Consider the following 72,089-nt stretch of genomic DNA (forward strand, 5'->3'; position numbering starts at 1 on the left):
TATGTGACAAACAGTTTTCACATGATTCTATGTGGTTGGGTGAAACTCTTGTACAGCCCAGGATTCAGTAGCTTGCAGAACCACTTTTACCAGCAACAACTTGAAATAATTGTTTTCTGTATGACTTTATCAGTCTGTCACATCACCGTTCACTGAGGATTATAGGGATTTGTTTATGAACACCTATGTTATGGTTTCGCCACAGGTGTTGCGATGGACTGTGATTGATGCAACATCTTTTTGTTCTTCTTCTTTTCTGTTTCAGCTGTTCTGTTGTAAATTTGTCCGGTTGCATAAACTCAGTCCACCTTTAGCTGTTGGACGGATGGTCTCACATTTGACTCTGTATACAGAAGAGTTCATGGCTGAGTGAATGACTGTAAGGTGCTCAGGTCCTGTGGCTGTAAAACAAGCTCAAATCCTCAAGCGTGATCCCCATACTTAACTGTAGGTATAAAGATCAATTCTTTAAGGTGTGGGAACCATACTTGAACTATGTGGAACCTGATGTTTCTAATATTATGTTACAAGGATTCTCTTGAGTGTTTAAACTGTAATGGAACTGAGCTGTTTTTTTTTTGTTGTTTTTTTTGGTTTTTTTTGTGTTTAGTTATCAGTTTGTTGTTTGTTTTATGTTTGTTTGTCTGTTTGTTTATTTTTTTGGTTTTGAATTGTACACTGTATTATGTTATGTAATTATGTACTATTTGTGAAAATAAAAAGTTAAAAGGGGAAAAAAAAAAAAAAAGAAAAACTGTAGGTATGAGGTATTTGTGTTGAAGCACACAAAAAATGAGACTTCTTACCAGAGGTGTGGACTCGAGTCACATGACTTGGACTCGAGTCAGACTCGAGTCATTAATTTTATGACTTTAGACTTGACTTGAAGAAATGTTCTAAGACTTGTGACTTGACTTGGACTTTTACACCAGTGACCTGGGACTTGAATTGGACTTGAACCGGTTTACTTGAAAAGACTTGATATTTTACCCCAAATATAAAATTTAACATGCATATTATATAGAGATTGAAAATGTGACGTCATTCACGGGTAGAACCGCAAAGGATTCTGGGAACTCGTGGCAAGAGGTACTAGCGCACGCAGGCTTTCAATTGAAATCAGTTATACAGCGATAAAAAGAAACACAAAAATGTCAAGAAGCTGTTGTATTATTAACTGCAATAGCCGGTCGCATGACAGCCACGGGAAGCCGACGGGTAAAGAGATCGGTTGTTATCGGATTACGTCGTTGAAGAGAAATTGTTCGAGCCATGTTTCCGAAGTAACAAAGAGGCGACTGGATTGCAGCCATTCAAAGATCAAATATAACGTCCCAGAACACTCCAGCTCACAGGTTAGTCTGCTCCAAGCATTTCCACAAAGGTCAGTCTGCTGTTGTAGTTAATGCGTCATTTTCATAACATAATTGGTGATATAGGTTACAAGCAAGTCTGGCGCTGAACAGAAATTGTCGCGCTATGCTCCTTTGTTTATTGTGCATAAATAGTGAATTGTCCTGACACAATATTGCGTTTCGCTTCTGTTATTATGGTACATTGACAAAAACATATACTTTTATTCACAGGATAAAACAGGTTTTTTGTATCACTAATTGCCCAGTACGATTACAGCATACAATATTATTGTCACTGCTACATTTCTGTAATGCGTACCAGAAATTATTTCCACTGCTAATTAATTACCGTTGAGCTCAAAGGTCCTATTAATAAACGGTTAACGATTGTGTATTTATGACGACGATTTGTGAGACTGGTAAACTTATGATACGTACGATGGTCTTTCGTTCTACACGGTGCATTTCAAGGTCCTGTACCCATCCGTCGGTAAACTGTACCTGGGCTTGTTGCAGTGACCGGAAGTTACTAAACTTCATGAGTGTGTGCACTCACTCCAAGAACCGTATGATTATAAATATGCATATAAATATGCTACGATGAGATAGCTGACTTCATCTAACTAGCAAATGTTGTCCAGGCTACGTTGGTGATGCAGTTTTTTTTTAATATGTATGATATTTTTGTCATGCGATTTTAAAGCCGGTCCTACAAGCGCATCCAAGAATAACATGCAGCTTATCTCAGAACTCTCGGTGAAAATTATTCTTGGAGCTAGGTTTAATTGAGCTGCATTTTAAAGAGGTGCAATTTCACAATTTGTGTATATTTTCTAAGTTCACTATTTTGTCATGTGTTGAGAAAAACACAGATTTAAAAATTACATGGTCTAATATTTACATTTAGCATAACTGCAACATGCTTTTTTCGTTTTTTTTTAAAGACTCGAAAGGACTTGAAATTCAAAATTTCAGACTTGTGACTTTACTTGGACTTTTACACCAGTGACTTGAGACTCGACTCTGACTTGCCTGACATTACTTGAGACTTGACTTGAGACTTGAGGATAAAGACTTGAGACTTACTTGAGACTTGCAAAACAATGACTTGGTCCCACCTCTGCTTCTTACAGATAAAATGAGAGAAACTGCAGTTTTTGGTATTTCTGTTTAAACCATAGCTGTGGCAAGAAAACATTAAACTTCTCTTCACTTTGTCTTTTAGCTTGTGTAACTACTAAAGGAATATTCAAAATCATAAAATTTTACTTTGTAACTTTTGCTTGCTCAGCCCATGTAAGCATTTTGTGACATTTTACAATGTTAAAGGGTCTTAGGGCTTAAAGTAAGAGTCATTATCCTTGTCATGAAATGATGCATGAATTCATACCTGTTTAAATGTTACCACATAGACACAAGCCAGTTAGGAAACCACTAACTAATGGGTGTTATGTGGTCTTTTAGAGCTTATTCATTTTGACTTCCTGACATCAATACAGTTAAATTATTTATCAGGGCATAATCATTACCACAGATAGACAGACACTGGGTACCTTCAGAGTCATGAGACACTAACCAACTACCTAAATACTCACTCATGGACAAATTTAGTGTATTTGTCTGAGTCAGGCAGAGAAAATAACACATTCACATCCTTCTTCTGGCCAATGATTAGGTACCAGAAGCTCTCAATAAAGTTTTGTAATTAGACACTTTTGGGGGTGGGGGTGGGGGAGTAAACAGCTTTCCTATATTAGTAAAGTTAAGCATTTCTTTATTTAAACTGTAAAAGTATTCGCTGAAAAAAACTCCACAAAGACTGTCTCTGCAATACAATGATATAATATTATTCTAGGTTTCTGCGTTTTCCCAAGACCCCAATTTTTATTCCTGAAAAATGTATAGTGTAGCCTTTGCACAATTTTGTCTTAAAGCATGTTGAATGTAGAAGCAACAGTTTAGAGTATTGATTCTGACAATTGCTTTATGGTATTTGTTGATGATCGAACTTTATTTAAAATGAATAAAATCAATGTTTGATTGAAAATTCTACTACCAATATCCAGCAGTAATGCATCTATGACAAATTATGACACGTAGAATCTCGTGTTTTAACTTTGCTTATTTCCAAGGTTGTTTTTTCATCTTTACAAACAGTTTAAAATAAAATAGATGTAATAGTCCATGTCAGTCTGGGTTGTAAGATGTGAATAGAAATGCCATTACAAATCCTTTAGTTGGCTGATAACAGGGTACAAATCTGGGTCATAGATCCCTACTGATCGTAGTCTATTATTGTTTATTTTTACAACATAAATAAAAAGGTTTCCTGGGAAACTGTGCTTTATTGTTATAGATAGAACTGTCGTTTTGAAAACAAGTGGTAAGGAGTTGCTCTGTCCATCTATTAAACATTAAACACCAGAATGCCAGCCCAACCTTTACAGCAAATGGGAGTGTGCTTTTCTAATGATATTGTGACTAAAAAAGCATAATGATTCACAGATAATTAGTTTCGTTCAGTCATCACGCTGGAAGGCATTTTAGCAACACAGTCAAGATCCGGCTCGCCAAACAGGACAATGGAAAATCACAAGCATTCCATAAGAGAATGTCATTGTTTACATTATGGAGGGAAAACTGTGGGAAACTGGAAGAAAGGGCTCTGCTGTCTGGATTTTATTCATGTGTTTGGGACCAGGGTGCTCATTCTCCCCACCTCACCTCTCAAACACAAATTCTTGTGACTAACACTCACTGGCCTGGCTGAAGGTTCAGCTAACAGGTTAAACAGGTGGAGGGCTAAATGGAGAGGGCTAAATGGAGCGACTCCAACCCGAGGCCCTGTGCCACTATGTTAGGTATACTGTGGTACTACCTGCTTGCTTAGAACTGCCTTATTTCTTCATGGCATAGACTCAACAAGGTACTGGACCATTCCTCAGAGGTTTTAGCATCGACACAATTGCTGCAATTTTGTCAGCTGTACATCCAAATCTGTTCCACCACATCCCAAAGGTGCTCTTTTGTGACTGTGGAGGCCATTTAAGTCCAGTGAACTCACTGTCATGTTTCAGGAAACCGCTTTGAGATGAATTGAGCTTTCATGTTTCTTGCATCAAATTGTGACCCTACCATCCAAACATTACAGGAGAAATCAAGACTCGTAAAACCAGGCATTGTTTTTCCTTTTTTCTTGTCCAGTTTTGGTGAGACCGTGTGAACTTGACCCTAGGTTCGTGTACTCAGTGACAGAAGTGACACCTGGTGTGGTCTTCTGCTACTGCTTTTCTGCATACCTTAGCTGGAGGTTGTGTCTCCACTGCAGATCATCTTCAAGTCATCGGATGCACTCAACCGCTGTTGAAAAGGACCAGTGTGGCCATCCAGTCTTCTCCAGATTATCAGTTTACTCAGTGTGGTATATATGGCAGTCCAGCTAAATTTTTTTACTGTCCATTAACAAATCTTCTCCTTGTTTCCAGTTTTTACCCAGCCCACCTTGGATTTAGTCTCATGTGCACCCACCCACCTCAGACGCCACTAATCTCCTGTCACCTTGGCTCACCATTCACCTGTGGTTCACCTGCTGTTTTCTGGAACTGCCCCTCGTTCGCCTGCTTGCGCACCCACTGTCAAGGTCCTCTTAAATCAAGGTCTCTTCCACTACCTCCTCCCCTGCCGGTGTATCAATAATTGATAATAAGCTAGTGATCAAGTTGCACTGTGGGCAAAGTTGTAAGGCTTCACAAGGAAAAATAATACTTGGATTACAACAGATGATATATCACATTCTGCTCTGATCTGTTCTGATCCTTTTTGCTTAAGTCCTCTGAAATTTTGGACATTGTTTAATTGCTTTTGCACCTTTTAATACGCCAAAAAACAAAGCAAGTGATATGTGAGCCAGCTGAAGCTTCCAGGTTCTATTGTGCACATGGGTTTAAGTCATAGTTTAGGCCATGATTATAATTTATGAATCCATGAACCTACTCGGGTCCAAGTTACATACATTTTGTCATCAGATCACGAGTGCAAGAGTTTGACATTCGGTTACCTGCTTGTCCACAGACTCTTACAAAATGATCCCCAGGCGGTGAACCTGAAGCAGACTTCAAATGAGTATAGCAGGACTCTTTCCTCGACCATAGTGACTCCAGATGTCATGTTACAGCAGGGTATAATTAGCACTTTGCTGGGACATGGTTAATGTGAGCTTAATGCAGCACAGGTGAACTTGTGACCTTCTATTAGATGAAATACTAATCAAGACTTTCAGGTAAGGACCACCTAGGATTGGGGGCCAAATGATCATACTGCTCATGATGTAAGGTGAAAACATTTTCAATTCTTTGAACATTTTTTGTTAAAAAGACAATATTCTTGGGATTGGGTGTGAAGGATAGCCTGTCATTATCTGTCAAACTGTGGATTCAAAAGGAATTGTTTGTACAAAATTCCAATAGTACAGAGAAGTTCTTGTATATACATATCTGTAAGAAACAGTCACGTCCTCCTGTGCAGCTATGCGTTTGATCACCAAATTATAATTTCATCTATTGTAGGCACCACAATGGCTAGAGCTGGCTGTCAGTTCAGATTAAGGAATGATTTAAGGGAAATATTAAACATGTCAGTGTCAGCACCACCCTTCTGTTTGGACCAATAAGCTGGATGTTTGATGTGAGAGTCATTGCTTTACCTGATCAGCACTCACTTGTTTGGATGTGTTGTTTTAGAAGACTGCAAAACAGAAGGTCTTGAATCTAACTAGAACTTGGAGGATGAAGAAACTATGCAGTCGGGACTTGTTGATAAAATTAAAAAACGAGGGAAACGTGTATGAAATATGTCGTAATGGAATGTTCTCATTAAGTGTCATTAGTGGTTTGATGGTTTTTGAACCTGATGTTCTTCTGATCTGTCAGTCTATGTGTGTGATTACTTTAATACTTTATAACACCTTAAAAGATCAACCAAGACATAAAATGTAATGCCTGAGAGGAGCTGTTAAACACAGCAGTGGATGTCTGGTCATAAGAATAAATAAACCTTGCTGGCTCATTCAAGCAGGTTTCCATGACAATCCAAACCTTCTCCTGATTATTTAACTGCTCAGTCCACGAAACTTTCAGTATCTTAAAATAAGGAAATCCCCATTAAAAATGTAACCGGATGTTGTTGTTTTTTTGTTTGTTTTTTTCAAATAAATGCATATATATATTTATGAGGTGTAAATTATTTGACTGCAATATGATGAAACACATTAGAGATAATGCTGAGACTTCTATCAGAAATGCAATTTATTAAAAAAAAAATCCCCCCTGAAAATTCACACATCAGGATCATATCTACGGCTTTAAAAAAATCTTGAGCCTGAGAAGGGCAGTTCAGCTCGACACACAGAACAATTGTGAGACTTATCTTCTCATCAGGTCCCTGTGCTGAGCTGCCATCTTTGACTGGAAGCCTCTTACATTTGATTCTGAAAATCTTGGAGTTATTTTTTGAAAACAGTTATTTTGTAGAACAACCACTGGACTTAAATCTTTAAACTGAGACCCTGATATGATTCAGAAATGCTCCCTGGACCTGACTGGCTCCTCTTTAACTTTTGTATTTCCTTAGCCATGAAGACGTCTGTACACCATTGGGCATTACTTGAACTGGCTCCTACAGTTTGAACTGATATGGGTCGAGACCACAGCGGTTCTTTACTGACGTTTGTTTTAGGTGATTGTGGTGTCCAACAGTCCTCAAGCTTAAGAGCTTAAGCACAGTCATAATCTTTCAGAGTGCGGCTGCACTTCAACATGTTTAGAATGATTACATGATTTTTAAGGAAAGAAGCTGATGATGATGATGATGATGATGATGATGATGATTATTATTATTAGTTATTTTCTACTCAATGCTGGTAGTTCATTTTTAACCGTTTATTGCAATCTCTTAAATAGTATTTAAAGCATTGCTTTAATTTAAGTAATCATTTCAGCTTGACAAATTACTCTCTGCATGTTTTACATGCCCCTAGTGTAACAGAATGTCCTAATCTTTCGTGTATACTTTAAAACAGGAAATGTTAGGCCTGCTTATAAAGAAAGATATTTAGCAGTTTTCAATCTGTTCCACTCCATCCTTTGTTTTTTCCATTTTACAAAATCTTATGACTACTGACATCTAGTGGTAATAAAAAAAAATTCATGTGCAACTATTATTTGTGACTAGAACTCCAAGAGTTTTGGCTCTGACTTAGATTAGAGTCACCATTTGCACTATAATCGTAATAGAAAACAGACCCAATGTTTGTTTTCCTACCTGATATTCAACTCACCTGATGGTTTTATATGATGTTATCATGAGCTATAACCCATTATTAATTCAAAAACACTTACACTATTCTAATTTACCCTAAGATACTGTGCAGGACCCTCATGCTCCCAGGCCTCTGGGAGAGGCCCACAGGGACAAGAGGGGAATTAAAATATATGTATATATATGTATATATGTACCAACACACGCGCACGCACAATCTACATTCAAAGACAAACAAGTAAGCTCATCTCATACAGATGTCACTGAAATTCGATATTAGAAGAAAAGAATATTAAAAATCACCTTATATATTGCAGAGTATTTGTTTGTGTATATGGGGGTAGGAATGCACGTTTGTGTCTGCGTTCGTCTGTGTCTATATGTCAGCTTGGGTCTTAGACTCCACCTCTCTGGGAACATCTCAGGCTCTCTGAGGTATGGAGGCCTATCTCCCCTCACCACACTCCCTGCCAGTGGCTGATGCCCTCAGATGCCCTGTGGCCCAGCTGAGCCCCTTCTGGGGGCTGGGGTGCCCTCAGGCCTCTGGCCTCTGGGCCTGAGGCCCGGTCCTCTCTGGCACAGCTGGCTGCCGGCAGAGCCCGCAGGCACGTCACTGCAACCCCCTCTGGCCTCTGCTCCGTGGCTGCTGGGTGACCTCTCGTCTGGGGCTCTCCTCAGCTCTTCCCAGGAGGGTGGCACGGTTGCTCCACCTGGTGGTCCTCCTTGGGTCCTCGTATTCTGGGGCCTCTGGATGTCTGGGGCCTGGATCTCCTGCTTCATGCCCTGGTGGACAGGGCTATGGCTCCCCACACTCCCTAGCAGATTGTTACATGGAGAAACCTTTTGAATACAAGCGTGCTGATCCACACAGGTGTGCACACAGGTGTACACACGGGTGTTCACAGACACAAACTACACCTTTCTTGGCTGCTACCTCAAAGCACATTGTGCGCTCTCGATCTTGCGTACTGCACAATAACATGTAATATTTAGTATCTACTGTTAGCTAGTTTATTGTGATGGTGTTGTATTTATTATGTTGCTCTTTCTTGTTTGTTTTCTCTTCTGTTTTTACTTATCTCCATACAGGTGATCCAGGTGTTGTGTTTGTTTTTCCTTTTATTTTTCTTCCCCCCTTTCTCACCATCTCTTCTCCCCTCTATTTTTCTCTCTCTCCCTCTCTTTCTTTCATTCTTTCTCCCTGTCCTATCCCCCAGTCATGTCTGCCCCGTCTGTAACAACCGAAAATCAAATAAATTATAATTTAAAAAAAAAATCACCACCTTATAAAAGGACACTTAAATTAAAAATACTACATCAACATCCATACTATTCCCACACTTTCCATATAATAACTCAGTTACATTATTTCTTTTATATTATCAATTGCATTACAGCTTCATGTCCTGCACTTTACTCCCAACATCCCGTTAAAAGAATATGAGTATGCATTTTTACATTCACGTAACATACTCTCTGTCCAACAGATGCCATTGTTATACATTATGTGGTGCCACATTACAAATGTTTAAACTGAAATTAATGAGCCATGAGTCCATAAATTAGTGTCACTAAGGTAAACAGTGGACTTCATGACCAAGGGAACTCATAAATATCTGCAACAAATTTTATGGGAATACATGAAATTGTTAACATGTGGCAGACCACCAACAAATATTTCATGACTTTCCATTCACTAGTTACGCTGACAAACACATCACCACACGGCTCACTGTAGTATGTGTGACTGATGCCGCAGTTTAAGAGGTGAAGATGTGAAATGCGTGTCATATGCTCAGTGAGGCATCTGCGTTGAAGTGACATATTATTTTTTTAAACTAAAATTTATACAAGTAATCCCATTGAGACTCTAGATGAAGAACAAAAACCTCACAGTATCTCATGAAGAAATATTTTATAAGATAAGATAAGATGACCTTTATTAGTCTACTGTCTACTGTGCAGGGAAAGGTTTTTTTTTTTAATATATATATTGTTTTATTACAATATCCTTCTAGTGTATTGTTGAATTTCTGGGTTCCAATTTGGACAAAATGCAGCACTATAAATGTACCAATAATGAAGCTTATGTATAAGTTCATTGAGGAAGATCAGCAGTCACACATCTCTCTGCTCCACAGTTCTTTAGTGGCTAATCTAAGTTTTACTTCACTTTCACTTTCCCATGCAGTCAAGCTTATTGCTGACATCACTGCTCTAGTCCAATCATCTTTCTGCCCACCTTCTTCAGGCCAATCAACCTCAACTCTGCGTACTCAAAATCTCACCGCTCATCTGTCATTCTCCCTTGTGCAACCCACCTCTCCCCCATCTCCGCCTCTTTGGTCATTTTCCAATGTCCATTCGAATTATTTCTTACATTTGCTTTTGTTAGCATATTGTGCAAATCTCTGACAGTTTTTTGTTTCTATTTCCTTTTCTGCATAAAATAGCATGATTTATGCCCGTGCATAATTTCCATCCCAACTTGCATAATACTGCAGTGTTCCTTCAAGTGCCACCATGTGGGAGTTTAGAAGACTCATTCAACTGCTGATTAGTTTGGCATGTTATTTTGGAACATATACATATACAACATGTTGTGTATTTTGATATTCAGCTGCCTGCTTCGTACGGTGTTGGCTTTAACCACAGCTGTGACGTTCAGAGAATTTTACTTACATTACTTTGAGGTCAAACAGTTCTGTGTTACACACTGTTGTCCTGTGAGGGGGTGGAACAAACCACCTCTATTAAGTGAATATAGTAGTTAAAAACAATATTAAGTGAATATAGTAGTTAAAAACAAAATTGTTTACATTAACTTAGTTATTCAACTGGATAAATGTGTATTTTGCAGGCTTTATAAGCTGAAATTCAGAGGGCACAGAGCATTCTCAGTTTGCACGTTCGACAGTCACTTACATTGTCCAGTTTTAAAACTAATCTTTTTAATTATGGGCTATTTTTGGGGTGTTTTTTTTTTTTTACTGTTTTTATTGATTATGTGTATAGTTTTATGTGCAGCCTAGTAGGAGTGATTTTTTTAAGTACTTTACAAATAAAGATGATATTGATATTATTTGAGTTAGAGACCTTCTGGTTGTGTTTTATTTGATATTTCTAGTAATTCTGTCATGGTCCTGGGCTTTGCCCCAGTGCTTTGTGTTGAATATTTTGACTTCTTCTAAACCCTTTGTTTGTCTGTATTCATTGCTGTGTAACCCTCAGCTTTACGATTCCTTGCTCTGCTCTGACCAGGCTCTGTGCTTATTTTTGTCCTCTCTGTAAGTTGCCAGTACTTCAAGTTAAAGTGCTTTCACATCCTGTCTCCTCCTGCACTTTGGAAGTTGGAAGTTAAAACTATTGAAACCAGATGCCGTGACGCATCAGTGGGCAAAAGTGTCCCAGTTTGGTCAAAAATGAAAGCTCCTCCTGTTTTTCCTCTTAAATGAAACAAAGTTCAAAGTCCAAAACATTCCTACGGTGGTACGTGACAATACTATGAAAAAAGAAAAAAGAAATGATTATGTTTTCTTTTCTTTTCTCAAGTGATTTTTTTTATGAAAACACTAACAATTTAAGGGGCAATAAAATCGGTTTTCATAGAAAAACACAGATTCGCTGCATAGCTTTGTAAATGGAGTTTAGTCAAAACATATGAACTTTTAACATCAAACCAAAGCCAGATTAGAAAAATCCCCAAAGGTATTTTCCACTTCTGCTTTTTTAAATGTCGACAGTTAACCAAATGTTGTAGGTTAAACCTGGGTGTTAATCATTGTCTGGCTCTAGTTTGTCCTGGATAACTGAAATAAACTGATTTACACACAAACAGGTTGTCTTTGTGAGGTTTTCATTTGCCTTTGCAAATGGGGTCAAACAACTATAGGGCACATGTGCACTCATGGCCACATATTATAGTCAGGACATTCCATGCAAAAGATAACTTGCGCACTACATTTGAGTATATCTTGTGTTAAAAGATTATATGGAGACGAAACGTGATAATACGGTTACTTCCATTCAGCAAAGTCAGCTTTACACAGAGAATCTTAAAATCATACAAAGTTAAAACTTTGCACGATTTGCTCCTTTTCTAGCATCACCACAGTTTAGTTTATATGAATGAAACACATTTTTATACACCCACCTGTTTTTCAGACACCAAACTGAGCTCATGGTCCTGAAGTTAAAACTGCTGAAACCAGATGCAGTGAAGCTTCAGTGGGCAAAAGTGCTCCAGTTAGGTCGAAAATGAAACCTCCTCCTGTTTTTCCTCTTAAATGAAACTAAAGTTCAAACCGTGGTTTTCTGTTCTTAGTTGTTAGCGCATCTCTTATGAGTGAGTGGGCGAATGCAGCTTTTTGGTGGTTTTGAAGTTAAAATGTACTGTTTTTCTCAAAAATGATGCCTGCAGGTTCATGTTCCTCATGCTTTTCATTCTGGATTTGGTCCTTTTAAGGACTCAAGTATGTCAGAAATAATAAACAGGTTTTTCTATTCAAAGCTCAATATTGTTACAGGATTTTTTAAATTCCGATCTTTAAATTTCGCCCATTTAATTCTTATTTGTCAAACTTTGTAATGCAGAATTTAATAGGAAGGAAAGACGTAATCTCTGTTTCATCCATAGCCTCCCTGTTATTGTTCATTTTGCAGTTTATCAGCCTGTGGTTTCCAAACTGTTGCAATGAAGCGTGAGAGAGCAAAGGGTTACTTCCTGTTGTCAGAGCCTGGCACTTTCTATGTTTGATGAAGGCGGTAAATGAACCTAAACCATCTTAATATCCAGGACAAATCAACAGCTCAGTATTTGCTGTGTACTGACACTGAACTGCTCAAATTACATGTCTGAATGATTAGTGTGAGTGATACGCTGTGGCTCATATTCAAATGGTAAGTTTAAGTCGTTGTAGTTCTTACTTCTTATCCAGATGTTTCTGATTTCTAATGTAAATAATGGTAATTATAAAGGACACACACATATACACACTGCCTGGAGTATTTAGAGCCTGATAATAACAGTGCAGCACAGGACTCTGCTCCCTCTATTATTACTGCTGCTGCCCGGCAATGATGACAGAGAGGTGGTATAATAAAATACATTTCAAATGCTGTACTTCAGTTTTTTCTTTTTCCTCTATCTTTACAATATAAAATATCTATATAAGCTTTACTTTCATATACTTTCTAGAACCTCATACATAAATATATCACTTCAAAATATAAATATCCATTTATATGATAATACACACATGATCAGGTTGGTGTTGTTATGATCACAACAATGGAGGAGGATGATAATAATAATGATGATTAAAGTTAAAATTATTATTCATTTGAATTCATTTTTCTTTATCACACACATATGTAGCCAATCCAGTTACAAATCACACATCACACACATTCAACTAACCTGTCTTTTGTTTATTTTGCATACACTGTTTTCCCTTCTCTCGTCCTGTTCTATTATTAGTTTCACATTTAAAGAAAAAACGTTAAAAAAATACTTCATGTACTCAAGAATTCCATTTTATGTTGCTTTATTTATTGGGTTGGGAAGAAATATTCCTTCATCTGCAACTACTTGTAACTTTGCAGCTTTAGATTAGAATTGTTTAAAGTAAAATCGGAATGATTTCCCTGCAAAATGCTCCATTACTCGAATTTGTGAATCACAGGCCTTCTTTCCACCAGATTTCCTCCAGTCTTTCCTCTAGACAGCCCTGTACAGCATTTCGGGAAAATGGGTGTCATGTAGCAAAGGAAACAGAATAGTCGCAAGTACTCTATTTTGAGCGAAGAGGCAATCTCTGGGGCTAAAAAATGCGGTCAGTGCTGTGATGCCCAAAACTGCATTTCCTTTAGTGGCCATTTGAATCAATCCCCACAGACTCCTCTCTTAAAATAACTAGATTTACAGCAGAAATAAACATTTATAATGGACAGAATTTGACCTTTTCAGAGCTTCTGTGGAAATTATTAAAGAAGAAGATGGACTAACGAAATGACACAGACAAGCTGTGTGTGGGTGTGGGAGGAGGATTTCATGGGAAACCATGAGAGAAAGAGGAAGGACTATTATTAAAGCTTCCACTAATAAATGCTCTGCAGTCTGCTGGGCAAAGAGATGAAGACATCACACCGAATGTCAGCATTTGTGTGCGTGTGCTACACATGCTGTGTTGTCGTGCCATTTTATTGGTTTCAGATAATTACTGCCATCATGCTTTTGTGTTTAGATAGCTGCAGTACTTCTTCTGTATACTCCACAGCTGAAAAGTCTGAAGCATTAAAGTGCGCTGGGTTTAGCTTCTACATTTTCCACAACATCACTCAGATTGCTGTTGCCATAATGGTGATAACACTGACTTTAATCACCTTTATTCACCAATTTATTCACAAACACACATCTATCGAGCTCATTAAAATATACAAACAGTCAAAACAGCAGCCTGGCTGACGACAGAAATATCCCAGAAATATGAAAACAAACCACATCTCAACACAGAATCTAGTAATTAAAATGTCACTCAAATATGGCAGATGCAGCTGATCAGGTTTGAGAGAGAGGTAACACCTTATTATGTGTTTTACTGAGGGCACACAAGATGTTTAATACAAAAAATGCATCTTTTAGCTTTTTGAATACAATTAAAGAATTAAACCTTGTACCCTCCTTTCAAAGGCTGGTCACTCTCTTCCTTTACATCATTCAGTTTGACACTTTTACACACACAATAAGAAAAACTAATAAAGCTAAAACATTTTATCTAAATGACTATATTTACTTCACTTAACATGGACACCTGGAGTTGTTAAAACGTGTCTCCATCTTAGATTTGCGATATATCTCACTTTTCTATAAATCAAAATTATTATGAAAATTGTATAATGATCAAAAGCTTTTCTCATCACTTCATTGGCACATTGGAAAGGTTTCTCTGCTGGCTCTTTATTATTTGCTACCGTCCGTGTTTTTTCAGTGTCTCTTGTAATGTTACACTGGAGCTGATCTTCACTGAGAAAAGTCATAACACCTGTACAAACACACTAGATAACCTGTGACTTTCCACTCTTAGAAATGTGATCATATATGAGAGTTCATGAAGCTAAAGCTCTTTGAAAAGGTACCTGAGAAAATGCTAGTAGCTGCTATTATTTGAAATAAATACTTTTTTGTCACATTGGAAATACAATAGCAGTTCGAGAAATTCAGTGCATTCGAGCAGTGGCGTGACTGGCTCGATGTCTAGCTAACACTTGAAAAATCTGACCATCGTGAAGTCATCATTCACATACTGTTAGCACATTCTGATCAGACTGGCTCTGCCTGCAGGACTTTGGATTTCTCTGGGATCAGAGGTCAAGCATCATAGGGGTCATACATTGGGTTGTTGAAGTTTCCTGTCATGCCGTAATCTTGGCTGTCCAGGAGACGGCCGTAGTTTGTCCGTCTGAAACAGAAAATACAAAGACGAAACGGAGTGAGAGAAGCAGTGTTCCAAACACTTCAGTGAGGGGTTGACCTTTCTCACTCTTACAGTGATCAGAAATTTCTAAGGGCAGTTATTTTGCTACTTAATGTGACCTGAATCTAATGACTGAGTTCATTTCTCAACCACAGACACACTTCTAGGTTAGCTTTTAGGCGATCGTGGCTCAAGAGTTGGGAGTTCGCCTTGTAATCGGAAGGTTGCCGGTTCGAGCCCCGGCTCGGACAGTCTCGGTCGTTGTGTCCTTGGGCAAGACACTTCACCCGTTGCCTACTGGTGGTGGTCAGAGGGCCCGGTGGCGCCAGTGTCCGGCAGCCTCGCCTCTGTCAGTGCGCCCCAGGGTGGCTGTGGCTACAATGTAGCTTGCCATCACCAGTGTGTGAATGTGTGCGTGAATGGGTGGATGACTGGATATGTAAAGTGCTTTGGGGTCCTTAGGGACTAGTAAAGCGCTATATAAATACAGGCCATTTACTATTTAGATCTGGAAGCCATCTTTTATACCATCAATGGAAAAAAAAATAATTTTAGAGCACGACTGACAAAGGATCAATCCCCTGGGAACTATCCTTTTGGTGACACATATGGGGGCTGCTTGGAGAAATGAAATCATCTGACTGGTACAATCAAATTTGGCTATGAACTATGAGCATTCAGCTTCTATAACACAAGTTGACTCACCTGATCTTGTAGTAGTAGAGCCCTCCCAACACAACGAGAACCAATACAATGAATAAAGAAACGATGGCTGCAATACTTCCTGGAGAAAAGAACAAAGAAATAGACAATAAGTCTAAGGGTTCCTCTTATAGTCTGTGGTTTGAGTCCAGGAGTTTGACTTGCCTTCAGGTTTTTATTGTTTCCTGTTTGGTTTCACTTGGGTTTGTCATTTCCTGTTTTGATCATTCTTGTTATTGAGTCTCTTTTTTTCTTTTTTTAATGGTGTTTAACTGTTTGTTTGTTTTTTCTATTTTGTGTTTCTTATTTTATTATCTTAGTACACTCCTGACTCCTGTTTCTAGTTGTGCCTCCATCTGTCTCACTCTGTCCTTAAGCCTCAACCCATTTGTGTTTCCTTGAAATTCTTTTTTGTTCGTCTCTTTCCGTCATTTCCTGTTTTACTTTGAAGGTTAGTTTCTTTAATGTTCTGTGTTAGTTTTTCTTCCTGTCGGCCCTTCCCTGATGTGCATTCACTTTTTGTCACCTGTATCTCTTTCCTCACCTGTTTGTCACTCCCAGTCAATTCTGTGTATAAATAGTCCTGTCTTCCCTTTGTTGAAGTGCATGTGTACTTTAGTGTGTGTTCCTTTGTGAAGTTTGTGGCGGATTTGGGTCCAACACTGTAATCCACAAAGGTCAGTTTCATAAGTCCTCATGTTTTTAAATCAGTACATGTGACATTATGGTTTTTGGTTGTTTTTTATTTTATTTTGTAAAACATGCTTTTAAATTAAACTGAAGTAGACTAACTGTTATTTAAAGGCTGCATGAAAATTCTCTGCAGGTTAGTGGAGGATAAACCGGTTAGTTTGCTCTACTGTGATGGGCTTAAAGTAAAGAACAGTGTGTGACCCAATTAAACCCCTGATTATACACATTTGCCTGTTTAGAGGCAAAGTCACCCTCTACAATGTAGGCAACAGAATATATAGATTTTTTTTCCCTTCTTTTTCTTTAGATTCAAATTGAGTATAGTTAGAATTTTAAAAAGTTAGACTAAATTTTGTTTTCTCATCTACTGATATTATTTATTCATTATGTTAAATCTAGCTGAAGGTTCAGTTAGCATTGCACAAAAATAAAAATAAAAAACGCTTTTTACTTTCTTGCTTGGAGTAAATTCCAGAGCCTGTACTTTTTTACTTTTACCTGAGAAATAAGTTAGATCAGTACTTCAACTATTACTGGAGTATTTTTAGATGTAGTAGTTGTACTTCTACTTGTACATTTGCTAACTGGTTAGTTCTAGGTGTGTTTCCCCCTGTTTCCCATCCACTCGTTATCCTCAGTCTTCCTCTTCTTATTGTCGCATCGTCCCCATTTGCTGTGTGCGTCCTTGTGTATCATGGTTTGCTTGTAAACTCAAAGTTGTAAATGTTCTTTTTTCCCCCTTCTGCTTTATGGTTCCTAGTAACTAGATTGTGAGTTCCTTCTTTAGTTCACTCCAGTTTATTAGTTTACTTTTTATATTGGTTTGAAAGAGTTCAATGGAGTGGTTAGCAATCACACTACATGTGCACTGTTCTTAAGTCAAACCAAACCCTGCCTGGTCTGACCTTTTCAATGGGCCAGGACAAAGTAGGGTTAACCGTGCGCACACATAATATGCAGTAATCACACTAAATTTGAAAAAACTGGTGGTCAGAGTTATGTTTACTGTTCAGATTCTTCAGCTAAGTATAAATTACTTAATGTGAATACAGCCTAAATATATAGGCTTTTTGTGCATGTGTTTGGTCATAAACTAAACAACTGGGCAGCTGTTTTAAAAATAGCAATCAACAAAAGGTTAAAGGACTAAAGGTTAAATTACAGTTGAAATCAACCCGAACTCAATCGACTGATGTATCAGGAAAGCACTAACCAAAGAGCCACACCGCCAACAAGCTAAAATCAATCAGTCTAAAGTGTATTGAAAACTTTATTGAATGATTCTTCATTTGGGATTCATAAAATGTGTTTTTCCCATCAACTGAACACACCTGATGTTTAAGTATGTCAGTGGCCTCAGCCGACTGTACTGACTATGCAGAGATAAGCTAAAAGTCTCGAGAGGTGGTGGCCATTTTGTGGCACAGTGTACTATGAACTTAAGATAATTCTTAAGATAATTCCCAATGTCTAAAGTAACTGATCTTTGAGCTTTAGTTTTGATAAGTAATCTCCATGTGAGAAACTGGATGAAATCAGCCCACCTCAAGGATCTTATGTTTCTATTTGTTGGCGGCACAGCCTAGAAAAATATTCAGCGATAATCAATAAACACTTCCTTGATAAACAAGGCTGCTCTTAATACTCTTACTAGCCTTAATTTCAACATTAAATGACCTGCTTATTGCTGACTATGTGCCTCAGTTTATCAGAAAGCTGTCTGATCTTTGAACTGAGTCTTTAAACCTTTGATAGGTGGCACGCTTTGGAAATAGACACTGAAAATGCATTCTGTTATTTTCCAAAGAATGGACTGTAACTGAGCAGTGAAGATTCTTTGACAACACAAATCACCATTTGGAACTGATCATGACCTGCAAATTTTTATTTATTTATTTTTTAAATACAAACTTTTAGTTTAGGTGTTATTGGTGTTGAAAAATGTGTAACTGCTCATAAATGATCACCATACTTTCTGGGCCTTTTTAAGTAACCAGATGATTCATATGAAATGAACCAAAGGGAATGACATGAAATGACATACATTATCAGGTGCACTAGCCAATGATAACGGGAAATAAGCAGTAGGTTCCCATTTGTGGAAAACTATTCTTCTTTGCTATAAATCTCTTAAAGTTATTTTGGCTTTAATGAGATTAGATGGTCCAAATGCCCATGAAGTAACGTAAAGAATGTTTTAGTATACCTTATAATGTGATCTGAAAGTGATGATAATGACTGGATATTGTACACTTAGTGAATAAGCAGAGAAAGAACTAGCATTTATTTAGCTGGTAAGGACTTTACTATGAAGTAAACAAGGAAGCGTGAAAGGAAACTGTTCACATATTAACCACAGACTAAACCACGCTGAAAAGAGGTCAGTCACAGACAGGCAACAGAAGGGCTGGGGTAGTGCATGAGTATTGCATGCTTTCACTTTGCTCATTTAACAAAAGAACTATGAGTACCTGTGCCACTGTGTTTGTAAATCCTATGTTCAACACATTCGCTGATATTTACATTCGGGTGTTATAGACAGACAGCTGGTTTACATCAGATTCAGGTCAGACACCAGTCATTTTGTTAGAGTACGTGCCCTTTACTGGCAGTATACTGTAACTATTCTTTGATTAAAACCAAAAGTTAATGAGTGACTTGCATACTAGAGATATCTGAAGGAGTACAATAAAGATAAGAAAATAATTTATCATTTCAAGGGAACACACAGTGGGTGTCTTGACAGAGCATCTGCAATAAACACAGAGTTGTCTAGAAAGGGCAGGTACTTGGGTAACAAGTTTTGGTGCAGTGTAATGTGGTACTATCTGATCAAATATGTGGCAGTGTCTCAGGTAAATGTTGTAGCATCCAAACTACAGGTTAGTGTTATCAAAAAAAGAAGAAGAAGTAATAAATTATATATGATAAACATTGAGTATACTTCCTTACTTTACTTTACGTGATATGTCTGATTAATTACCAGCTACTTGGAGACACTTGAATAAGAACAAGTTTTGCAAGAAACAAACAAACAAAAACCCTACACTATAAGTAAATTTCAGAGGTGTGTAAGTAATTTTAAGTGCATAATTTCATGTATTTTACTGGAAAGGAGACATAAATTACATTGTAAGTAGTTTTAAATGCTATGTTTATGGTATTTTGGAGGAAATTTTAAGGAAACAAATAATATTTTCCATCTGTCATCCTTTGCTGTATTTTTGGAGGGGTGCAGGCCTTAATCTTTCCATTTTTTATGCTTATTTTTTAACATCTTTATTTAATATTCATTATTTTATGTGCACAATATATATTCTGTTATCCATTTTTTTAAATTACATTATAATTTTTCCTTGCTTTCCCCCTTATTTGAGTGTAGCTACCTGTATTTTTAGTTAAATATAATTACATAATTTTAAACACAATACATTGAAATTCCATTTAATTATATGAGCATTGAGGCCTTGCTCTTGGGTCATTTTTATAAAGTGTTACCTTTAATCCTACTGAGTTTGACATTTTAGGAGTTATGAGTTTGGGTATACCATTTTTAACACTGGGCACTTATTAGGTAGACCTGTTCAACTGCTCACTAACACAAATCATCTAATCTATCATATGATGGGAGCTCAATGCATTTCAATATGTAGACATGGTCAAGACGACATGCAGAAGTTCAAACTGAGCATAAGCAGGGTGAAGAAAGAGGATTTTAGTGATTTGAATGTAGCATGGTTGTTGGTGGCAGATGGGCTGATCTGAGAATCTCAGAAACTGCTGATCTGTTGGGATTTTCCCACACAACCATCTGTTCAAAGGTTTACAGAGAATGGTCCAAAAATGGCCCAGTGAGCAGTAACTCTAGGTGAAAATACCTTGTTAATCCCAGAGGTCAGAAGAAAATAGCAAGACTGCATCAAGTGAAAAGGAAGGCAACAGTAACTCAACTCAACTAACTGGCAGTTTGTCAGCTTTCATGGTGCCAAGAGGATAAACTATACATTTTTTTAGATCAGATTTCTATTTATAACTAATTAGTAATAATGTAATGCTTCTATGCTAAACTATGATAAAAATCTACATGATACTGTCTAGTCAAGCTCTGGTTATTGATACCATTTTTGCATTCAGGCTTTTGATGTTAGATGACATTTTTCAGTCTTGATGTCCTCTTGTCAGTGAAGATACACTGGTTTCCGACTTACTGTCATGTAGCAGAATTGTTGTGGGATCGATCAGGAAAGGAAAGGAAATGCATGAAACAGAAAGGATAACTATATCTGAGCAATACTCCATACCTGAGCTTAGACCTTTGGGCTTGTGTTCATCTTGCCCCACAGTGGTACCCTTCGTGGTGGATCTTGGAGGGGTGGTGAATCCAGGAGTGGTAGTAGTTTCTCGGATTGTTTGAATACTTGCATTTAAAGTGCTTAAGGTGATTGTTGTGTTGGTGGTTTGGGCGATGTCGGTGGTGCTGTATGTTTGGGTGGCGCTCGTGGGAGTAATGGCTGTGCTGGTGTTTTGGGCGATGTCAGTGGTGCTGTTTGTTTGGGTGGCGCTCGTGGGAGTAATGGCTGTGCTGGTGCTTTGAGCGATGTCAGTGGTGCTGTTTGTTTGGGTGGCGCTTGTGGGAGTAATGGCTGTGCTGGTGTTTTGGGCGATGTCAGTGGTGCTGTTTGTTTGGGTGGCGCTTGTGGGAGTAATGGCTGTGCTGGTGTTTTGGGCGATGTCAGTGGTGCTGTTTGTTTGGGTGGTGGTGCTTGTGGGAGTAGTGGCTGTGTTGGTGCTTTGGGTGAGGTCAGTGGTGCTGGTGTTTTCAGTGACACCTGCTGTTGATGTCTCGTTAAGGCTTGCAGAAGTTGAAGGTGGTGCTGTGGAGGTTACTATCTGTTTTGTTACTGCACAGAATAACAGCAGACCTGCAATTCAAGACAGGAGATTTTTGTAAGGTGGTGAGAATGTGATATATGACATTCCTCCTGCTTTCAAATGTAGACTTTGGAATTTTCCTGTCCTTTCTTTTCTCTCTTAAAATGATGGTAAACTAGTATTTCGGAGCTTTAGAAATCGATAGTAACGTGGACCCCTTCCATATGTACCAGGTAGGATTGAGAATGTTTTAGCTGATAAGTAGAGTGTCACACTGAAAGTTCTTGGTGTTAAATGAATTTCCAAATAGAAATTAGAGTTAGGTAGTATTAACCCCGATTCTTGTGTCCCCGTGATGGAACAGAGAAAACTGACTCATAGTGTGTTAAAACATTTATATTTCTTTTTATTCAATCATCTTCCGGAAGAGAGAGACCCCTACACAGCCCAAACGCCAGTTGCAGGATCTCTAACATTTAAATTTGCAACATGTGTGCTTCCTGGAAAGTCTTCTGCTTTTGGAATTCATGCAATCTGATTTAGGTTGTATATAGTTTTATAGGTTATTGATTTTATTTACTTCTCTGACTGATATTTAGTTTAAAAAATATAGTGTGCAGCTTTATTTGGAGTTTATTGAACTCGTGCCAATTAAAGGTACATTTTGGAAGCTGTTTTTATTTGTTTACAGGCTCATACTAACAGTACTGGTCCCAACCCTGGCTATATAGTAGGGTTGCATCAGGAAGGGGATCTGGTGTAACATCAGTGACAAATCAAATGTGTAGCTTCATCTTTGGTGACCTCTTGGAAAATTAGAGAGAAGTTGAAAGCATCTATTACTGAAAGTATTGATCTTTTTTGTGAAACAGTTTGGGTGTTTTGGCAAATACAACACTGAGCTGTTTTCAAGGACTAAAGACGGTGAGTTTGCATGCACTAAACTATGTTAATTATATAATAAACCCATTAACTACATATAAAAGATGAATTTAGGCCTCCAGGTCTGAAGCTAAAGGGGGAAGACCTTACATTCTTTCTAATGTCCTGTAGGCTAAAACTGATCGCAAAACTGTCAGACTGCACTTTTTTAAATTTAAGGTAGTTCTAATGTCACTTAGGTATGAACAGTATCTCACTTGCTTAGTCGGATTGAAGTCAATTAATTTTGCACAACTCCAGCTTTTATATATACAGTCCCCATCAAAAGTTTAAGACCACTTGAAAAATGGCACAAAATCATACTTTGCATGGTTGGATCTCAACAAGGTTCCATATAGAGCTTCAACATGCAAGAAGAAGAAATGGGAGTGAGACAAAATATTTTTCTGAGCATGCAATTTATTGAATACAACGCTTAAACCAAAACAGTCCGTTTTACAGCTGATCAAAAGTTTAGGACCACACCTAAAAAAAACCCTGTTATCCCCAAAGGTTCTCAATTGGATTTAGATCAGGGGAACATGCAGGATGGTCCAAAAGAGCAATGTTATTCTCCTGGATATAGTCCCTTGTTCTGTGTACTGTAGCGTTGTCCTGTTGAAAAACCCCATTCGTTACTGCACAGATGAGGGCCATCAGTCATGAGGAATGCTCTCTGCAACATTTGGACATAGCCAGCAGCCGTTTGATGCCCCTGCACCTCCTGAAGCTCTGTTGTGGCATGTAGAAAACATCTCAGGTGGGATCTGCTTGTCTTGCCAGTAACACTGGAAACCATCAGGGCCATGAAGGTTAAATTTTTCTCATAAGAGAATAAAACTTTCTTCCATCTTTCATTGTCCCATGTTTGGTGCACTCTTGCAAAGTCTAAATGATCGGTTCTGTGGCGTTCAAGGAGACGAGGCCTTTGTAGACGTTTTTTGTTTTTGAAGCCCTTCAGTCTCCGATGCCGTCTGATGGTTATGGGGCTGCAGTCTGCACCAGTAACTGCCTTAATTTGGTTTGGGGATTGTCCAGTGTCTTGACAGACAGCCAGTTGGATCCTCTGGCTCAGTGCTAGTGAAATTTTTTGGGGTCTTCCACTTGACTTTGTTCCATAACCCTCAGGATCATTTAAGAAGTCCCAAATGACTTTCTTATTGCGTCCCACATCAGCAGGGATTGTGCGCTGCGAGAGACCCTGCTTATGCAGTTCAACAATAACACCACATTCAAAAAGGGAAAGTTTTTTTGCCTTTGCCATCAGTATGTCATGACAGTGTGACTATCTGACAGAAAATGACAATGAATCCACATTTGCACAGATTTGGCCTTTTAAAGGGATGTGGTCCTAAACTATTGATCAGCTGTAAAACAGACTGTTTCGGTTTAAGCATTATTTTCAATAAATTGCATGCTCAAAAAATGTTTTGTCTCACTACCATTTCTTCTTGTTGCATGTTGAAGCTCTACTTGGAACCTTGTTAAGCTCTCCCCATCTTTTGATTTGAAATTTAACATGAATAAAAGACCAGAAAGGCTGAACGTTTACAGTCTGTGTAGTACATATTTCATCACAGACACAGTCTTGCCATCAGCGTTTCTGTCAACGTAAAGGAAGTCAGAGCAGGGATCTAGTATGACGAATGTATTATTTCTTTCCTCCTTCGATTATAGTTGTTTGATCACAATTTTAAAAGTTTAATTTAAAAAAGAGAATCTAATGAAAATAAACTATCTACTTATCACCAGTGGGAGAAAGAAACATTAAAGTGATGATGCAGTACTTTGTGATAAAGATTCAACCCAAAGGTTCCAAAATAGTGTTGAGTCAAAAAAAGAAAAAAAAACAACACATTTCCTGTCTGAGAGCTTTAGCACCACATGTCATCATCACTCAGTTTAGACCGGTAGAAATGTGTCATTTACTTCCTTAACAAATCAAACACTGAAAAAGCATTGTGTTGTGTAACTTCTAGCAGGTCTGAGTTTAACCTTCTTACACTGAAAGTTCACTTCTAACAAGCTATTTGAACCAGTGAAAAGAGGCATTTTAAAAACACTGCAAAGGCTGATTTCACCAAAGAACCTTCAGTTCAAATAATTTACAGATCAGCTACTGAAGGGAGTAATTTCTGCACTTATAATCTAAAAAAATACTAACAATAAACATGATAGTTCACATGGCTCTTCAATCACTTACTAAAGACCTTTATCTTAAAAACAGATCTAGGTAAATCAGAAAGGAGCCTGTTTTGATGTTTACTTACATGTTATCAGAGTTTGACGACTGACCCTCGTCATAGTTTTCCTTTAGCTGTATGTCTTCACAAACACTTTTGTGGCTGTAGCTTTGTGCTCTCTGCTCCCTGTAGAAAGCTGTAGTGTGTACGGCTGCTTGTGACTGTAGGTGACTAATTATAAAAGCCTGGGGGGGCGAGGCTTCGTGATGTCACTTCACTTTTCAAACCTCATGAGGCTGTGTTCATCAAAATATGAACAAGCGAAGACAGGAAGTCTGACTAGAAATTGCAAAATTCATCTGTATTTGATTTTTTATAATGACTTCATCTTCATTTTTGATCTAAGATACGCCTGTAACAATTCGGAGATGAAGTTTTGTCACTTTAGTATATTACAAAATAAGCCTTAGCTGTAATCTTGTGTTTTGAATATCTGTGTCATTTATTCTATCTTATTTGGGGCTAGTGTATATGTAAATAATTAATCAAACCTTAAACCATTGATAATTGTAATTATTATTTTGTACCAGCAGAGAGCAGCACAAACATTTAAAACATGGCTCAGGCCTTCTCAACCAGCAGATAAGCTTATAATATACAACAGCGTTGATATACTTATAGACTCAAAGGTGTGAAATAACAGTGAAAACAAATAAATACTGTGTGAAAGTCTTCGTCCACCTCTCAATGCTTCCAAGGAGTCAGACTTGTAATGTTTTTTAAAAAGTGGTCCTGAGTAATAGTTCTCCAGGTTTGGACGTTGGCTGATTTTGTTTTTGTTCAGCCACTTAATAAGACTGAACCAGTTTTTAATTGTATCTTCAGGATGTTGTTACTATAGGACATCATTTGTTCCAATCCGGTTGTTCAGTCTGATGTCACTAGCCGTGTCTGGGTCTAAACTCCGCTGCAGGTCCATATATCAAACGATCACTGTGGCATTACTGAGAGTTGAAAAACTGTCTAAAGTCTTTCATCTTTAATAAAATGATCAGCGTTCTGCTCTACCAGGTGTAACAATTGAGTTTAACATCCAGGCATCCATGAAAACGGAATTTATGACATTTAACGGAGTTAGAAGTTAGCAGGGAGTTAGCTCGCTAGCTTCTATCTAAATACAATATAGCATGTCCTGACTGCGGGGTTTTGGAAACAAATTAAAACGTACAGCTCTGTTATCACTTCCAGCATAAATGAAGACAGAAAACTAAACAGCAGTAACGTTTGTAGGGTTACTGAAGTTGGGCTAGCTGGTATATAATGATGTGCTGCGTGACCGCTAGCGACACAGCTACGTTAGCATAATATAAACAAGCTAACTTTTTTTTCCACTCGATAAAAGTTACCGTGAGTGTTCTCGGTGGTCAGGAACAAATGTAATCGCATGGCAGGATGCTGTAAAAGGACCAAACTTCAGCCAGGAGAACAACTGAGATAATCCATCCACAATACGAGGTTAGTCATTCATATACTGCTGCATGGGCTGGGCTGTAGTTACATCCTAAGGTTTTAAAAACTGAGCTTAAATAAATGATTAGCGGTAATAAAAGCCGAGGGAGGTCAACAGTGATCACTGACTGTTTTAGGAGCTTTTTGAGATCAAATAGAAGAAAATACATAACATTAAACATGTTAACAACACAAAAGCCATATTAAACGCAGACTACTTTAGACCCGGAAGTAGGATTCGTCGCGTCATCACTGAACAACCGGATATCTGTAGCTTAAAACTATTTATTGTATCATGGTCTCTCCTAAAGTGTTTTTGTGGATAATTGACTCCGTTTACATATAGGGGCTTTTCCCATACTTCACTGAACAGGTATGTGCCACCCTGCCTAGACCTCTTGCCCCTCCTTCACCCCTCCCCCATCTAAAATTTTCTACATCTGCCACTGGTTGAATCTATGAAAAACAGATAAAGATATCACAGTCTGAAGAACATACATTTATAATTTTGTACTAACAAGGTGAGTCTCAAAGAGATGTTTGCTGAAAATTTGGCATGCCTTGCATAATGTGCAACGTGGGTCAAAAGACGAAGTGGCAGGCCTAAAAAATAACCTATCTACTATCTATGAAAGATGCATCTGGGCCTTCAGGTGATACAGTTCTGTATCGATGGAAGGAAGGCACCGTCAAGAAGACAGAAAAGAAATTTTGAGGTACGCCAGATTAAACAAGAACTGGACTGAAAATCCAGTGGGCACAAGTCAGATGGACTTGTGGCCACTCCCCCTTGTAAACTGTTATTCCACATTGTTATTTATTGATTTTTACATTTCAATAAATCACTGCACATGTTTCCTATTTTCCCAGCAAAATGTAAAGAAATGAAGGGTGACTCAATACTTTTTTATAGTACTGCATTGCTCTACACAAAAGAGGTAAAGTTGTGCAACTGTTAATTATCCCGTTGTCTGTAATTTTTATACTGCCCAGCTATGCTGTCAGCCTTTTGTCTTTTTTATCAGCATCATTCTTGCAAGTATGTCTAGGATTGCATACTATTGTTTGCATAATACTGTATGTCTTACTGAATTCCAAACTTCAATATCCCAGCATCAGTCTAAAAGGTCACCATAAGCTGAGCCATCTGTGATGTTCAATATAAAGGCCTGTAGAATTTTAGATGACTGACACATTAGATTTAGATATAATCTGTCAGAGAACTAGTATGACTCAGAACTTCCCCTATGGTTTCATAATATGTGCATGTGAGATAGTCAAGAAAAGAAATGTTTAAATTTCAAGTCCAAGTCTCCCACTGAATTTATTAACAAGTTTTCTAATGCTTTGTATCTTGTTTTGTTTAATATAAACAAGACCTTAAACATAATTTGTGATCACTGTAGGCCTCTCTGGATTTTTATTAACACTGTTAATGGGCCGTGCATCTTTAATCTCAGTTTTTAAAACCTCATGGTCTAACTACAGCCCACAGGCTCATGGATTGCCAGGCACTAAATATTTATGATGTTTTGAATAATCAAGATTTGGATTCAATAATATTTGTATGGGTAGGTGACGCTGAGAATCAGGATTTTTTCATAGCCAGTCATCCAGACCATGCAGCAGGATATTACTGACTAACCTCATGCTGGGAACGGATCATCTCACGTCAGTGTTGGGTAAGTTACTTTTAAAAAGTAATTAATTACTAATTACTAATCAATATTGTATTTAAAATACTTATCTAATTACTGTGTCTGAAAAGCAACTTAATTACTCAATAAGTAATTTAACTAAATACTTTTTAAAATCCCTATAAACCTTGAGTGGACAAACAATAGAAATTAAACTCTTCGAATAATAAAATTTTTTTTTTAAAAGACGGAGACTCTACAGCAGCGGTCCCTAACCTTTTTTGTACGCAGCGGTAGCATCTCTTCCATAACGTAGCATGCAATCATTTTTTTAAGCTCACCTTCAGACTCTTTCTGTGCTGCTGAAGTAAAATCTAGTTTTGCCTGCTTAGCAGGAGTTGCCGCGGTGTTATCCATGGATGATGAACAAGGATCAAGTGTTCGTCTATGCTCTTGTGTCAGGCGCTTCAGTAGATTACTCGTGCTATTAACAACGGCCGATAGTTTTTTCTCCCCAAGAGATAGCTTACATATTACTGTAATATTCTTGTCTGCTTGTTTCAGAAAAGTGAAGAGTATGTCCATTTCATAAAACAGCCACTCGCTTCAGCCGAGTCTGACATCTTAGAAGATAAATTATTGAAATTAAATAATGATATTCAGCGAGTTTAATTATTTTACAATGTAACGCAAGTACATTGTAAGTAACTGTAATTAAAATACCTAAAAATGAACAGTAATCAGTTACTCTACTTTTTCAGTGGAAAAGTAATTACAGTAATGCGTTACTTAGTAACGCGTTACACCCAACACTGTCTCAGGTGTTCTCTTAACTGAACTTTGGTCCATTCTTTTCCCTGCCATATGATTGCATTTGTCTCTGTCCATTGGAGACTCTCAAATTAACTTTTTTTTGACAGGAAGAAAGCTAACATTCACCCCCCACTTATAATAATAATAATGGATTGCATTTATATAGCGCTTTTCAAGGAACCCAAAGCGCTTTCCTTAGCTCTGTAGCTAGCCATCAGGTAGCACACCATTATATGCTAGCTACCCCAACTAATGTAACCATAGTAACATTACAGCTGTTTAGTTTTCTGCCTTCATTTACGTCTGAAATGATAGAGCTGCATGTTTTAATTTTTAGTGTTTTAACAATCCCTCAGTCAGAGTGTATAGATTACAACGAGCAAGCTAACTTTCCATTCCAAGCTAACTCGTTAAATTTCATAAATCCTCTTTTTTATTACTTTATTGTAACATGTGGGAGATCAGACACACTGAACATTTTATTGAAGTTGAAAGAATTTGGGCCATTTTTAACTCTCAGTGATACCACAGTGTTTGAATTTGGGAATCAAAGAAGAGTTGAACCTTTTGGTCTTATGTGTATTGTGGTAGTATTGCTGGTAGTCAGTGTTGGGGAGTAACGGAATACATGTACCGCCGTTACATATTTAAAATACAAAATATGAGTAAATGTATTCCGTTACAGTTACAGTTTAAAAAGGTGGTATTTAGAATACAGTTACTTTGTTGAAATAAATGGATTACACGGCGGTATTTTCTTGTTTCATATTGTGGCGGGTCAGGACTGTTTGGGTTTTGTTCTGTTGTTCCAGGCGGCAGCGTTACAGTTGCCATGATTACAGGGTGACGCGCGCCCTCTCTGCGACTGTGTGTTTCCTGGGTGAGAGAGCGCCTTTTTGTTGTGCTAAGCTAATAGGCAGAATGTCATGGGACCAGGTCATTGTGCTGTTTAGTTATTACTTGGCCTCATTTATTTGTCAATAATATTGAGCAAAAAACCCAATATCAGCAGCGAGGACAGGTATACCCACTTGTCGTCCTTCAACCTCTGCCTGACTAGGTAGTGTCCCGAAAATAATAAAGGATTTATTGATAATTTGAAAATTTTCTGTGGAGAATATTGTCTTGTTGCATCTCTCATTTCTACAACTTTGGCCAAATTTATCAAACTCCCAAACCATGACTATCCAGAGCTGAGACCAGGAAGCAGAAATGCAATCTTATAGGGAAGTTATGTACCCCGCCTACCTAAAGTGAGCGTCTGTTATCAGATGTTGACAGTATCAAAAATGTGTGGTACAACCAGTTAACATTTTACATGCTGGTGTTTGTCCATCAGCTAGTCTTGGAGAAGAGTGAAGTTGTAACACACTAAGTGTGAAACCAAGCATTATAAACAATGAAAAATGTCTGCATCAGCCACTGTCTGTGCTTTTCATGGTCTATTTTTAATATAGAAACCATTTATATGTTTCTACATTCCTTTAGTTTGGCATATCTAGTCAGTAATATACTACCTAGTAATATGGTATTATAGGAAATTTATATTTATGTTTTTTATTTTAGAAAAAACTATCTGAGGCATAAAACCAGATATGGGCTGTACACATTGTTCCCCACATGTACCTTTATTTCAGCATTTCAAGGTGATGTGGAGGGTGGAGGAGAGTAAATCAATGACAGGTTTAGAGCTGTAACATCAGAACATTGTGGACACTTAGCAAAAACTGATTGGACAGGTTTTGAGTCACGTTCCAGTCATTGAGAACTAAAGATATAAGATATATGACAAAGAGCTTGCCATGAGCCTTTGAGAGCCAACTAATATATTAGCAGTGTTGGGGAGTAACGGAATACATGTACCGCCGTTACGTATTTAAAATACAAAATATGAGTAACTGTATTCCATTACAGTTACCGTTTAAAAAGGTGGTATTCAAAATACAGTTACTTTGTTGAAATAAATGGATTACACTGCGGTACTTTCCTGTTTCATTTTGTCGCGGGTCAGGACTGTTTGGGTTTTGTTTGACAGCTATGTTCTGTTGTTCCAGGCGGCAGCGTTACGGTTGCCAGGGTTACAGGGCGACGCTCTCTCTCTCTCTCTGTGACTGTGTGTTTCCTGGGTGAGAGAGCGCATTTTCGTTGTTGTTGTGCTAAGCTAACAGGCAGAATGCTACAAGAATGTAGCATCATGGGCAGTGTAGTCCGTGTTGCAGGGAGAATGGACTGCCATACACATTATGTGTCTGTGAGCGCGAGGAGGGAGAGAGAAAAAGGGGAGTGGAAAGGTACGAGTTGTCATCGAGGAAAAACGGGAGCTGGAAGCATGTAAATATAATAATAACCACTTCAGCCAAGAAGAGTGCCTGACGAGCCCAGCTGTAAGTAAGCTGTTAAGACTCGACTGTACACCGTGTTCCTGTTTTCCTCCGAAAACAATAAGTTCTGTTGGAGCAGCCTTTCAACGCCTCTCTCTGTCTCTCGCCAGAAAAGTTGACCCACACAACAAAGTAAAGCTATTTTTCGGCTACGAGCCGACAGGGACCCCGCCGTATTAGTCAGAGGTCCCTTTACTACAGTTCGGAGACACGGACCTTCAGTAATAGTAATAAATCACACAGCAATAGTACATTCACGTTGTTGTAAAAAGCATGATAATATATTAAGTAATCCAAAGTATTCAGAATACGTTACTGTCATTGAGTAACGTAACGGAATACGTTACAGAATACATTTTGGGGCATGTATTCTGTATTCTGTAATGGAATACATTTTAAAAGTAACCTTCCCAACACTGTATATTAGTTACTATTTGTCACGGCTGGGCAGCAGTCGTGTGGTGAATTGAGAAAAGGATCCAAAATGCAGGCACTGGCTGGGGTGCGAGTGAGTGTTTATTTACAGAGGTGATAAGGTGACAAAAACAGGAGGAGCAGAGCGGGGAGTAAACAAACCTAAACTGGGGAAAACTAAAGAACTCAATGTGGCGTGGGTGTGGTCCTTGGCCAGCTGCAGAGGAGGAGTGACGCAGTGAGCTCCCGGGGCGGCGCAGGGGCGGGGTGAACAGGTGTGCTGGGATCTGACAGTGATTGTGTCTCTTTATATGTTGGCAGTGACAGACGGAGACGGAGGTGACAGCAGAGAAAGAGAGCGCGGGAGCATATGTGTCCACGTACAACCCCGAGTTTAATAAAAAGTTCTGCATTGTCAAAGTCGCTCCGGCTGGTATTTCTTGGGTCCACCGTTACACTGGTGCCGAAACCCTGGCGTGATGTCCGGTCCCCTGCCGGCTCCCCCTGCTCCCCCGGCGGCGCCGCCGCCCGCCCCGCCGCCCGCCCAGCCGCTGCAGATCTTGGGCCAGATGATGGTGGACATGGCGGCGATGGCGGCTCGTCAGGCGGCCACGCAGGACCAACAGTTGGCGTTGCTTCGCCTGCAATCGGAGCAGCAGACCGCAGCTCTGGGGCAGCTGCTGGGGAATGCGGCCGCGCCGGCTCCCGCCCCTCCGCTGTCGGTGACGTTGCACCGGATGCGGGATGGGGAGGACCCGCTGGTTTTCATCGAGGCTTTCCAGGCCACGGCCGTGGCCTGTCGGTGGCCGGAGGAGGAGTGGGCCGCCCGGCTGCTGCCGCTTCTGTCGGGTGAGGCCCAGACGGCGGCGCTGAGCCTGCCCCCCGGCTCGCGGGGGGTGTTCGAGGACGTGTGCCGGGCGGTGCTGGATCGTTTGGGGCTCTCCCCAGAGGATTACCGCCGTCAGTTCCGGGCCAGCAGGATGTCGGGGGGGGAGCGGCCGTTTGCCTGGGCTCGGCAGCTGGAGGATGCGGCAGCGAGGTGGCTGCGACCGGGCCCCTCGGCTGGGGAGACGCGGATGCTGAACATGGTCGTCCTCGAGCAGTTCGTGGGAGGCCTGCCCGAGGCGACGGCTCGTTGGGTTCGCTGCCACCGCCCGGCGGATTTGACGGCGGCGGTGACACTGGCAGAGGACCATCTGGCGGCCGACCCGGTACCGGGCCGTGAGGAGCCGCGGCGGGGCGCCCGTGTTCCGCCGCCCAGGCCACCGGCGGCGGCGTCGCAGAGGAGAGGCGGCGGCCCTGCGGGAACGGAGCAGGCAGCAGGGTGGAGCCCCAGGAACCCGTTCCGGCCGCTGCTTCCCGCCGGAACCCCGGCGGCCGCCGAGGTTGCCCCGGAGCCACGGGGAGCCGCACAGACGCCGGGGCCGGACTGTTGGAAGTGTGGGCGGCCGGGGCACCTGCGCCGAGACTGTCCGCTCATGGAGGTGGGGCAGGTGTTCCGCGTTGCCGGCGCTCCAGCGCCCGCCCCCGGTCCAGGAGTGACGTACCGCGTGCCGGTAAGGTGTCAAGGGGGTATTCGCCATGCTTTGGTGGACACGGGCTGCACGCAGACTCTGGTCCACCAAAGTTTGGTTCGCCCCGGGGCATTGTTGGAGGCTGACTGGGTGGAGGTTAAATGTGTGCACGGGGATATTCACAAGTACCCAGTAGTGTCACTGTTGCTGAAATTCGGGGGCAAAACGCATAGAGTGAAGGCGGCGGTTAGCCCGCGCCTGTCGCATCCCCTTATTTTGGGTACGAATTGGCCGGGGTTCCACAGCTTACTGGGGCAGTACGCGGGGATGCGATCGCGGTCTGTAAATTCGTGTGACGTTTGCGCGGCGCTCGGCGGTGACGCGGGGTCGACCGACGCTGACTCTGGGGGGGAGGAGGAGGCGGGGACTTCCACGGAAGCCCCGCCGCCTCCCGTTGTGTACCCCACGGAAGATTTTCCACTAGAGCAGTCTCGGGACGACACCCTACGCTCAGCCTATGACCAAGTGATGGATATTGATGGTCGCTCGGTGCGCCCCGACGCTGCGCGAACGTACCCTCATTTCCAATTGCAGAACGATCGGCTTTATAGAGTGAGCCGTGACACTCACACTAATGAAATCCGCACACAGTTATTGGTGCCGCAAAGCCGCCGGGAAATGATTTTCCAGGCGGCTCATTCGAACCCCATGGCAGGGCACTTGGGTGGCGAGAAAACTCTGGAGCGCATAATGGCCCGATTCTATTGGCCGGGCATTTGGGCCGACGTGCGCCGCTGGTGTGCGTCGTGCCCCGAATGCCAGCTGGTTAACCAGCCGGCCGTGCCAAAGGCGCCGTTGCGCCCATTACCGCTGATGGAGATCCCGTTTGAGCGTATTGGCATGGATCTCATCGGGCCATTGCACCGGAGTGCACGCGGCTATCGCTTTGTGCTGGTCCTGGTGGACTACGCAACGCGGTACCCGGAAGCAGTGCCGCTACGCACCATTTCAGCGAAGAGCGTGGCGCAGGCACTGTTTCAGGTCATCTCCCGAGTCGGTATTCCGAAAGAAATACTGACTGACCAGGGCACGTCGTTCATGTCGCGCACGTTGCGGGAACTGTACGAATTACTGGGTATTAAATCTATTCGGACCAGCGTCTACCACCCTCAGACTGATGGGTTGGTGGAGAGGCTGAATAAGACTTTAAAATCCATGATTCGTAAGTTCATTCGCGAGGATGAACGCAATTGGGATCGCTGGTTAGACCCTCTGTTGTTTGCAGTGCGGGAGGTGCCCCAGGCCTCCACGGGATTTTCTCCCTTCGAGCTGTTATACGGCAGGAAGCCGCGGGGGGTGCTCGACCTGATTAAGGAAAACTGGGAGGAAGGTCCGAGCCCTGCGAAAAGTGAAATTCAGTACGTGCTGGACCTGCGAGCAAAGCTGCACACACTGGGGAGGCTCTCACGGGAGAATTTGCTCCAGGCCCAGCAGCGGCAGCGACGCCTGTATGACAGAGGGGCTAGACTCAGGCAATTTTCACCGGGAGATAAAGTGCTTGTGTTACTTCCTTCTTCCAGCTCTAAATTACTCGCCAAGTGGCAAGGACCCTTCGTGGTCACACAGCGAGTGGGGGACGTTGATTATGAAGTGGTACGGTCGGACAGGGGCGGGGCCACGCAGATTTACCACCTCAACCTCCTCAAAGCCTGGAGGGAGGCGGAGACCGCTTCTCTAGTGAGCTTGGTAAGAGGGAGAGATGAGTTGGGGCCGGAGGCGCCAAAGTCTAGCATCCCCGCCTCCCTCCATTGCAGTGACCATCTCACACAGGCCCAGAGGGCGGATGTTGCTGCATTGCAACAGCGCTTTGCCGACGTGTTCTCCCCCTTGCCCGGCCGTACTTCTCTCATAGAGCACCATTTTGAGACGCGGCCTGGCGTGACGGTGCGTTCACGGCCCTACAGGCTGCCGGAACATAGAAGGCAAATTGTTTTCCGGGAATTGAAGGAAATGCTGAGGCTGGGAGTAATAGAAGAATCACACAGTGCTTGGTGTAGCCCCATCGTCCTTGTAGTAAAGAAGGATGGGTCTATACGGTTCTGTGTCGATTATCGCAGAGTGAATGAGGTGTCACGTTTTGATGCTTATCCCATGCCCCGGGTCGACGAGCTCCTGGACCGGTTGGGCACCGCTCGCTTTTTTACGACTCTGGATTTAACCAAGGGCTACTGGCAGATTCCCTTGTCTACAGAGTCCCGGGAAAAGACGGCCTTCTCCACTCCGTATGGGTTGTACCAATTCGTGACGCTTCCGTTCGGCTTGTTCGGCGCCCCTGCCACTTTTCAGCGCCTCATGGACCGGGTGCTGCGGCCCCACGCTGCCTATGCTGCCGCCTACCTAGACGACGTCATCATTTACAGTGACACGTGGGCGGGGCATGTGCGGTGTGTGGCCGCGGTGCTGGAGTCCCTGAGGCAGGCGGGGCTCACGGCCAACCCGAAGAAGTGTGCGGTTGGACGGAGGGAGGTACAGTATTTGGGGTACCACTTGGGGAGCGGGCAGGTGCGACCTCAAGTGGAGAAGACGGCGGCGATTGCATCCTGCCCGCGTCCCAAGACGAAAAAAGAGGTGAGACGGTTTCTGGGGCTGGCCGGCTATTACCGGCGGTTCGTCCCAGGGTTCGCGGACCTGACCAGCCCCCTGACTGATCTCACCCGCAAGGGTGCCCCAGATCTGGTCCAGTGGACGGAGCGGTGCCAGGCGGCGTTTGTGCAGGTGAAACGGGCTCTCTGTGGAGAGCCGCTGCTGTTCACACCTAACTTCTCCCTCCCTTTTTGTCTGCAGACTGACGCCTCGAGCAGAGGGCTGGGGGCCGTTTTGTCCCAGCAGGTGGGGGGAGTTGACCGGCCGGTCGCGTACATCAGCCGGAAGCTCACGGACCGCGAGTCACGGTACAGCACCGTGGAGAAGGAGTGCCTGGCGATCCGGTGGGCGGTCGACTCCCTTCGCTACTACCTCCTGGGCCGCCCGTTCACCCTCTGCTCGGACCACGCCCCGCTGCAGTGGCTCCACCGCATGAAGGATGCCAACGCCCGGATCACTCGGTGGTATCTGGCCATGCAGCCCTTTAAGTTCAAGGTGATCCATAGGCTGGGCGCGCAGATGGTCGTGGCCGATTTCCTCTCTCGCTCGCGGGGGGGGGGGGGGGGAGTAGGTTCGGCCGGATGGGCCCCGGCCTCAGTCGGGCGGTGGGGATGTGTGGCGTGGGTGTGGTCCTTGGCCAGCTGCAGAGGAGGAGTGACGCAGTGAGCTCCCGGGGCGGCGCAGGGGCGGGGTGAACAGGTGTGCTGGGATCTGACAGTGATTGTGTCTCTTTATATGTTGGCAGTGACAGACGGAGACGGAGGTGACAGCAGAGAAAGAGAGCGCGGGAGCATATGTGTCCACGTACAACCCCGAGTTTAATAAAAAGTTCTGCATTGTCAAAGTCGCTCCAGCTGGTATTTCTTGGGTCCACCGTTACACTCAACTTAAACCAAACACGCACGGGAGGAGGAACAAAATGCACAAAGAAAGATGGCAGAGAGACGCAGACTGAACACCGGGTTACACAGAGTAATGCAGCCGGACATGGCATTAACCAGACGACACAATAGAGAGCGCAGGGAAACACAGGGCTTAAATACACAGGGAGTGATCAGGGAATGGGCCACAGGAGGGAGACACAGCTGGGAGCAATTAGGCTAACGAGACAGGGGAGAGGTAAAACTGAACACACTGACATGAGACATGAACTTTCAGAATAAAACAGGAAACTAACAGACACAGAGAACCAGACAGGACACTGAACTTGACAGGCAGACTCATGAGCAGACACAATAACACCATGGACAGACAGAGAGAACACGGGCAGGCATGAAACAAAAACACTAACACATAGCAAACCTAAACAAAAGACAAAACAGAATAAACGAGAACAAACAATAATATAAAGAAACACAATACACCGAGTCCTCAGACTCAGGACTATGACACTATTAGTTTGATGTAGACACAGCGTAAGAAAAATGTAATTCCATGAATAGTAAATCGAGTGAGTGCTCAGGCAAATTAGAGACCCATCAGATGTTCCCAGTAACTCAAATTAAGACCGAGCCAGCTGTGTAAATGAGCTAACATTAATGCAAATGTTAGCTGCAGGGTTTTTTGTGTGCATAAAATAGTAGCATGTGGGTTACATGTTATCACTAACATGCAATTTGACATGAAATAACAATTTTCAATTTCGTTTTTCTTCTGACTGTTTAACCTAATAAAGCAAAGGAGACTTCCTCCTTAAAGAGACTTCCTTTGATTTTTATATTCTTTGCCTCCCAGAAATATATCAGATACAGTTATCTTGGAAAGTCAAAGAACATTTTATTTAAAACAAACAAACAAACAAACAAAGAAAAAACCCTATCAGAAAAATGTAACATTTTCTGAGGAAGTCTAATTAATTTGTTCTTTTGAACTAATGAACACATACCGCTTCTGTATCTTCGAGCCCCAGAAAGTGAATCAATTTGAATTTAAATCTTTGTAGTCCAAACACAACACTGGAAAAGATCTGAATATACATAATCACCTTTAGCTCATATATGCCTTCACTTGGCACGAAAGCTGCTCCTGCAGTTTCTTTGACAGCTGAGTAACAATTACATGGGTAGCCTACTTCTGTCTCAGCAATCATTTGTGTAAACTTAGCACTTGACTTATGTTGAATTAAATTGAAATGGCATGAAAGACAGTTTGGGTGGAGAAAGGCATCCATGAGCAATTTGTTTTTGTAAAGATGTGGGAGATAGGTGTTGGGCACTCTAAAGTGGGTACTACACTAGCTGCAGTACCACAGTTGATAGGTTTGTAGCTTGTACCTATCCGCTGGAACGTTGAAGACAATATAATTACACTGCAAAGCAAGACACAAGCAGGCTGGTTTACTCATGCATGAGGGAAATCTGGCTGGGGCCAAGTGTCGTCCCACCACCTAGCCTCCATCAGACTCTCAGCTAGGCTCCCCATAGCACTCCTTTTATTGTGGTTACATGAATATGCATAGGGTCATTAACATATAACATCTTACATAGGTATACATGTGAACAAAGAATACTGTGTGTGTGTGTGTGTGTGTGTGTGTGTGTGTGTGTGTGTGTGTGTGTGTGTGTGTGTGTGTGTGTGTGAGTTCAAGGTGTGACCCTGTGAAGACTCTGGTGCTAGCTGGTGCCAGGCGTCTAGCAGATCTATCTGAACAAAGGGCTCTTATACTTAAACAGATATACGTGTGTTTGCTATACCATATATCAGCAAGAGAAGATACGACCTCTCCTAGGAGGTGTGTGATCTATGCCAGAACACTCTGTAGAGGGAGTGAACGCCCTCCCCCTTCATGCTACACAGAGCTGTTACAGACCTCCTAGGATGAGACATTCTTTCAATCTACAAATGATTATACACTTCTAAGCATATATGGTTAAATATTTCTAAGCATAAATGACAATCAACAATACAAATCTAACAACAGTAGCTGTACTAGAATAGCTGAAATGTAGTACAAGTCTGATATCAAGTTAAAAATAAAATTAGCAATCATAAATGTAGCTCACTAAGGGTTTGTAATGTGAAATATTTAGTGTGGAGTTTAAAAGTATTCAGATATAATTAAAATCAAATACAATCATAAACATAGAATATTTTCACATTAAAAGTGCCACTAAGGCGGTATCTGATTAGATGTGCAGTTATCTAAATCAATCTCTCTTGAACCAGCTTACTCAGGTTCAAAGGTTTGGCTGTGCGATTCTCTGGAAAAGGTTTCGGTTTCCCTGAAAATGGTTCAAAAACTTGAACTGAAACTGTTGATTGACTGCCTGTGTCTACACCGGCGTGCCAATTTCATTTTTTAGTAGTGTTGGTGAAACAAGATAATGCAGATCCAGCATTACTTGTTCATTTAAAAGGATGATAATTTGAACTAGTAACTGATTATACTGACCATGAAGAAAATGATTCTTAAAAGATCTGTATGATTTTATACTTACAAATACTTACTAGTAATACCATCTACTACTCCATCTACTGTGGAGTGTAATTGTATTTTAGTGGGGTTTTTTATTTTAAAGCTTATAATTAAATCATTGTTTAACATAGTGTGTCATAGGTTTCCAGCATTTTCTTCATTTACATTCATGTTGATATATCAAAGGGGATCAGTTGCATTATAGCACAAAATATTCTCCCAAAATTATTTCCACCAGTTATAAAGACTCTTCGTAGTAAATATCATTCATTCTCACATTTCTCCTCTTGTTCTGAGCATTTAAAATTTTTTCTTTGGTTTTTTTAACATTTAAATTTAGACTGGGCACCAACTCAAACATTCTAATGCGGTGATGAAAAACTTCACTTTCATGTGTTCAAAGTGTGCTGGCTTATCCTCATCACAGTGAGCCAGTACATCTCCCTAGACTGTAGACATCTTGTGCCGTGCGCAGCGCTGTGGATAGACGTGTGTGCCTGGAGTGTGACTGTAGGTGACTGATAAGATTAGTACGGGTGAGGCCACAGAGAAAGAGAACTGGATGTGTTTCTCAGGAATTAAGGATGTGTTGCTTTGCCAGGGGCGGCAAGTTTAACAGCACTTTTGCAAAGTGAAGATAGTGAAGTCAAAACTAAAACACAAAGACAGAAGATGAGAACAACTCTGTATGAGTACTTGCCTTATTCCTAATTTTTTTGTGTTATTTTTTTTTTAAATATTTGTCACATTTACACATTTCAGAACATCTAACAAATTTTAATATTTGTCAAAAGTAACATAAGTAAATACAAAATGCTGTTTTTTTAAAAAAAATGATGAGTTCATGTTTTTCTATGAAGAGAAAAAAGATATCTAAATGTACCTGGCCTTAAGTCGTGTACTTGACCACTTTTTTTGGAAAGCTTCAAAGATCAGTTTCAGTATTCACACCCAGGTCTGATTACTGCCATATGCTTGAATAAATAAACCACCTAAATACAACCTGTCTGACAAAGTGAAGTAGACTAAGAGAGGTCAAAAAGCAACACATCAAAACAGGATCTAAAGAAGCAGTTGAAAAACAACATCTATCAGTCTGGGAAGAGTTACAAGGCCATTTCCAAGGATTTATGACTCCGGTGACCCACAGTGAAAATCAATATCCACAAAAGGCGAAAACTTGGAACAGTGGTGAACTTTCTCAGGAGTGGCTGGCCACCCAAACCTTCTACAACAGTGCATCAATGACTAAACCATTAGGTCACAACAAAACCCAGAACAACAGCTACAGTACTCAAGGCTTATCTCGTGTCAGTTATGGTTAGACTTCATGAGTCAACAAGAAGAAAGAGAATCAGAATCAGAAGACTTTATTTATCCCCAAGGAGCAATTAACAAACAACCGAGCAGCATAAGTTGAAGATAAAGACAATAAGAACAGGCAATAGGAGTGAAATAATAAATACACAGAATATACAGTATGTACAGTTTTAAAATTACACAGACTGGCCTAAAACAGCATCCATGGGAGAGCTTCAAAGCAAAAACCACAGACGTACAAGACAAACGCTGAACTATGTGGAATTTTTAATTCCCATTACATTTGGCATAAAACTAACACAGTATTTCATAAAATGAACATCATGAGAATATTCAAAAATAGCAGTGGTAGTAACATAGTGTGGGGCTGCTTTGCTGCTTCAGGGCCTGGAGGCCTCACTGTAATTGATATATTCTGCTCTCTAATAAAAAATCCTGAAGACGAATGTCCAACCATCAGTTCAGGCTCAGTGCAGTGGTTGAAAGGACATCAGTTTCAGCTTTCCTTAAAGGGGAGAAATTACTCCACTGTAGTTCTGAAAGGAAGAAAGAAATGAATTAAGCTTGTTAGGTGAAGTCAGAGTGGCTTTAATGTTGTGAATTACACATTCAAGCGACAGATTAAGCGACAGACTCCTGGTTTGATTTTGGAAGGACATACAAATCCTTTGTTGTTGTGTAAGGGAGATCATTTGATGTAAAAATTTGCCAAATCAAACGTGGAGCTACCTCCTGTGGTGACCCCGACTAAATAAAGGAGCAGCTGAAAGTAGCTTTGTAGGTAAATTCAGAGTGCATGTATAATAAGCTGTGTGTTGGCTTTACACAAAGACAGTCAGCTATTCTGTTATGGAAGAAGTAACAGAGAAGGGTTGTTCAGCTTTTGGCATCGCATAAATGATGAAGATCTTACTGCCATGAATGTGAACTGAAAATAAAATGGACAGAGAAGAATAAGTTGGTCCTTGAATAATTTCTTTCTTTCCAGGCCGTTTTTAAAGTTTGGCATGAGCTGATCAAACCATGTGGAGCTGGATAGCACTGTCCCAGTTCAAATTTCTGGGAGTGATCATCAGTAAGGTCTTTTCTTCGACTTCCACTGTCACCAGTAACATGACACAACAACCCCTTTGAGAAGGCTGAGGAGAATCAGACATCAACTTCTACCAAATGGACAGGGGAGAGTGTGCTGACAGCACCTGATGGCATGGCTTTTTATCAGAACTGCAGAGAACATCATAGGCACACAGCTTTTCTAGAGAGAAGGGCCAGTGAAGGGCCTCTAATATTATTGGAGACCGCAACCCTCTTTGAACTGCTGCCCTATGGCACACATTGCAAGACTTAAAGGATGTTGAACAGCTTCTTTTCCCACAGTACTTTGAAGATGCACCACACCTTAAATACCTCTTTGTATTCTCATTAGTACCTAATTTTGAATCTTTGCAAACAGAGGACTTTCCCTCTGGTGGCCTTTACAGAGAAGATACATTTAAACCTCACTGTCAGGTATAGCAGGTGTGGCAGTGAGGTTTACAAAAAAAAAGAAAATAACTGCAGATTTCACATTTCAGCGCTACGCAGTGGGCTGCAGGCGAACCTTTGGCGAGCTGGGCTGCATGTGTCACACCTTTGCTTTAATGACTCAAAATAAAACTGAAATTTGTCTGCAACCCAAAAAGTGAGAAGTGAAAATGGAAGCGACACTCAAGCATAAACACAAGTAATTTAAGTAATTTGAAAAAAGTAAACGGACCTAAAGCTCTGAATCTGTTATTTTGAGAAGGGATTAACAGGAAATGTAATTTCTACATTTTTCCATCATGTATTCTGAGCAGTAACACATTGCCTAATCATATGTTGCATCAGTCTGTGACTTCTATTATGTGCAGTATTAGTAGTCGTAGAAACAGTAGTAGCAAAAATCAGTATAATAGCACCACCCACACATTGGTGTTATGTTTAAGTGTGCCAACTCTGGGACTTGGAGTTTGGTTTCCTTGTGCATATTTCAGTTTCAGAAGATTGTTAACAGAATTTTAAGGATTTGTGGTTATCCTTGCGGATACTTATTTGCCAAGTTCATAGATTACACTTTCAAGCTGTTTTTAAAATATATTGGCAGTTAAATCATACACCAGTAGAGAGCAGTATAGTTATTTATAACAAGGCCTGTGTTTTCTTTAATTCTTTAAAAATTATAGCAGATTCTGGATTATCACAAAGGAAAACATGATCATTGTGATCATATGTCCGTATCCATGCTGCAGCCTCATTATCACACAGAAACACACAGAATCTAATAAACAATGAACTATAACTTGGCAATCTAGGAGCTTAAGATAACTAAATGAACTTAAACATAAACCATAAACCATCAAAACATTTAAAAACTCAAAATGATGGGTCAAATGACACAGGATCATGAAAAAGCCAGATTCCTGGGGCTTCAGGGTATGTTTACAAATGGTATAATGTCCACTGTGGAATGAATCAAGTTGTTTGATAAATCTTTTTTTATTTTATTTTTTTATTTTAATAATGTATAGCAATTGTGGCTCCAGCAGATCCCAGGAACAACATCTGAGATCTATGTCCAGAAGAACACAGTCCTAGGAACTGGACAGATTCTGTGCAGGACCCTCAAGCTCCCAAGCCACCAGTAGAGGACCTGAACTTGAAGGATAAAGATCTCCTGCAGGAAATTTTTAAAAAAAAATATAATATCTCTAAGGAAGTCTGTGGGCATCATTTTATAATAGACACAGAATAATATCTGCACATGTTATTCACACTAAATAATAATTTTGCAGCACATCTCCCCAGTTTTTGATGCACTCATGTGCTACGGGCCACCATGACTTTTCAGTCTGAGCGCTGTTAACTGCTAACATGCAATCATGACAACACAGGCTGAAGCAGCCAGGAAATTGAATCTAATAATTTGTGTTCAGTTTTTATAAGGTGCATGGGTTTTTGACACAGTCCAGAAACTCAAATTATTCAATCATGAATACAAATTGTAGAAACAAACTGCCAAACTGAGCAACACCAGACCACTGTACACCACTGTGTGCATTTGCAAATATGCAAAGGTATGCTTGGCTCAGAGTGATGCAAAATTGATCATTAGAGGCTGGACTCTTTGCAGACATCTACGTCCCCTCTAGTTTATTGTGACTGCTTCAGCTTGTCTCCATAGTCTTGTCTGTACATGCATCCTTCAAACTGATTAGAATGTGGCATTAAAGGAGCTACTCGTACATGTCTGCAACTTTCTGTGTTCACAGTGGCTAGAGAGTACAAGGCCAGGATTATCCTCAATCTCATGGATGGACATCATGAACAAGAAGCTGTTCCATTTTTAGTGTTTCTAAAAGATATATAGATACAGCACCAGCTTTATTCTCCCAGCATAATAAAAATTAAAATTCTGTATTTGGTGTGCCACCCCAATATTTTTAGTGGCACCCATATGGCCACTCCTGTGTAAACAATTCTGGAGGCACCCTGCATTTAAGCAAGCAGGACTTGCCATCAGATTGGACTGATCAGTCAACAAACAAGACCTAACCTCCTTTGGATTTAAAAAAAAAAATCAATCTATTTTTGTTTCTTCCCAAAACTAATGAAGTAACTGTAGCCAATGTAAATACGATCTGCATTAAAATCCTAGATTACATAGACCTCAGAGGGAGATGAGAATAACGGACGCCTCACCCAATGACCTTGCTGGGAAAAACTCCCTCTGCTCTCCGACCAATTGCCTAATTAATGGGCCTGGCGGCTGATAGCTCTGAATTAGTTTGCAAAACAAATGAGGGTGGCTGCTGCACCACTGAAACCTCTGTGGGGATGGGCAGTGAAGGAGGTGCTGTCATGAATGAACAACAAGACCCATACTTCTTTCACATTTGAGGAATAATTTCTATTTCGTTGTGTTTTATACCGATAGTCCAGGGGCTTTATTCCACTGATAAAAGAACAACGATTTACAAGCACAAAGGAGCAACAGGAGGGGTTTAATGTTCCTCCACCACAGTTCAACACAGGTGGACATTTGGTTTATCTGGAGGTTGAACCGGTGCCCACAGAGCCATTTTAGCCCTTTTTGAAAAAGAACTTTTTGCTTATACATCACAGGAGGTGTGTTGCTGCTGCTAAATACAAAGCGGGTAAGACATTAAAGGGATTTTCAGGTGCCACTTGATCAATAGAATAATGGGGGTAATTATCCCTCGAGTGGAGAAAGGTCTGCAATTTAAATGGACTGTTTGAGGCTGGAGTTTAGCCATCACTAGATTAAGTCCAGTGCGGAGGTGTCTGTTTTCTCTGTGCATGTAACAGAACCAACACAGCATCCTCCAATCATATTTGCTGATCATGCTTCTCATGAAGTTTGAAATAGAGGTACATGGTCATTTTACTGGAAAGCAGTCATCCTCCAGATAGAACTGAATGTGCTTAGTTAATGTCATGTGGAATCTACCTACTAGATTTTTACTATCATTTCACTAGAAGGGACAACAACGTCATATACAATTAGACAATGTTTGAAGCAGTTTGGGGAAGGTCTTAGTGAGGATCTCCCTCGTACCAGCAAAAGTAGGCAAGAAAATGAGAAAGAGGAAGGGGCAGTAGGGCACAGACATGGGAGCAAACAGGCTTATAGGGCAGCCAGAAATTCAAAAAAAGCTATCCCCAAACATGTTGTTCATGTGGTAACAGAGGAAGCTTATTTGTCCCAGTCCATGCAGTTAAGGCTGTAAGTTTTTGGACAAAGACACATCATTTTTATCATTTTCCTTGTGGTGTCCACCTCAGGGTAGCAATCAGGATGTGACTGAAGTGATGAAGGCAAAAGGCAAATCTAGTACTAGTGAGGTGGACTACTGTCCATTGACTGGTGGCAACCAGTGAATTTAGGGCAGAATGCTTTTGCAGTTTTCACCATCTTAATTTCCTGTGTTGTCATGTCGATATCTTTTAATAAGCTCTAAATTTTGAAAAACAAACAGCAGTGACTAAAATGTAAAAGTTATTTCATTTCATCCACAAGGGGAAAATAAATGCACAAAGTTTCAAGGAAGTGCATCCAGCAGTTGATGGATATTTCTTGCCTAAAGTAGAAATGTTTGTGCAAAATAAATTTTTTCAGAGTGCAGATTGATCACTTTGCAATGCTGTAGGATGAATACCGACTTTTTTTCCATTAAAAATAAAATATAATTTCCATTGGTGTCATCATTTTGTGCCCTTTTGTGTGTCGCTTTATCACCAAGAAGCCAGTCCAAAGCACGTTCGTGTCATGAGACAGTAATTTGTTGCTCTGGCCAGTGAGGATTTTCACGTATTAGCCATTTAAATCACGTGTTACTTAAAATCCACACAGAAATTCGACCCTGGTTTAACTCAACTCTCAACATTTTGGCCTCTATCTAAATTTTACAATTATCTCAAAGGTAATAAATCATCTCTTGTCAACTTGAGAAGAAGAAGGAAGTTCAGCAACAGGAAAAAAAAGATGGAAAAATATATGAAATTTCCAGTGGGCATAAACATAGCGTCAAATGACAAAAGGTCGCATGGATATCCAGGGCAGGTTTACCTTTCTGAAAATGATTTGAAACATCATACAGCTGCTGCCAAATACAGCAGTCCCAGCTCTGCATATCTTAAATCGGCAATACTGTTGCTCTTTACAGTGTACAGAAGAATCAGCTCATCCCCTTCTACTCTGTGTACCGGTCTTGGAGATCACCCGAACTTAATGAGCTGGTGACCTTTCTCAGCATCATTTTGCAGACAGTCTATTGCAAAGTCATAATCTACACAGCAATACCAGATTGTGTGATTTGCATTTATATTGATGGGTTGGGAGTGTGATGTGATTGATGCATTGGCGGTTGCAGCGGCTGCAGTCTGGACAGGGGCTGATAAATGACATACTGTATCATCTAGGGGCCTTTTGGTCTCTCCAGCCAACTCAAAACATATTATTTCTGTTTCACATGCTGTCCTGTCCCAGAGGTCGCAGTGTAGACTGAGGTCAGTGTTGATGATCAATCAGGTCTTGAGCAGATCTTAAAATTAGGTAAATACAAGGCTACGACAAAATACAGAATCAGTGTGTCAAAGACTAGCTTACCCTTACTGCTAGGTAATAAAAGGGTAAGAAGCAGCCAGTCATGTGCTTGACTAATTGATCACGAGCAAGTGTTGGCACCTCTGTAAGAGCAGATCTTTGAGCTGTCATGAGCTGTGTGCAGGCAGGAACGGTGGACCAAATGTGCAGACACTCAGAGGCAGAAATGTGAACTCAAAACAGCTTTAATGCTCAACTCAAATGTAACACAACTGAAAATACCAAAACAAACTTTCACAGGCAGCCAGACAGAACACACAGCATAGGATAAGGACAATCATGACACAGACCAAAGAAAACACAGGGCTTCAAAACACAAAGGGAGCAATCAGGGAATGGGAGACAGGAGGGAAACACAGCTAAGACAAATCAGGGAAAACGAGACAAGGGAAGCAAAACCAGATACATTAACAAGACACATGGACTTTCAAAGTAAAACAGGAAACATAGCACAGACACATGGACCTGACAAGGGGATACAGCTGACAGGGGAGGCAGAGCAACTGTGGAACACAGAGACATAAACCATAAGACAGAGAACTCTAAGAAACCAAAAGACTAGAAATGATAAATAATATAAAAAAATCAAAGTTCAATAATAATGTAAAACTGAAAACTCTGGGTCGATTACCCAGGGACCCTAACATTAGCAGTGTGCAGTCTTGGAGCATCCAGGCATGTTAACACAATCCCAAGGAGAAAAGACATCATCAAAGATATTTGCTGCCCATCAATCTGGGAAGGCTCATAAAACCCTTTCCAAACTATGTGCCTCATACTTGCATAACTGCCGCAGTCACAGGAACTGTCTGACAACTAAAATTTGTCCAAACTGAGTCATGTGACAGGACAATGTCACATGCCCTCAGTCTGATGGAAATTATGTGGGGGACCTTAAAAGAGCTGTGCATAAACGAATACCTGTGAATTTCAATGGATTAAAACAACAACATAAAGAAGAGCGGGCCAAAATTCCTCCACAACGATGTGAGAGACTGAGGCTTGAAATTGTTTTGCTGCTAGAGGTGGTGCAACAAGCTACTGAATCTCAGGGTGTACTTTTCACGTGCTGCTTCTGCAGTTTGAATTTTTGTTAAATAAATAATCACATGGTCTGATAAATTGTCTGCTCTTCATCCCAGGTTTAATTTAAATAATTTTAGAACCTGGTAAGGACCAGGTGAGATTTTTTCATCATGTTCTGATACATAAAACCTTAGAATTCAAAGTTCAAAGTTTTAGTTCCTTTCGTACATGGGTGCATATATTGGAAATGTTTGTTTCTGGTTACTTTTACAAACAGCCCCCAAAGCTGTCCTTGAATTTCTGTGTTCAGGTTTGGTGCAGCATATTAATTAAGGTAATGGCAATCTGTTTTATCTGTAGTAATGGAATTACATATGAATATCATTATCTTTATCAGAGATGTCAGATATTTAATTGAGATACCATACTGTCATCAGTCTAAACCAATTACCTGTAGTGACTTTGTTTTAATTGACAGACATTTTCTTTCCCAAAGATCTGAACACAGCATAACCACACACACCCTCACACACACCCTCACACACAGGCACATGCTGTGATCATGCCTCATGATAAGTTTTGTGAATGACTTGGAGAAAAACTTTTTCTCCTTTTATTCATAGAAGTTTTGTCTATGAAAACTGCCAAAGGTAGTTTCAGTTGATCACCCAAGTAATTTATCCTGTTTGATTTTTTTCCTATTTAGAAGCAGATGAGTCTTGCGAGCTTCTTCATAATGTGAAAACCTGCTAACCCGTGTCAGGCCAGTGCAGACTGGCAGATGGTAGCAGTGGGTGCTGCAGTCTGTTTCCCACTGTAGCAATGCCTAGAAGGGAAATATGTGCAGGGATCTGTGAAATACAGGAACTGTGGCATTTTGAGATTATGACGAGGTCACTTTTTCTTTCTTACACTCAGTACTTTGTGGTAGGTAATAACTTTTTGTTTCTTTAGAGGCACTTAAAAATGCTAGAGAAAATAGGGCTTTGGTGATATTTGAAGATGCCTGTACATGGGTTTGAGCTACATGTTCATGCTATAGTTCTTTAGTTTACAAGGGTGGAAAGTACAGCGCACTTAGAGTATGTTTCTGGGTATGGCTGCCTTCTTTGTAGGTGGCAAGGACTTTACAGGATATTATGCTTGTCAGATGTCATGTTGATCCAACATTTTCCCTCAGTGATGGAAAAATTTTGTAGTGCTGATGGACAGGTTGGCAGACGAGGTCAAGCTAGAGTTTCCAATAATAATAATGTTTGCAGACAACATGTGTTAATCTGTAGTAATGGTAGGGGGCAGGTAAAAGAGAGCCTGAAAAGGTGGAATCTTTGGAGAGAAGAGGAATGGAGGTCAGTAGGGGCGAGACAGAATACATGTGTCACGGTACCTGGTCTGTGACCCAGTATGTGTAATTTTGTTTTATTGTTTTCTGCTTGTGTTATATTTATAGGTCCTAGTTTCGAGGTTTCTGTTCTGTTTCTGTGCCTCCCCTGTGTTCCTGGTGTCATGTCTCTTGTGAAGGTTTAGTTCTGTATTCTTGTTCTCCTTATTTGTCTCTGTGTGTTGCATGCTTAGTTCTGAGTGTTAGTTCTCTGTCACTACGTCTTCCCTGTGTTCCACGTCTAGTTACTTTTGTCTCCGTGTACTCTGAATATGAGTCGTGTGTTTGGGTCCTGCATCCTGCCTGCCACACAGCAAAACATGTGTAAATGAGAGGGAGACAGGTGTAACAGCGAAGCTGGAAGGAGAAAAGGTGGTGGCTGTGAAAGAGTTTAAATATAGCTGGGGTCAACCATTCAAAGAAACATTTTGCAGGCAGGATGGAGTGGGATGGACACGAGTGTCAGGGGCACTTCAGATGGAAGAATAGCAGCAAGAGGGAAAGAGCTTAACAAGATCTTATTGAGACCTGCTGTGATGCATGTTTTGAGATGGTGGCACTAATGGGGGGACAAGAGGCAGAGCTCGTAGTGTTCAAGATGCTGAGATTTTCAATGTTGTGACCAGGATGGACAGAATTAGATATTTGTACATCAAAAATATGGCAGTGTAGATTCTCAGTCATCCAGTTCATGGTAAAAAAAAAAAAAAAGAAAGAAAAAAAAAAGAAGACGTTCAGTCACTTTTCTTTACAAGCTCCTTAGATTACATGAGAGATAACATCAAACATATATCATGGAATCCTCCATCAAGGTCTTAGACCAGGGGTCCCCAATCTCAGTCCACGAGGGCCGGTGTCCCTGCAGGTTTTAGATCTCACCCTGGGTCAACACACCTGAATCACATGATTAGTTCATTACCAGGCCTCTGGAGAACTTCAGGACATGTTGAGAAGGTAATTTATCCATTTAAATCAGCTGTGATGGATCAAGGACACATCTAAAACCTGCAGGGACACCGGCCCTCGTGGACTGGGATTGGGGACCCCTGTCTTAGACCATCTTTGTCCAGCCACAGGTACAGCAGCTTCACCTAAATAAAAGATTTCTGCAAAGATTTTAGCATCAGAAAGTCAAACGCTTAGAGGCTTTTGGTGACTACTGTATATTTGCCTGGAAGAAATGTTCCCACACTCATTTTCAAAATAAAAATTAGAGTTAAAATGATAGGTGTGGAGTCAGTGCCAGACAGCAAGACAATCCTCAGTTTGAATTCACCAGTTCACTGGGCTTGATGTCACTGGTGATTCTAAATTGGCTGCAGGTGTGAAAGTGTTAATGGTTGGTGGTCTGTGTTAGACTTGTAACAGACTGGCCACCTCTTAACCTATGGCAGCTGGGATATTATCCAGTCCCCTGCAACCCTGGACAAGTAAAATTACATTATGACAGAAAAAAGGGGCAGAGTTGCCTCTTTTTGTCAAGAAAACTAAGATTTCTTGACATTTGCAGTGACATGTTGATGTTCAATCAGTCTGTGGTGGTAAGTGTTCTTTTCTATGCTGCAGTTCGCTGGGGAGGCAGCAACAGAAACAAGGATGCAAGAAAACGGCACAACCACAAACAGATCACAAGTTGGGTGTTATTGTGAAGCAGGCATGAAATATTCAATGTCTCGCCTTTGACACAACAAGGAGCCAAGATGAGCAGCTATAACAGTCGGCAACCAGTTGAGTCCTCTGTTACTCTACTGCCAAGAGCTGACAAACAGACAGATGCTTATTGATTGCAATGCCTTGGTCATTTGTTTATGTTTATAAATGAGATTGGCAGTTATTTGCAAAGTTTTGCCAATATGCCCAAGAGAGTTTGCAGTCTGTCCAAGCTTGACTGTGATTGCTTGGAGACAGGTTGCCCCCTAAAATGCGACCTCTATTGTCACCTTTTCAGTTGAAAGTGGTCACCCAGAGATTCAGATTATTGTACATGCAACCTTTTGGGAGACCAGTTGGTCGATGCAACTACTTTCTCTTCAATCGGTTCCTGAATGCAAAATAAAAAATAAAAATTGCACAATCACTGGTCATCCGCGGATTTTTCTTCGTTACGAGGAGTTTGTGATTCCTTGTGACTCTGACGTGACTGAGCCAAAAAGTAACCAGAATGAGCCCCGTGTTCCTTATGTAGGAGTAAACAGCTGAAACGCTTTGTCAACTATCACTTCACTTGGTGACTTGATTATGCACAAAATTGGGGTGTCAAATTTATTAAAAATAACAGTGAACAGGTTTACAACCAGCATGTTAAATGTTAAAGTTCATGACGATGGTCACTCACAGTGTCCATCTTTGAACAGAGGCGGTGGTTACGACACCAACTCTCTGCCATCTATAATCCAGTTTTGAGATCCCTCCCCAGACGCCTTAACGCCCACTCACATCCTGGGCCATCTGACCTCAGGAAATCGCATGATAAGGTGGGGCCAGGTTTCACAATGAACTCACCCGAAACCCTGGCTGATTGGGACCAACAGCCGTTTTCACACCTTGGCTCATGTGATTAGAGGATCATCAGGGGGTCCTTTTGTCCCTCTTTGGGGGGATGCTCCCACTGGGTTTAAATCTGGGACTCTCCACCATTTGACCTTAGAATTGAAGAAGCTTCTCTGATGAGAGGTGAAACGTTTTCAAACAACTTAAAGAAGTCCAGACGCTTTTCTTTGCAAGCTCCTTTGACTACGATGACCTGGATAACTGAGAACCTTCACTGACATACTTCATGACAGTACAATTGTTTTGGAAGTGTTTCTGGAAGAAAGCCTCTTCTCTATAAAGGAACATGGCAGCTCAGCTTAGGTTTGCAAAGTTGCATCTGAACAAACCACAAGGCCACTGGACCAGTGTCCTTTGGCCAGACGAACCCAAAGTAGAGCTGCATGGCTACAACACACAGTGCTAAATTTGATGAATACCAAACACAGCATATCAGTACAAACGCCGTATACCGAGTATCAATCACTGTAGTGGAGGGTGGTGATTTGTAGGGCTGCTCGATTATGGCAAAAATGATAATCACGATTATTTTCACTGAAATTGAGATCTTGATTATTTGACGATATTTATTTAACCCTTTAAGACCTACCATAGAACCAAGTCCGCCAGAGCTTATATTATTTTTTTACATGTTGTAGTGCCATTTTTGGGAGCATTTCAAGTTGCTATACATCAATACAACTGTTATAGCCCATATTTTAATAATATGTATGCATTAAGTCCATAGTAATTACATTAATTACAAAAAAGTGCATTAAACTACAAAAAAATTGAAAATCATTTTTGTTTTTTTACATATATATTTCTACTTGGAGAAATTTAAGAGGTTTATCCCTCAAAACTTTAAATACAAAAAGGTTGCAAAAATAGTTTCCCACCACAGGAAATTTATTTTGAGTGTCTTCATAGTTTTATTTTGGAGATACAGCAATTTTTATATACTGCAGGAAAAACAAAAAACAATCCTATGATGCAAATTTGCAAAGAAAACAGCATGTGCGTCAAAATAAACTATTTCCAGCAGTGCAATTCGAGTTCTAAGCATCCCAGAAACTATTCAGAAAAGCATAGGGTCAAACATGACTTATAAAAACACTAGTATAGGCTTTTAAGGCCTACAAGTACAAAACTACATTTTCCGCGAAAATGACGTCACTTCCGGTTTCGGACAGGAAATGGTGGACATGCGATAGTTTGCGTTGACCAATGTGGGAAGTGTTACGAACAGCTGATCGGATTGGCAAAGCGTGTTTCTGGAATATTATGTTTTTGTTCCTGCAAGCGCTTTTTATGCAATTTTTGCAAAGCTATATGTGAAAGGAAACCGTGACCGAGGACAAGCTGATGGCATAAGATGTAAGTACAATTCCTCTGGTTTCATATGCAAAACAAATTATTGCACTAGCTTACGCAGTTCCGGTTCTACAGGGATTTAAAGAGTTAACAATAACAATGTATTGAATAATGACTTTAAAAAATAATATAAAATAGTGTGCAAATACTGATAACAGTGCAAATGTTTGCAATATAAAAAATAAATGAAAAATGTAAACATCTATGTTTAGTGAACTTTGCAGTGTTGCTCTGTGGTGCAGCTACGACACCGTAGCAAAGTTTACACACTGTGTCTACTTGATCCACGTCTGACTCCACGAACCCATAATGTTTCCACACCACTGAAGTTTTTTTACCTCTCTTTTCAACCAACGGCAGTCACTCTCCTCTCCAAATAACTTCTGCTTAGCTTTCCGAGCTTCCCTCGGGTCCTCTTAATTGTTGTGATGCATGTTCGAAATGCAGATAGGTGCGCTCGATTTGCCACATGGAGCAGCGCGAGAGTAAAGCACGAGGGAGGGGCTAATAATCGGCTCAGTCATTTTTAATGATCGTTGAAAGCCCAGATCGTAATCGTGATTAAAATTCGATTAATTGAGCAGCCCTAGTGATTTGGGTTCTTTTTTTAGCCACAGGACACGGGCACCTTGCGGTCATTGAATGTCTCTGTGTACCAAAGCATTCCAGAGTCAAAAGTGAGGCCCTGCCTGACAGCTAAAGCTTGGTTGAAAATGGATCGTGCAGCAAGACAATGATCCCAGTCTGGCCCAGTCCAAGTGCAATCCTGAACTTAAGCAATATTGTAAAAAAAAAAAGTGTGGACCATAATTTCTCCACAACCATGTGAGAAACTGATGGAGTCATCCAGAAAACAATTAATTCAAGTTATTGCTGCTAAAAGTGGCTTTACATGACTCATGCGCTGTGCTTTTTTTTTTTTTTATAGGACAACAAAAAGTCATCTGAAGCCTTTTTCTAACGTCACCGTGCTTACCACTCAAAAATAGTAATTTTTTTTAGTAATTTTAGTAATTTCTGCATTTCTTCCCTCTTTTTAGCCCCACTTTTCTATCAATTTGCACTGCTTCACTATCCAATAAAGGCAAAAATGCCAGAAGTAATTATATTAAAATAATAGTAACACTTTTGGTGCTGTAAATGGACTGAGCTTTTCTTTGTTTGAGAAGTCAAAGGTGCTTCTGTTTAAGGTGGTGATGGTTTACCTAATTTTTCACAGAATAATTATTAATTTTCTGTGGAAATTCAATTATTTTTAAATATCAGTCTTTCAAGGATTTCTACTTCATCTGTTCGACTTCTCATCTATTTCAATAAGAATTAAGTAAAAAGAAAAAAGAAACTATTTCCATGGAATCTAATCTTTCGATACTATTTCATCGGGCACTGCTCACAGAGCAGATTATCTGTTTTTCTCTGCAGTGCTATTAAGCTTGAAAGAGTATTTGGTACTTTCATAAGTACAATGAGCATGGAAACCTTATAGTGCAGGTAATGTTGCTAAAGGCTTTTTCTGCCTTCACTGAATTTCAGAGACCTGTGAATTTCAAATAATGCCACACTTCTCTCCGTATGTATTCTGCACAGGATTGAACCTTTGAGGGACAAGCATAGGCTTTCCGTGCTGTCCCCACAGGTTTATAATCCAAGGGCAAAATAAGCTACAGGCTTTCCCCCCTCCCCCTTCTCCACCCCCGAGCACAGCCTCATGATCAGCAGCTGGGTTCTGACTTAAAAATGGGAGAAAATGGCTCATATATACATGTGTGGGCAGGGAGGGAGATGTAAACTCAGTTGACACAGTGAAACATCCATTTAGTCTATCTTGTCCTTGTCACATTTTCCACCTTCACCTACTTAACCCAAGGAACTAGGTATGATCCTACCTGTGTCCTCCATATGTTGTGTTCCTAATTTGTTTCCAATTCAAGACTGACAACAAAAAAATCCCACTCTGGGTAGACATAACAAAAATGTTGAACATATTTGGCGTGATCTGGAACTCTTCACACATCAGCTTGCTGTGACAACATCAGCTAATATTAGGGAGGTTTTAGCCATCTGTGGGTATGACTGCTCGCAGCATGGGTCTGACCTTCTCCTTTCTGACAGCTCCATGATGCCAAAGAGCTTTTTGGGAAACCAACAACATGCTGCAAGTCAGAAAGTTCAGCCCTCCACTCCCAGCAACTATCGCAAAAATGCACCCCGGCAAACGGTAGTACTTGAAATAGATCGAAGTAGTTTGCCTGAACATTACAGCTAAAACAGTTAAAGTATCTTTTTTTCTACTTATGGCCTAAAGTAGCTGGGCGCATATAAGGCTTCTGGTGACTTGGACTAAAAGGCAAATCCTTATGCAATCTTCAAACAATTATATGCTTTCAACTTTATAACAGTGCTCCACTTAATAAACCCAGTATGATGATTGATCTGTATACAGTAATGATCGCGAGCTGCAGTCCAACACCCCTGGAACCTTTGGAAGCAATATGTCTGTGAAGGTTCTCAGTCATCCAGGTCATCGTAGTCAAAGGAGCTTGCAAAGAAAAGCGTCCAGACGCTTTTCTTTGCAAGCTCCTTTGGCCTTTGGAAGCAACTTTAATGTGTAAGCTAAGCTCACCCATTAAAAGTACTAGATGTAACAAAGGCATGCCTAACCCATTTCACACCTGAACTTTTTAAAAAGGATGGCGATTGATTCCGAGCTACAAGAAACTGTTCTTGACCACAGTGTTAATTTGTTTCATATTTGCTTCATTGACTTTATCCTTCAAGGTCCCAATTAACAGTGGAGGGGGGAAACTGTAGTTTCACTCTAAGAAACTCTGGGATATCCAGTTTTTTATATCCAAGATCCACAATGCTTTTTATGGATGTTCTCATGGAACTGCGATTTCCAAGATCCAATGCAATAAATACAGAATAATGAAAAAAGGTGTTATATTAACCTAGGAAGACCATGTAGAACTCAATATAGAGGAAACAAATGCAACTCCACTTCACCCGGTAGCCCTCAGGAAGTTAAATAAGCCAGTCTGTGGGGCACAGATCTGTGAATAACCTCTGATCACTGGTTTGCAGTCAGGTTTTTACTAAAAATAAGGAGAAGTAAAAGCTACTTCTCAGCTTCTGAGAACTAAAAAAGATTCATTAAATATGATTGCCCCAGCTTATAGAATCAAGCTCAAACTTGGCCAAAATTAGGTCATGCAACGAGACAAAGATCCCAAGCACGGCACTAAGTCTACACCAGGATGTCTTATGATGAAAACAATCAAGGTGGGGAGAGTGGTGCAGAGGCGAATGACTGCAAACCTGAATGAACTGAAGAAACACTGTAAAAACGAATGTGCCAGAATTCCTGACACTGATAAAGTCATACGGAAGACCATTACTTCCAGTTATTACTGCTCAAAGTGCTTCAAGGAGCAATTGAATCATGGGATGTACCTGGGCTGTAATTACCTTGTTTTAAGACCTGCTAACTACTGGATAGTTTTCTGTTATATTCTGATATGTACAGCCTTACAACTGTCAGAGGGTATACTTTCTTTTCAGCAGGACTTATATAACATTCCTTCATTTTCATATGGACACACACAGGATGCCTCATCCAACTGGATGAAGATTAACCTGAAGATTAATCTGGCGAATGTACATCTTCCACATTTGCCAGTGTTTGGCAATAATATTAAAAGGAACATCAATGTGACAATATTAACCTCAAAAGCAATTTATAGAAAACTCAAACTCTCCAGCTTCAGAGCAACAAACAAGAGGCTCTGGATCAAACAACATTAGAACAATAAACCTTACATAAAGGCCAAAGATGTCTAAAAAAAAACATTCATTCAAGGTCATATGCTGATGCAGTTGATGGTTTTTGAAGTTATCATTTAACATATTGGAGGCCAGTTTTATTAGTTATTGATATTAAACACATATTAATTCTACAGACGATTTTGCTGTTTAATCTTTGAGTCTATATGGTTGTGAATGTAACTCATGTTACCCAGTGATATTTTAGTTTCTGCTTTGTGCACAGTATAGATAGAATCGCTTGGTGATTCTTATATAGAAAACTGACTTATATAGGAAATATTTAAACAGATTTTTTTGCCACATTTAAAAACATAATAATTTCAGTGTTTGTAACAGTGCAGCCCTTAGCGGCTGGAAACACAGTGAGACAGACCAAGGCAAGTGTAGTGGAACAAAGTATTTATTTGCTATATGGCTCTCCTTAAAACAATTAACTTGTCGAGCTTCTTCACAGCACAAAAATCCATCCTCTAATGACAACTGGCAGCCTTAAATATGTTCAGCTGTCACAGACTTAACCATTATTCCACTCTCAGGTAAATTCTTAAATCCCAACCTTCCACCACAGTATACAATATATCAATAAGAATAAATAAATACATAAATACATCTTCACATTTACATATTAATAAATATTTCACACTTTAATGTTACACCAAACCCAATATTATAAAAACCCAGAAACCCAAGCACAAAAAGATTCACCACACTCTCTTTACCAATGGTCTCTCCCGGAACCTTTAAATGGTGTCTGGACCCCTGGGGAAACATTTGCCCAAACACCTTGAAGAGGACACAGGCAAGAAAGGTGAGTAATCATTAACTTACAAACACTTATTTGCACCACTTTTATCCCTAGATTTCACACACACATTTGCATTAGTTTTCCTTATTGGTAAACCTTAATCACAATCTCAATCACCATTCTTCTCTCCTGACAGACAACCACCACATTCCTTGATGAGGAGCAGCTGTGCAGGATCTGAAACAAGGCCACCAACTGATTTTAAAATTCCCAATAAATAGTCAATAAATATTTAAACTTCTTGTGTGCAAATCCATGCTTAAAGTGCAATGCTCATAAAGTGCTTGATAAGGTGCTTTTAATAAAGTGAAAGGTGTGCTCTAAAGTGCTATACAGACAATACAATATAAATAAATGCAGTAAGGGAGTCCTCTTCCTTACAGTGTTTCATTAGAATCACTCCAGATGTCGCTTTAGTCGCCTTATTGATTAACATAATTTTTTTTGCACTGGAAGTATTTCAAGTAGTAATTATTAGTGGGGGAAATGGAGAAGAACGTGCACCATGTTTGGGGTAAAATTACTTGTCGGCTGTAAATGTGGAAATCACTCTACTGTCCCTGCTGAGAAGCATCTTTTTTCCATTTATTGGCTTCAACAACAGAGATATTCATCACTTAAGGTTCCCAGGTAATTTCCCAGTAACTGTCAGTAGAAGACAGCCAGAGAACTACATTTACTGCACAAATGGAGTTACTGTCATGCTCAATATTAGTTTATTTAGTGAAATGTTCTCACTGTAAGTGTCTTTATATTGCATTCACATTTTATCCAACGTGACATCAGATTGAATTTCTTGATGGAGGACGACGGGCCTGGTCGTGTTTACATTTTCCCACTCGAGCTCTTGACTTACACAAACGCCCCTGCATCTTCACTTTCTCTCCCTCGCTCTTTACGAGCACGTATGAATATAAAATGGCTTCAGATCTTCAGACAACACGCCCGCACAGGCACTAGCCGAGATGACTGTCATTACAGTGCATCTTCTAAGTATTCCAACTCAATCAGAGGTGATACAAAAGGCCTTATCAGAGCTGACGAGCTGCCCTCTCGAGTCCCCTTCTTCCTTCTTCTGCTGATTGCAGCTATCAGTGGCCGTGTGGGTGCGATGCTGCCTGATAACTATCTTCTCTTCAATGAGCCTGTCTTTCATGTTTATGCTCACAGAGATGATGTCGCCCGAACGTGTCACTGCACAACACCACATGGTGTGCACGCGCAAAAGGCTGAATGTTAAATGCAGTGCTCTTAATGAATGGATGTCATTAGCTAAGTGCAGAGAAGTTGGTTTGTTTTCTTTATCTTCTTGCATCACCATATGCAACACTTTAACCTCTTAAGCCCCAATGCCCCCTAATACAGGGGCAAAAGGCAGGAGATCAGTTAGGCTTGGGGCTTAAGAGGTTAAAAGACTGTTTGTATTACGGATGTTATTTAGCCTTATACATTTATGGTGTTTGGTGGTAAAAAGCAAGAAGTTACATTAATGATCAAAAGTATTGAGTCATTTTGCTTCCAAGTAGTCAGCCTTTCTTATTATTTCTAAAGTGATCTTGAGCAATAGTTCTCCAGGCTTTCTTCAGACATGTTTGTTAAGTCCCTGTTCTATGAATCAATCAGCATGAAAAGGTTTGAAATCAAAGGATGAACCAGTGTTGGGTCTGCACACATCAGACAATATAGCAAAGAACTCCTTTTACATTGTATCTAGGGGCTCTTTGTTAGTAGCAGCCTGTCAGAAAACCCCATAATCTCTCTTTCACTGAATCTATGAAAAAAATCACAAAAATGATAAAGTTTTACAAACATGAAAGAATATTTTTGTACCAGCAAGGTGATTCTTAAAGAGCTGTGAGCTAAAAATCAGGCATGTATTGACATGGTTTGCAAAGTCTCCTTAAAAACATTTGAGGAAACTGAACAAGTGGCAGGCCTAAAAAATAATCTACAGCAGATGAACAGTATCTGAAAGTCATATCTTTAAAAATCTCTTAAGGAAGGGAAACAGAGAAAAAGGATGGGGTGTTCCAAATTACACAAGGGTTGGACTGAAAATCGGTGGAACAAGTCATGAATCAGCTGAAAAGTTTGCTTCACCTTTATCAGTGTGTACAGAGGAGCTTGGGAGAGATGTACGACAGTGAGCCGATTACAACAGCTTCATTTTTCAGCATGGCAGTGGGATCATCATGGCAGAAAACAAAATAAAAGGCAGCCAACATCCAAAGAATAGCTTTAAATGTCCTTCACGAAGCCTGGAGAACTATTCCTGAAGACTACTTAAAGAAGCCATGCATGAGCGAGTTCAGGCTGTGTTAAAGAAAAATAGAATAGAAGTTCTCAAATGTTGAGCTCAGTAAAATTCTTTTCATTGCTTTTTGCTCTTGCTCAGCGACAGGTTGTAACAGTGAGTTGAAACTAGAGTGACCAGAACCCAACAAACTAAATATGGAACACAGAGCATGTTTGTGTTACTAATGAAGAGAGGCATTTATTATGTAAAGGACATGTTTTATTTGAATGTGACCTTCCTAATTCCCTGACTAACTGAATACAATGAGAATTAAAGGAAGCTAGATATAAATCTCATGGGGCAGGCTTCTTAATGTAATTACAAAAATCTCATTCACCTCCATATTAGGATATATGCCAGCCTCAAAAACTAGTGACTCTGATCTTCGCGCGCTTTCATCCTGTGCATAATAGGCTATGCACAGGATACACTGCAGATACATTATGAACATTCAACAACATGTTTTGTCGGTGGGTTTAAAAAAATATTCTGTACATGGAGAATTAGCAATATTCAAATTATTAAAGTGAAATTCCGCTTGTGCTGGTTATGGCCTCGTTTTGGTATATTATGTGTTGGAGTCTCTTTATAATTATCATTAATTAACTTCAGAAAAAAGTCTTAAAAAAAGGAAGGGTTTATCAGGAAGAGAAATGATCTTCTGTTTCCTGTCTTCTGAGGGATATTTTTCAGTAGATTCTCCATGTTTATGCAGCCTGCATGAAGTCAAGCATGATCAGAGCACACAGGCCAAAGTGTCAGAGATCTGCTTTTTGTAGTCCATTGTTGACTTATAGTTTAAACTTTGCAGACTCACTGTATTCCATCGTATTATTATGCAGTGATCCTCTCAGCACTGCAGTTCCATTTCAAATGTTATTATGAAACCTCTCTGACCCTTTCTTGACCTCATGATGTTTTCTTTCAAGGTCAAGAAAAAGTGACTCAGAAAAGATCTAACCCCCTTTTGACTGCTCAGCTGCAGCTCTAGTAACTTGAATACTTGCACTCTAATAATTATTTGCTTCTTCATTTTTAAATTATTCACCTTTTTATAATAATCCGTGTGTGTTTTACCAGCCTGGTAGGCCTCCTGAAGTTTGTTGGTGTGTTGTCCTTTTATAGGGCTGGAGTAAATCAGCCGAGACAGAAGACTGATGAGTCGTTTGTCCCACTGAAAACTACTTCCAGATGAACAGAATCAGCTTTACCTGGAATAATGAGCATGCATCAAGACATGCCAAGATGTTGTGCAAGTGCCGTTAAGCAGTCAGGTGAAGCAAATTTCAAGCGTATCTGATTCATCAAAGACACCTGATATGCGTGACTGAGATTGTGTCAGTCATTGCGCGCAAATAATTGATCTAATTGACCATGGCAGTTTCATCTTTAAATACCTAAGTGATTTCTCGCGTGCAGACTAGACAGTTGAATGTGTGTGTGAGGATAAAGGTGATCTTTCTGGTTTGTGTCTGGTTAAAGTAGAAAAAAAAATAATCCAAGAAAAAGAAAGTCTGTTTAGTTTGTAATAAAACAAAAAAAAAATCAGGAATTGAGCGCTGAAAAATTGTTCTGGCATACAGCAAAAATGGCAACTTTGTCTACCAGGGCAAACAATATGTGATGAGCCTGCATGACCTGATGAATGGAAGAAAATTGAATGATCACATGTAATCCATTCAAAAATTACCATCTACACTGTTCCTGATTGGAACTCTGTTCATATGAACAGTTCGTTTTTTGCTTTGCAACTCGCTTTGCTTCGTAAAGTTTTTTAAACAAATTTTCAGTTAGTGACCATAAATAAATATGTACATACTGTCATATGTACATTTTTAATGTTCAGGTATTTGTCAGATTGGTCACATTTCTATTCAGGTTGTACTGTGTGCAAATTCAAAATGTGCTGGGAAAAAGGTGCATGAGAGCACAGCACTGTCTGTGTTTGAGAGCAAGACGTTGTGTCTGATGAGGACAGATAATTGCAGTCAGTGTTACGCCTCAGTGGGTGTTACAAAGCACAGTGATTTTTAAAACCTGAGGGTAATGACAATAACCATCATTATGCTGACCCTTCTGTAGTTGAGACAGCTCCCTTAAAAGCCTGTCATACTTACTCATTATGATGTTAGAGAGAGCAGCTATGGCCTAATATGGTCATCCCATGCAGGGACACAGCCAATAAAGTTGCTTAAGAAAGTGTTTACAACCTTTAAATGATTGAGTGTGGTTGTTTATGGTCTCTTCCTTCTTCTTCTTTTGGCTGCTGCCTTTAGGGGTTGATATAGTGGATCATCTACCTCCATCTCTGGCATCCTCATCTGTCACATGAACGCTCTGGATTTCTCTTCGTTCCTGTGCTGGACTTTATTTTAAATTGAATGTTGAACCTGAACGAAAGGTTTGTTTGCTTTTTCTTCATTGTACTGTCTGCTTTAAATCCTGCGTTTGGCTAATTCTGCAAAAACAACCAACGAACTTACAAATAAAGACATTGAGCAAACAAACCAAATATATGCTGTTTAAAATATGAGCTCATATTTTGGTAAAAGCATAAGTTAGGTCAAGAGAAAAACTATGGTACTAAAGTCAAAAGTGTGGCAGAAAAGTACGTAAAGGTGGTTCAGGACATGTTCAAACACAGAGAGCCTGTGGTGAGGTGTGCAGGGATACAGATGGTTCAAGGTAGGGGTGAAATAATATCAGGGATTTGCTCTGAGCTCCTTCTTGTTTGCAGTGGTGATGGACAGGTTGACAAGTGAAGTCAAACAGGAGTCTCTGTGGACTACAACATTTCCAGATGATATTGTGTGGTTTGGAGGAGAAGTTAAATCACATGGCAATATGAATAAAATATCAGGTAAATAAAGCAGACTGTTGAAGATTTATGAAAAACTCACCGCGTGAGGAGGGCTCCATTATTCTAACCAGCAGAAGCAGGGGCGACCCTTCTTAATTATTGATGCTGAGAATCTCAGCATTTTACCAAACACATTGACATTATCATCTTTTTTTTAAATCATTTTGCAATCATCCTCTATAAACAGCAGTTCACTGTTGCTGTTGGTTGGTTTTCACAGAAATACTTAGCATACATGGTGGGTACACGTGTGAGAAGCCAGAATTCAAATGACTGGCCTTCACGATGTTTTGAGAGATTCAACTAATGAGGCCTGCTGGCCCCAATTTGCAGCTTTCCATATAATATTTAGTATTTCTTGGAAAATTCCTGATCATTACAGGTTGTATAAATCTCCAGCCTTTTCAGACAGGAGGGTAACCAAACGGTCTTTAGAAACGCAGCTGCAAGAACACAGCAGGATGTTAATACTAGGGACATCTAAAAAAAGGCGATTATCAATTTTCAATAAAATGATCATTTAAGATGTTGAAAGAAAAATAATCTCATAAAAACCATAAGTAAGGTGTTTTACTCCCCATGTTACAGCTTTAAAACCAGTCATCCTTGCATTCACAGATAAAAAGTTACCAAATATTTATTTTGATTGGATCCAACCCTCCTTCTCTTTCGCCAAGTGAGCAGAACATTTTAACATAATGAGGACTGATTTTACAATTCTTATTAGAGAGTGATGAGCTTTGAATGATGAACAAGAACCTGGTTAACATTTAAAAATGATCAAACCTTTGTTTAAGGTATATATAGTGCTGTTCAAACTAATTCACGGTAATAAGTGTGTGGTTGGGGGACATGTTTACATCAGCATGAAGTTCTTGGAACTGCTCTCAATGATCAGAAAAATCTGTATTTTTCACAGAAAGTTTCAGCTTTGGTTATTTTTCACCTAAACTTTAGTACGTACCTCTTTCTAGCTGGACCTCCTTTTGCCTTCAGAGTGACCTTAATTCCTCATCACATTGGTTTGCCAAAGTGCTGTAAACATTCATATAGAAACATCTATATTTACACTATCCGATTTGTATATTTAAATAGCATTAAGAACAAGGATAAAAATGAATTTAAGTGGGGACAAAGGACCTTCTGAACTGCTCAGCTCTGCAGCCCTGTGAGGGCCTCCATCTACAGTATTATAACTTTTCCCCAACCTAACAAACTGAGAATATTCTATCAGGAAATCTGTTACCCAGGATCTCTCAGTATGAGGTGCTGGAATATATTCAAAAAAGATTCCTACAGGCATCATAGATCTTGCAGGTATGTGTTGATCTTGTGCAGCATGTAGAGGAACACATTACTCTCTCTGTTCTGATCCTGGAAGGCCAATTGGAATGGGAACCAATGCACAAGTGACTAGTGGCGGTTTTTGATATGGGCGACATGGGCGGTTGCCCTGGGCAGCATCGTGGAGGGGGGGCATCATGGCATTGGCAAAAAAAGTTGCTTGCATCCATGCTGCCCCGACATCATGCCAGCGGATTTTGGGGACTGCACGGGCACCGAAAGGTTTTCTATTGCCCATTTGTGAGGAGTAAGGGCGACCTCCATTTACGAGGTGCGTCTGCTGCTTGCTGCACAGGGAGGAGAGGGGCATTAGCCCTTTGAATACTCTCTCTCTCTCTCACCATGTAAAATATTTATCCGGTTAAATTCAGTGTGGTTCCGCCAACAGTTTTCACAATAGGGCTTTGGAGTTGATGTCACGCCGCAAGGTAATGTGGGAGCGTGGTGCCATTTTCCTGGGCCACGAATCAAAACAAACACACTGTGTCGGAAGGACGACTGCAAGAAACATGCTTAAAAGAAGCTCAAAAGAAAAAGGACGGTATAGAGACCGATTGCGTCCGGAGGCGAAGCGACGGTACTTGCAAAAAATGTATGCACATAAAATGAGTGCGTCGCAAATGTGGACCCGTATGAAATACGCCAGTGGAGTAGAGACCCAGACAACTTACTGCCATTGTCCTACCCCGATATCTTTACGTACCTTGTTTGTGGAGTCAGCACATACACGGCAAACCAGTTTCGTAATTACATATCGCTGGAGGCGCACATCCAGTTTACTAAAGGCTGGATGCAAGATTTGGCTATTTTCAAGCTGCCAACCTGTGAGAACGTCGTCATTCAAACCAAGCTAAGTCAGCTGGAGTGCGTCGAGTATAATAGCCATTGTCCACCCCCCACCACAATTAATGTTATATATTTATCAATGAATTGCAAAAATCTCGTTGTCATATTATGTGTCCATAATTGCAAAGTAGATGCAAACTACTACATTGATAATCCGGTTAGATATTACTTAAAACCCTTTGGTTGGGGTGGGGGTGGTGTTTACCTCCGACTAGTGCTCTTTGTTGCTGTCGTTGCGTTCGCCGTCTGTGACGGTCAGAATGTGAAGTTCAGATTTCAGATTGCCCCATGTGTAGCGTTGGTACCCAGTCAGGATTTGTTTGATCCATTTTATAGGCAAGCTTCCCTACAGTTGTGTGAAAGAATTAGCAAATCTCTACATAGCACATATGTCTGCAAAGTCACTCAATACGATGTTTGTTCGCAATTTCTATAACCTCCAAGCGCATCAACAATAAAATTATTAAGCTATAAAGAGTGATATGAACATATATTGAACTTACCGGAATGAAAATGTCTGGAGCACACCAACGGATATTTGGAGATGGAAGAGAACTGGATATCAGCTCGTCTCACGGCGGCTATCCAGGCTAGACGCCTTCTTTTGGTAAGGTCCGCTATACAAGCTCCCTCATGTTGCTTCCAGGTTGGGAAAGAATAAAAAGATATACCATTCTCAAGCTTATTTCCTTGCCGGTCGTGCGATCAAACATTACAGCCGACCACACAGCAAATACGAACCATGGCTGATGTGTGTGCTTTCGCTTGAGCTTTGTTTGGCCCAGGAAGATGGCGCCTCAACCAAAAATCCGTGGCATCACACTCCAAAGCCCTATAAAATATGTAAATGTTAACTCACCTTCCTGCACACTTCTCCACTGCTGTCCTTCTCTGCTTCCCCAGCCCATTCTTAACCTCTCCTCCACACAAACAAAGAAATATCCAAGTGAGAACTCTAACCAAAATTCACTCGTTATCAAAATCAATTCTGAAGCAATCACTTCGGGCCGAAACCTCCTCTTGTTTCCTCTCTGTCTCGCTCCTGTAAAAGAGACACTTACCTGCACAATTACCTGTAACGACTCCAAGTTCTTTCCTAGTAATTCCTGCAATGAAGCCTTTTTAAACTGCAGTCTGTCTCTGGGTTCAGCTCCTTTGAGTCCAAGCATTTGGTTAGTTATGACAGAGAAAGAGACAAATACCCACTAATCAGTGCTAAGCAACAGACTAATAAAATACTGTCAGTCACTAAAACTGAAGCACAAATCTCAGCGTGGAGTGTTTGGGCCTTCTGTAATGAGCCAATCTGCCTGTCTGGTGCATATTCTGTTGTTATCCAGAAAATAAACAGCAGCATTAGAAAATAAACAAGCGCTCTTCTTTTATTGAGTCAAGCAGTTGGTTAAACTGGCTGGTGTCGTACTATGCGGAGATAGTGCTAACAAAAAGCTGTAATGATCATTCAATATTTTTTGGGGAGGGGGACTCATGTCTATTCTCGGTATATGAAAAAGATATGGGCCTAATCAAAGGCATTAGAAACAATGCTGCTCTGTCATCACTTAAAATAACTTCTGTGGCTGATATAAGCTCAGATCTCTCTCCTAGACTGTGTACATTTCAGTCTTCTTCGTGGTTTTCCAGCCTCCCAAAGTAATTCAGACATTTTTTGATTGACATATCAGAAAAGAAACTGTTTGTTTTTTATGTCTTAAAGTTTTTAAAGAGTTTGTATGGTTTGTGAAACACAGGGCTAGTATATGATATATTGAATACAAAAACTGTATACTATTTTTTTTCAAGCATGGTATTTCTTTCATAAATTTTAAGATGTAAAGATGTATTTAAAAAACAATGAGCAAAGTCGTTTTTTCTTGGCAGTTGCTCGGTCACCTGTCTGACTAAAAGGGTACTTAACAGCCGGCATAACCATCGGGAATCTGTACCTGCTGCTTTGTGAAAGTCATGAGTCAGAGGGCTGAGTGACAACTTATTCAGAGCATTTCAGATAAATCAGAAAGATGGAGCCGTCTGGCTGGGAATAAGAGCATAATTAATTGTGTTTCCTGAGGTGATCGAAGGCAGGTAGGCACTCCACCTCAACGTGATAGAGCTATACAGCAGAAACTTCTTAGAAGTGTTTTTTTTTCTATTGCAAATTGTATAATTTCAACTGCAATAGAGTCCCTACAGTTGGTATAAATGTTTACTGGAATATACAGAGGCATACCTGCCCCCACACAGTGCACTGAGAGCATATGGATGGATGGATGGATGGGCAAAGGCAGAGCATGCTTATGGGGTTCAGGCAACAAACTACAGGCAACCGGGGCAATCTGCTGGTCGTACTTCATATTCAGAACTCTAGTTGTTGTTTTTACTTGTGTTACATTGTCTCACTCAGTGAACGGAGTTTGTCACAACACTGAATTTTTCTGAAAACTTTAAGTGTTCCACTTGTGTATGCTTAACCTCTTGAGCCCATGTGATCCAGATTATAAAGCTGTGGAATAAGCTCATATGTGAGTCATACAAAAAGGAATTCAAAGTAACTTTGAGTCTGATTGTTGCTCAGTTGCTTTTGTTTTGCCTTTTCGCTGTCTTCCAAGGTCACAAATTAACTTTGACTGTCCACAGAAAGAAATACTGAATCAGACAGTCCTCGCCATAAAACTTGTTGTAAGGCACCTTGACAGTAATTCAAACTCTGACCTCTGTCACCAACATGAATATGCAAATAAGCCTGGAAATTATTCAGTCCAATGAGCCATCGCTTGATAAGCGTGAAGCTTTTGTAAAGCGTTTGGTTGGACACTAATAAAAGCCGTTTAACCCACATCTCATCTTCACATTCAAGACAAACAATACTGACACTAATGTCCACTTTGAATTACGAGGCGTGAAAGCAGATCCTAAAATACACATTCAGCCATGCAAAGTTTGGAGTGCCTAAGAAGTTCTTGGATTTAAAAAAAAAAAGAAAAAGTCCTGTGAAAATGCTTCTTAAAGGCGATTAAAAGCCATCAAAATAAAATGAGTACCAGTACAGGACATGATGAACACATTTCAGGTACACCTACTTTTTGGTTTTTGATGAGCTCCCACTCCAGGGACTTCTGGCCGTATCGAGGTGAGTAATGCACATTTTCTGCACCAAAAGGGTCTTTGTAAATTCAGACATTGTTTACACTGTATTTGTTTAAACTAACAAAAACAAACAAACTGGGGATGAAGCCTATAGTTCATGAGGTCTCACTATTTAGGGGAGTCTGAAAAACAGGTTTTTAAGCGAAGCCTTTGATACGTTCTCTCTCTCTCTTTAGCATTTAATGAAAGATCTCTTTAAACTGCTGTCATTTATGTTCACCTCTTCTTTTTATAAAATGCCATTTCAAAATAAATGCATCGATATTTTAAAATAGTCACATGTCTCTTAAAAGATCATTTGATGGTTTTATCAGCAACAATTCAGGGCCTCATGCATATGGTCTGCAAACAAAGCTCCCATCATTTAGTTTTCACGTGTTTCCTCCTGACCTGGTTGCTGTTATGATCCATGATATCAGCTGCTCTCCAGCGTCAAAGCTGTAGTCTGATGGACTCCAACTCCAGCTGTTCTGCTCTGGATGTTCACTGCAAGCTATGTGGCCTCTTTAAGCAGCACAGGGTTCAGGTACCCCTACACTGAACTCACTATCAGCAGTGCAGAGCAAAGGCTAAAGACAGTAATTGTAGTCCAAGGCAGTGAAGTTGGAGGAGGTTTTAAGTAAGACCATGAATCTAAAACAGAAACCACAATTATGCTTTTATTTAATCACATCTTGTTTTTATTTGTGTTTTGTGGATATAGAAACATTTGTACTATATCACTTTACAGGGAGTGCAGAATTATTAGGCAAATGAGTATTTTGTCCACATCATCCGGAGGGAAAACAGTCCACCTCTCTGAACAGTGTCTGGGAGGCTGTGGTTGCTGCTGCACGCAATGTTGATGGTGAACAGATCAAAACACTGACAGAATCCATGGATGGCAGGCTTTTGAGTGTCCTTGCAAAGAAAGGTGGCTATATTGGTCGCTGATTTGTTTTTGTTTTGTTTTTGAATGTCAGAAATATATATTTGTGAATGTGGAGATGTTATATTGGTTTCACTGGTAAAAATAAATAATTGAAATGGGTATATATTTGTTTTTTGTTAAGTTGCCTAATAATTATGCACAGTAATAGTCACCTGCACACACAGATATCCCCCTAAAATAGCTAAAACTAAAAACAAACTAAAAACTACTTCCAAAAACATTCAACTTTGATATTAATGAGTTTTTTGGGTTCATTGAGAACATGGTTGTTGTTCAATAATAAAATTATTCCTCAAAAATACAACTTGTCTAATAATTCTGCACTCCCTGTAGAATAGAAAGGCATTTCTGTAAATATTCTCCAGGCCCATGTAGAGCAGCAGAAAGCTCAAGAGTGGAAAAAACAAGCTGCACAACAGCAGTTTGGCCTGACTCCGCTGGAGGTCCTGGTACTCATCAGGCCTTAGGCCTGCATTACAACACACAGATCAAGAGGATACTGGATGACTCTTACAGAGGCTGCGCCAACTAGGATCCTCCCAACCATGTGATTAATTTTCTGTTTCCTCTTTCTAAGCTTGAACTTTTTTAAACGTGTAATATCACAAACGCTGCTTCAAATTTATCTAAAAGCTCAAATTCACCCTTTTTGTCCTTCTCTTTACTTTTTATGATGTCACAGCATAGCTATCTCAAGCCCCATTTAACTGATTGATGCTCAAGTTATAAATTATGGTTGAAAAGACTAGCGGGTCATTTATCAATCAGGTCTACTCCCAGCTACTTTGTCTGCATGTCAAAGGATCTGTGTGTAAGATAGTGAACTCCAAGTTGCCCCAGTGTGAATGTCTGTGCGAATGTTAGGCAGTGGGCTTGGGTACAGAAAAAGCACTTGTATGAATGTGTGTGTGTGACTGGGGGCATGAGCCTTGAAGTAAAAATGAGGCTGTTTTATATAATATATAAGTACTGGTCAATTTGAGTTGAGTTTATACCAAAAAGTTCTACTTTGGTTTCATCTGACCACATGACATTCTCCCAATCCTCTGCTGTATCATCCATGTGCTCTCTGGCAAACTTCAGACGGGCCTGGACATGCACTGGCTTCAGCAGCGGAACACGTCTGGCACTGCGGGATTTGATTCCCTGCCGTTGTAGTGTGTTACTGATGGTGACCTTTGTTACTTTGGTCCCAGCTCTCTGCAGGTCATTCACCAGGTCCCCCCGTGTGGTTCTGGGATCTTTGCTCACCGTTCTCATGATCATTTTGACCCCACGGGATGAGATCTTGCGTGGAGCCCCAGATCGAGGGAGATTATCAGTGGTCTTGTATGTCTTCCATTTTCTGATGATTGCTCCCACAGTTGATTCTTTCACACCAAGCTGCTTGCCTATTATAGATTCACTCTTCCCAGTCTGGTGCAGGTCTACAATACTTTTCCTGGTGTCCTTCGAAAGCTCTTTGGTCTTGGCCATGGCGGAGTTTGGAGTCTGACTGTTTGAGGCTGTGGACAGGTGTCTTTTATACAGATGATGAGTTCAAACAGGTGCCATTCATACAGGTAACGAGTGGGGGACAGAAAAGCTTCTTACAGAAGACGTTACAGGTCTGTGAGAGCCAGAGATTTTCCTTGTTTGAGGTGACCAAATACTTATTTTCCACCCTAATTTACGAATAAATTCTTTACAAATCCTACCATGTGGATTCATGGATTTTTTTTTCACATTCTGTCTCTCACAGTTGAAGTGTACCTCTGGTGCAAATTACTGACCTCTGTCATCATTTTAAGTGGGGGAACTTGCACAATCGGTGGCTGACTAAATACTTTTTTGCCCCACTGTAGTTATTTGAAAATTGGTGAACCACTGCCCTTCTTTACTTCTGAGAAAGTCTGCCTCTTTAAGATCCACTTTTTATATTGCATTGTGAATAAAATACAGATTTATGAGATTTAAAATCATTCCATCCAGAGTCCTCTCCCCACTCTCCTGCCTCCCTCGCTTCCCCCCCCTTCCTGACACCATGACACCCCCCTCCTCCAATCCCTCTCTCAGCAGCAAGACATCTCCCCCCCTCCCCTCCTCCCAAACATCTCCCAGTGTCACAGTGGATCAGGTCAGGAGGCAACTGAGGAAGCTTCGCCCCAGAAAGGCAGCAGGCCCAGACAAGGTGTGTCCTAGGATGCTTAAGGCGTGTGCTGCTGAACTTGGGGAGCCGCTACAACGAGTCTTCAACCTCAGTCTGCGACTGGGGAGAGTGCCCGCCCTATGGAAGACATCCTGCATCGTCCCGGTCCCCAAAAAGAACCGGCCCAATGAGCTGAATGACTTCCGACCGGTGGCACTGACGTCACATCTTATGAAGACTCTAGAGCGGCTCTTCCTCAACCTCCTCCGACCACAGGTACAACATGCCCAGGACCCACTACAGTTTGCATACAAGGCGGGTGTCGGAGTGGAGGATGCCATCCTGTACCTCCTACACAGAGCCCACTCACACCTGGATGGGGGAAAAGGCACGGTCAAGATCCTGTTTCTTGACTTTTCCAGTGCCTTTAATACCATCCGGCCCTGTATGCTTCAGGAAAAACTGAACAGGATGGAGGTGGACCCCTGCCTGGTGGCTTGGATCTCCGACTACCTCACCGACAGACCACAGTACGTCAGGCTGAAGGACATCACGTCTGACACTGTGGTCAGCAGCACAGGAGCACCACAGGGAACTGTGCTGTCCCCTCTTCTCTTCACCCTGTACACCTCTGACTTCTGCTACAACTCTGAATTATGCCATATTCAGAAGTTTGCAGATGACACGGCCATCATGGGGTGTATCTGGGATGATCAGGAAGAGGAGTACAGAAGTCTGGTGAGGAACTTTGTCGCATGGAGTCACACAAACCACCTGCAACTCAACACCTCAAAGACTAAGGAACTGGTTGTGGACTTCGGGAGGTCCAGAGAAGGTCCACTGCCGGTTCAGATAGAGGGGGAGGAGGTGGAGGTGGTCAACAAGTACAAGTACCTCGGGCTGTGGGTGGACAATAAACTGGACTGGTCATGCAACACAGAGCACCTGTATAAAAAAGCCCAAAGCCGACTGTACTTCCTCAGGAGGCTGAGGTCTTTTAACATCTGCAGGAAGCTCCTGAGGATGTTTTACCAGTCAGTGGTTGCTGGAGTACTTTTCTATGCTGTGGTGTGCTGGGGGAGCAGCACAGCAAAGAGGGACTCATCCAGGCTGGAGAAACTGATCAGGAAGGCTAGCTCTGTGGTCGGCATGAAGCTGGACACTCTGGTAACAGTGGCAGAGAAAAGGACATTAAAGAAACTGATGGACATTATGAACAATGCTGGGCATCCTCTGCACACGGCCATAAACAATCAGAAGAGTCTGTTCAGTGACAGGTTGCTTCTCCCC

At 40.7% G+C, this 72,089-nt stretch overlaps 1 protein-coding gene across 1 annotated transcript; it reads right to left on the reverse strand.

The window, feature by feature from the left end:
- Window positions 1-15,039: 15,039 nt before the first annotated feature.
- parm1 (prostate androgen-regulated mucin-like protein 1) lies at window positions 15,040-24,637 on the reverse strand. Its single transcript, XM_085357975.1, has 4 exons — window positions 24,604-24,637; window positions 20,842-21,462; window positions 15,851-15,929; window positions 15,040-15,130 (listed from the first exon to the last, which is right to left on the reverse strand). Exons 1-4 carry the CDS (start codon window positions 24,635-24,637, stop codon window positions 15,040-15,042), a joined length of 825 nt encoding a protein of 274 aa, XP_085214101.1.
- Between the last annotated feature and the right edge of the window lie 47,452 nt (window positions 24,638-72,089).

The sequence above is a fragment of the Diplotaxodon limnothrissa genome, linkage group LG7 (assembly GCF_057381915.1).
Source record: "Diplotaxodon limnothrissa isolate DT_005_m linkage group LG7, D_limnothrissa_male_GT1.1, whole genome shotgun sequence".
NCBI classification, from domain to species: Eukaryota; Metazoa; Chordata; class Actinopteri; order Cichliformes; family Cichlidae; genus Diplotaxodon; species Diplotaxodon limnothrissa.

Bases quoted from the DNA above. Each gene is read 5' to 3' on its own strand.
- parm1 (XM_085357975.1), bottom strand. From the start codon at position 24,637: ATGACGAGGGTCAGTCGTCAAACTCTGATAACAT. The intron at 21,463-24,603 runs GTAAGTAAACAT...CTTGAATTGCAG, and splicing joins TCGTCAAACTCTGATAACAT to GTCTGCTGTTATTCTGTGCA. The intron at 15,131-15,850 runs GTGAGTCAACTT...TTTCTGTTTCAG, and splicing joins CTCTACTACTACAAGATCAG to ACGGACAAACTACGGCCGTC.